General features: G+C 37.3%; 2 protein-coding genes across 2 annotated transcripts; one reads left to right on the top strand and one right to left on the bottom strand.

The window, feature by feature from the left end:
* Window positions 1–384: 384 nt before the first annotated feature.
* nufip2 (nuclear FMR1 interacting protein 2) lies at window positions 385–13,756 on the bottom strand. The gene is made up of 4 exons (XM_084126084.1): window positions 12,908–13,756; window positions 8,248–9,942; window positions 4,094–4,126; window positions 385–3,899 (listed from the first exon to the last, which is right to left on the bottom strand). Exons 1-4 carry the CDS (start codon window positions 13,050–13,052, stop codon window positions 3,847–3,849), a joined length of 1,926 nt encoding a protein of 641 aa, XP_083982210.1. The 5' UTR covers window positions 13,053–13,756; the 3' UTR covers window positions 385–3,846.
* Window positions 13,757–28,551: 14,795 nt separating this feature from the next.
* LOC311091524 (class A basic helix-loop-helix protein 9) lies at window positions 28,552–30,017 on the top strand. Its single transcript, XM_084127483.1, has one exon. It carries the CDS (start codon window positions 29,055–29,057, stop codon window positions 29,841–29,843), a length of 789 nt encoding a protein of 262 aa, XP_083983609.1. The 5' UTR covers window positions 28,552–29,054; the 3' UTR covers window positions 29,844–30,017.
* Window positions 30,018–60,948: the final 30,931 nt, after the last annotated feature.

The following is a 60,948-nucleotide window of genomic DNA, read 5'->3' as shown; positions in this document are numbered from 1 at the left end:
GCGGCGGCATAACGATTAGGCCTACCACAAAAATAAGTTTTTCCCTTTTCAAGGTTACGGTGAGGCATTTACAATGGAAATAAATGGAGCCATATGTATGTATGTATGTATATAAATGCAGGAATTGTTAGTAAGCAATTTTATTAAAATTATAAAACTATAAAAAAATTTTATATAGGTTTACGTATAGGATAAACATTTACCAATTGACCCCATTCACTTCCACTGTAAGTGCTCACTGTAATCTGTATGAATTTTTGAGGTAATCAACATTGGCCACAGATTCTGATGTTTAAGTGAACTGAATATTCCTTTCTTTAAGCAGGAAAAACATTTAAGTCAAATTACACTGTAAACTAATTCAAAAGAAGACTAAGAGAACAATAACTTTTTCAACAAGTTTATTAGCAGTGACAAAGATTCTTGAGACAAAATGTAACCCCCTCTTCATGACCACTAGGAAATTCAGAGAGAGCAACATAAAAATGACATATTAATTCAAACTTTTAACAGTCAAAACATGGCACAACTGAAGATCGTTGGGGGTAATGGGGGTGTGGGGACGGGGGCAAAATAAAAGCAAGAGTTTTTCATGTTCTGATGTGATTCCGTTTAATATATCGCTTAACACAGGCACCCTGAACTTGAAAAGTTCACATTATTAACTTTGCATATAATTGAGCGCATGAATGAAGACAAATACACATGCTTGCACACGAACACACATATGCATCCACACGCATAAGTTGAGTTGTCAGGACAGGACAAGAATCATTCATACATCAAGAAAACACATGAAATTTGAATATGCCAACAGCGATGCATTTTCTTGGTACAGATTTCGCAATCAAACACACCATTTAAAGATCACTGTACCTCTCTCCCATCCGTACGTTCTGTCATTGCTTTAAACACTAAGGGGCACCATTTAAGATTTATGTAAATAATTTATATTGCAATTATATCATTTGTGGAGTAGTAAGTGCTTATTTTAAATTGAGGAAATGAAGCTAATGTGCAACCCCCCAAAATATAAACTTCGTTCTGTTTGCATTCTGTGCATAGAACCTCTATATGTGCATTTGAACCCTGGAGTTGAGTTTTGAAAACAAAGACCAGGTTAAGTTCATTCTGCTGAGAGCGTTTACAAAGATGTAACTGAGTTAAGGGAACAGTTCACCCAAAAATGATGATAATCATGCCATTATTTACTCACCCTCAGGTTCCAAACCCATTTAAACTGGTTGTGTCTATATAATGAAAGTCAGTGGGGTCCAAAACAGCACTTTGCCCCATTGACTTTCACTCAATGAGACCTTAGTCTTGCAGGTTTGGAACAACATATATTTGAGCAAATGACGACAGAATCTTCATTTTTATGTGAACAATCCCTTTAATGGGAAAACAGGGATACTGGGACAATGTGTTCACAGAGGTATTTCATAATTAACTTAATCTAATAACAGATGGTTATAAATTATGCTTACATCAGAAACTCCATAAGCAAATCCCTTGGATACAAAAAAAAAAAAAAAAGCTCTATGTGAGCCGTTTAAAGACAAAATTTAGCTAACTACAATAAAACTCAATTGAAGCAATGAAGAGATGTGCATCTAAAAAGCCAAGAAACAAGCTAATTATCGAGCGCATGATTTCTCTACATTGCACAAAGCTTTTAAGTGGAATCCAAACGGAATTAGAGAAGATGAAGCAGAATTTAACAACCTTACATCTGTTTCGAGTTCTTTTTCCCCAATATCTTTTGAACTAAGACACTGAACAGGCTTCAGACACCTCAAGAACAGAAACAGATTAAGAACTATTGCAAAACATCCCACGTTTCGTGAAGAAGACGGACCACATTGGAAACCCTTACATGCTGCATTTAAAACCTGAAAACTCTTGCAAAGGAAAGACATACAGATACGTAGTGTGGTTAACTTCTTCCATGTGTACTTAAATCTTTTCACCTGGCAGTGTTTCATGGTCATGTACAGAAAACATGGATGCCAAATGATACCTGTAAAGATGCAAACATTGGCTTTCAGTCAAAAATGAAACCCCTCAAAAGGTTAGTTTAAAAAAACAAAACAAAAAAACAGCTGGTACAAACATGGGACGTTCATTTCGTTTTTGGCAATAACACTGTTGGTGCATTTTTTTTGTTAGATAGAAGAACACTGCCCTAATTCTACCTGAGTGTCTTTTTATTTTATTTCCTTTTTCACTTTTTTTTTTTTTTTTAATTTTGTTTCGTATACATTTCTTTTGAGATTGTGGACCGACAGTCCTTAGGTAGAGGTTAAAGTTAGTAGCCTATGATTAATAACTAGAATTTCAAATATGTACTGATATGTCAATGTTTAAGGAAATACAATTCAAGAACATAATACATAAAGTGCTACTGATTCTTACGTATAAATCAATTAATCTGTGAAATGATAAAGCAGAGGATAGACTTTAAGTTTAGAATGCATTTTCTGACATTAGAAACAGAAACATTTACACAACAGCAGAATTCCTGTCAACAGCGGTTCTATTGATGAGGCTTATGTGTGCTGTAACAAACTTAACCAATAAGCATGGAAAAACAGGAACAAATTAAAACAACGGAAATTAAAAGCATAAAAGTGTGATTGTGGTGCTCAGTAAAAAAAGCTAGGGGCTTCTAGTCTCTCAAGCAAAAATAAAAAGTCCAGATCGTTTGCCAGCGATTGCTCTCCATTTCAAAGAGCAGCTCTACATTACTAAACCAAAACGAAAAAATATCCGTAATGTACCTTATTAGCATTAAAGTTAAAGCAACTGTGTGGTGTGGCACATCTTATCGATTAGTTGTGGGTTCTAACTGCTACTTAAAAAATTAAAAACATAAAACACTCAAGAGAAAAGAGTATAGCATGATCTCTGCCCTCCGTTTACACACTCTCACACAACGAGCAAGAGACTCGAACGGCTGTCAGGTGACAGAAGCGTGAAGAGACGACAATAAGACTATTAAACGATAGCACTTTGAACTCTTCCAATAGAGGACACACAGAGCAGCATACTGCACATGCACACTACAGGGCGTACGGTTTCCCATTCCGAGTGTACCTCATAACCTGCCCTTGGAGTTTTTAAGTATTTCAATGAAAAGTATAAGAAGGAAGAAAAAAACAAACAAACAAAAGAAATGGAGATGCATCACGAACAGGACTGACCAAATCTTGTCCAGCAATTAAATTAAGACAATTAATTAATCCCAAAGGCTTGAACTAACTGCCCCCCACACATATATGGAGCTTGATTCCCCTGAATCTCAAAAAAAAAAAAAAAAAAAAAAAAAAAAAACACACAATGTAGTTCCTCTGGCTACAGTATGTTAATTCACTGGAGAGTGACACTCTTCGGTTTTGTGCCCAAATGAATTCGATGTGACCACTTTGAGTCTACATGATTATTTGAATTCAAGAGGGGACACATGGTGACATGCTTTTCTCTCTTTAGGTCCGTGAGTACTCGAATGAGAAGCTTCCGCCCAACCAAATGTCACGACAGGGTTATCATGAGTGTTTGATGTGTGAGTTGTATGTCCCCAAAGTCATTTAAATTGTCTTCAGCAACATATCCGCTAGACCGCATTAGAGTTGAGTTCCACAGATCCCGTTCTAATATTCTAAAACCAGCTAACCCGTCTGTTCCTCTGTGCTCAGCCTTGACTGTTAACGGGTAACAAGGTCCTTTCTAAACCATCTTAAGATTGGATTGGTTCTGATTCAGGATGTTCAGAGGCAGCAACCATGGTTCCTCAAGCACATCTTTTTGCAGCAGTGTTCATCTGAGATATAGTGTCCAGACACAGCTTCACTGAGCAGGTCCGTCCCATGACTCGCTGTAGAGGACTACTCGATTTGGATCTACGGAAAAGTGAGAAAGGTGAGAGTTTGGAACTTTAAAAACCACAAACAAAATGATATGGAAATATTTAAGGGATGTGAGCAGATGGGGCGCTGGGTTTCAATATTTAAATCATTTAAGGGTTTAATTACATGCTGATGCAAGAATTGTCTATAACCACGTCAACAAACACAAGAGGTAAATGGAAGCTTACCTTGTTTTTGCAAATTCAAAATATATTCCATTTCTGCAAAGAAGAGAAAGATGAAAGTTCAGTGTAAAAATAGATCTATCATTTTTATTTGACTTGAAAGAACTAAATAACTGAGCCGTTTCAACTCACACTAACAGGAAAGCTTCAAAATACTGCTATTTTGTTGCTATATATAAACAGACAGACATAATATTTGCATATATATATATATATATATATTCAGTCCCACGGTATCATTTTGTGTGCATGAGTAACAAGTAACATTCTAATTTGAGAAGGCTAAGTAACATACTCTTAAGATCTAGTCTAAACCAATTTATCTAACTGATAACACGTTTTTTTTTCCAATTTAAAGTCGCGATGAAACGACAGACCTTTTCTTTTGAATTGTGATGAACATCCAAGAGAAAAAAAAAAAAGTAGGGCGGGATCCATCGGTCTGTTGTTGATTGAATTTTGAGATATGGGAGGCGGATCTGAATGCAAGCTTGCAGTCGATTGTACAAAAGGTAAAGCAGACCAAATGATTAGAGAAGCCCGACAAAACGACACCAGAGAAGTTTGTCGTTTCACAGGTAGATTAATTTATGACATTTTAATTAAAATTTATGGGATCAAATTTAAAAAAAAAGAAAAGAAAACTATGCATGGATAAATAGTTCACAGTAAGAACTACGACATGCATTTACATAATAGATGGGATTAATTTTCATTTCATGTTGACTTTAACAATCAGACAATCAAAAACAGAAGAAAATAAATTTGACAAACAACTTTGCAATAGTATAATGGCATAAATAAACAATTATCAGTACTAGTGAAATATAATAAATGAATGTTTTATCATTGTAGTCTAATGATCAGAAATAAAACAATTAAAAATAATTTCTGCATATTGGTTATCAGACATTCATCTCTAGTACACATTCATAATTAGCGCTAGGTAAGTTACTCTAAAAAAGTAATTAATTACTAGCTTTTAATTACATCTTCAAAAAAAAGTATTACACTAATTTCTAAATCCTATATTAACCTTGACCAGTTGAACAATACAAGGATAGACATGAAACTACTCTTAATTCTCTCAAATAAATATAAAATTGCATAAATTATTCTTGAACTGACCAAAGTATTTAAAGGTGCCCTAGAATGTGTTGAAATAATATTTTAATTTTGTCTCTGATATCTACATAGAGGGTATGGCTTATTTAAGGGCATTTAAAATGTCCAGATATGGTTTTACAGGTCCATTTTCAACCCTAGAAATTGGCCCTAGAATGAAATGGTCTGTTTTGACCTTATTTGGAAGGGTCATGAATAGTAATGAGGAGTTCTGCTCTGATTGGCTGTTTCACTGCGGGCTCATTACAGTAGCTCAGAGTGACAGCAAACAGGTCCCTGATGTCCAGCGTGACAATGGAGAGATTAGGCGTTCAACCGTACATCAGAGTCCTGCACGGGTCCGATTTTGTAAATCCGCACCCGCCCGTACCCGCAGTGCTTCAAACCGCATCCGACCCGTTTTCCGACAGCAGCACTAATTAAAATCCGCACCCGACCCGCTTAAAATAGAACCGACACCCGACCCGCACCCGAAATAAAATAAGTTTAGCCAATCACATTATAGACACACACAATTACAAAAATGTTTATTGCCAGGTCATACAGAAGTTATTACACGACAATTAACACAAGGACAACTTCAGCCGAAGCTGTCAAAAGGCCGATACATGAAGAACATGGCTAACGTTACCACAAAACTGAGTAGCCTTATCACATTTCACCAATCGAACAGACGCGGCTACAACACTATATCTGCCACGCAATTTCGTCTAGCCTACATCTGACAATTTTGGGTTCAAACACGCCCTGCACACCACACATACTTAACAGTGTTACATTTGAAAAATACTGTTCGATAGAACTGCTTTGTTACCACAGTTATCCGCGTGCTTCCTCGGCGATGAAGTTCCACATTTGCGGCTATCCAACACGAAAATGCATGCAGCAAATAAGCCTTTCACAATATTTTCTTCAGATAACTCCAAATTTCTCCCCCACACATGCATCCATCTCGACGACTGCAAGCAGATCGCGCGCGCGCGCGGTTATGATGAATTTTTAAAAGTGAAAGTAGCGGGAGGGCGCAGGCTGGCATATGCAAATTTTTGGAGGCGTACATATTAATGATCCCGACTGTTGCGTCACAGTCGGTGTTATGTGGAGATTCGCCTATTTTTCAGGGGTGTTTTTCAAAAACGAGATTTAAATAGGAAGGAGAAAACAATGGTGTTTGAGTCTCACTGTATGTCATGTCCATGTACTGAACTCTTGTTATTTAACTATGCCAAGATAAATTCAATTTCAAATTCTAGGGCACCTTTAAAGGGAGAAAGTTACATTAAAAACATACATTTTATCACTAGATGTACAATTCTGATGTAGAATTGTTCTAGTCTATACAGTATTTAATGCAGTTATATAAGGAGAAACTGTAATTGAAGGGTTAGTTCACCCTTTTCAAAAATTAAAATTATCCCATAATTTACTCACCCTCAAGCCATTCTATGTGTATATGACTTTCTTCTTTCAGCCATATATTAAAATATATCCTGGCTCTTCCAAGCTTTATAATGGGAGTGAATAACTGAGATTTTGAAGCCCACAACAGCACACCCATCTAGGCCTGTCACGATAACTATTTTTTGTTGTGCGATATATTGTCCCAGAAATAATTGCGATAAACGATATTATTGTCATTTTAAGAACATTGTATGCCACTGAATATATTATCATAATATACAGTAACAGCATAACAATGCAAGTAGGCCTACACACTTTCAAATAACAACTTTTTAATTTCTCAGATCACGGAAATTAAGTGTCAAAAAATGTACAAAGTAACAAGTAGAAATAAACGGAGCAATTCCAATAGGGTCCTCACACCATCGGTGTTTGGGCCCTAAAAACACACTTGCAAATGAACAAAAGGCACTTATGGAGATGTCCATATGAACAAAGACACAGAAGCTTCAACAGGCCATATCTGCTGCTAAAACTGTTTTTCTTTAGTGTGCACCATTTTGCGCTCTAACGTTTATATTTGCAGCGGAACAGTGGATGAAATCGAGTGCATTTGGACTAGTTCTTCTAAACAGTCTGTAGTTTTCAGGAAAACACGGTAACGCCTCAAATGACGCCCTTTTCACCATGTCGATGACCGCTCTGTGTATGAAGGAACTGCCAGAGCACCGCTGTTGGTGACATTCATTATATAAAGATAATAGGCGATATATTGTGTAACTAAAAAACTATTGAGATCACGTACAATTATTGTGCGATTAGTCGATATATTGATTATTGCGACAGGCCTACTCCCATCCATCATAAAAGTAATTCATACGGCTTCCGGGGGTTAATAAAGTCCTTCAAAGCGAAGCGATGCATTTTTGTACGCAAGTCGAGTTTCAGCCGAAGAGTAAAAATAAAACACCGGTCATGAATTAGAAGTCTAAAACGAGATTTTTTTTAAAGAGAAATGTCAGAGGAGCTTGAGTTTGTTGCCCAGCCCTATTTGTTTGAACCACGCGAGGCATCTACTCTCACCTAAACCTTACTCTACTCCTACATCCTACGTCATACGCCAGAACTTGACTCTCTCGTGAATGTGCGGACGGACATTACCACAAGCTAGTAATTACATTTTATAAAGTTATAAATATGGATATTTTTCTTACAAAAACACATCACTTCGCTTCAGAAGGCCCTTATTAACCACCTGGAGCACTATGAATGGATGGATGGATGGATGGATGGATGCGCTTTTTTGGGCATTGATCTCAGTTACTATTAACTCCCATCATAAAGCCTGGAAAAGCCAGGATATTTTTTGATATGACTCCAGTTGTGTTTGGCTAAAAGAAGAAAGTCATATACACCTATGATGGCTTGAGGGTGAGTAAATTATTGGATGATATTTATTTTTGGGTGAACTAACCTTTAAAGAGTAATCTCTTACTTTACTTTTTGAAGGGAAAAGTAATTAAATTACATTAATTACTTAGTAATGCATTACACCCAACACTGTTCATAATAAAGAATATACTTGTAATACAAGTGAAAGTACTTAGCAAGAGGATAAAATAGTGACTTACCTTTAGTGTGATAATATACAGCAGCTTTTAGATCAAATGATCCCCAACTAGACCTCCGGTCAAAGCCCTTAGTATGGCCCTGCTCCTTGGTCAAAGCCACCTTGGGTGCAGCTGGGGAGGTGGGAGGCAGCTCAGCACAAATGTCCTTAGAGGAAGAACAAAACACTATTGCACCATGAACCCCAGTCTCATCTCTCTGAGCATCCAAGCTAAAGACAGGCATCTCGGGTACGGCCCTGCTTGCTGCCGTGGCACCGCCGCTCACACCTCGACTAAGATTCTGAGCGTTAGTCCGTTTATCTGGCTCGTGAGCCTTGGGGAAGGGTGGTTGATCCGGTCTCTGAGAGGTACTGGAGGTCTGAGTGGCCACTGTAGCAGGACAGCCTCCCTGAAAGCTCACCTCTACTGGCACGTCCTTTCCGTTCGAGCAGCATGCCACGCCCTCTGGTCCAGCGCTAGGCTCGTTGATAAAGGACAAGCCCCACTGATTCTGAAAAATGTCCCCCAGAGACTTCTGATTTGTCGCAACAGCAGGGGGATCAGCTTGGCGGCCACTAGGGAGTGAGAGTTGCATATTGGAGGGGGTGACGGGGTAAACGAACAGGCTGGGCTTCCTGGGCTCAGCCACAGAGGTGATGGAACTTCCGATGGCCGTAGTGCCGCTACCAGGGGGTGATGCTACATTCTCAGCGGCAACAGCTGGGGTCGCTAGCAGAGGACCAGAGCTGAAATGGGGGCCAGGCAGGGGACAGCCATTCCCTTCCCCCGGCAGAGGACCGTTGGTAAAGCTAGCAGAGGTGATGGTTTTCACCGCAGACATAGGGACCTGTGGTGGTCTCCCAGGCACCTGGGGAGCAGGAGTAAGAGCCTCCCCGCCAGCTTGGGCAGTCTTATTGAGGTTCTCCTTCACTTTACTTGCATAACTGATCTTAGGCACAATCTTAGCGCTACTATTGTCCACAGGAAAGACAGGCGGAGGCTTGAACAAGGTCCATGAGTCCTCTTTGGTGGAGGTAGCCACCTTAACCTTGCTGGAGCGATCCTCAAACCGTTTGCCAGCTGCTTTGCTGTCCAAGTTCTTGCGCTGAAGTTCAGCCACCGGCAGAGGAGGTGGGGTGGCAGAGGCAGGTGGATCCTTGGCTTTTGGGTGCAGCTCGGCTTTTGAGCCGGCTCTGCCACTCTCCACCTGAGAGCCAGAGGCAGACTCCGGTGCCACAGCTACGTGGTCTTGTTTGCCGCCCTGCTGCATGGCTTTTCCCTGGGCAGGAGCAGTCACATTGTCCCCGGATTTGCCATTCCTCTGGGCCCGGCGCTTCTTGGGAGTAGTGTATCCACTCTCGGAGCCACTGCCATCATTGTCAGCCCCGGGTTTGCAAGGGTAACCGTTGGTAAGTGATACAGAGTTGAGCGACACCACACCGTTCAGAGAAGCCAAAGCCTCTTTTTTGCCCTCAAGTGTGTTCAACTCTGAGGACTTGTCATTTTTGAAGTCCATTCTGTTTCTGCTAGTGTTTCTACTTTTTCTGTCCCCAGTTGAGTCAGTGGTGAAGGCCCGTCGAGTGGGCTTCTGTTTCAAGTTAATGTCTAGCACGTGTCTGTCGCCATTGCCGTTTGCAGGGTGCAGGGAGCTGTCAGGGTTAAAGGAAATGGGAGTCACCTCTCCCTCCTTCAAAGTTCCATTTATTTTGCCATTTTCTGTACAGAGAAGAGAAAAAAAGCAATAAACAAGTGGAATGCAAACAGCACATTTGCATCAATTGATCTACAGAACCAGCATTTTTTGGCAAATATCCAGATCAGATCTCAAGTTCCAGTAAGAGAACAGGTCAAGTCTAGTCAATGTTTGCATAAGACCAAGGAATATTTAGACTAGGTATGCTCAGTTGAACCAAGCCAGGGTCAGGCAGATGACAAGCTCACTTGCAGAGTATTCAGTGTACTTCCAATTAAAGCCAGTTTAAAATGACTCAACTGCTGGAATATCTGTGATTTGATAGCCATAAATCCCACATCTTCTGAACAGAGCAAGTTTCTAAAATTAAACTGCTGCCAATAAACTGAAAACAGAGATCAGTGGTTTTCAAATTGGGTCTGCATAAAATTAGTCAGAATATATATATATATATATTTTTTTTTTCAAAATGTACACTAACACACACACACTCTTAAATATGTGGTTTATGGGGACTCTCCATAGGCTTTCACCAAGGCTGCATTTCTCGGATCAAATATACATTTGAAATATTATTACAATTTAAAATAACTGTTTTATAAGCTGTAATTTATTCCTGTGATGGCAAAGTTGAATTTTCAGCATCTTTACTCCAGTCTTCTGTGTCACACGATCCTTCAGAAATCATTCTAATATGCTGATTTGCTGCTCAAGAAACATTTTTTTTTTCATCAATGTTGAAAACATTTAAGTTCAAATCTATTTTTCAAATAGAATCTTTTGTATGACTAAGCGCTATAAAAACATTTGGATTGAAACATAAGTGAAAGTTCTGTGGAAATGCATATACACAACATGACAATGTACAATATAAGTTTTCACTCGCTTACTATTTTCAAACAGAATAAACAGGTATGTATACATGGGGGTCCTTGGAATAAAATAAATAGATGTTCTTTGTCAGGCAAGTGTATAGCAAGGTCTGCTTGAGTTCATGATTTCTGTGGAAACTATTTATGGCAGCTCAAGGAATGCCCTCAGAGGAACTTAAGACAGTAACAATACCATTCTGGGCTGGCAACCTGGTATACAGATTCAAATTAATTCACACAGGAGAAAATATGTCTTCGTACAGTTTATGTAAACAAGTTGGACCAACAAGTTAGCAGGACAATGCAACACTCAAATCAATGTTGTAATACATTAATGCGGTAAAAAAAGGTTTGAAATCTAAAATGGGTCTGCACGACATCTGTCCTTTGAGGCTGAAAATATGAGGCGTGAAGAGAGTAGTCCATGCAAGTGTGCTTTCATCGGCCGGCTCAAATCTGCCATCGCCCTATTTTTAACCGGAGGTATGACGTGTCAAAATGGAGTACTCAGTCATATTTGGGTAGTTCCCCAGCATTGATGTACATGTCTTAAAATGCCGAAATTAATGAAAAACACTGAGCTGAATACACCTTAAATCCCTTTAACACATTTCATGCCTGACGTGAGCTCTCATTTGTGTGGCAAAGTCACAGTAACGTTAGTTGAGGTGGGTTGTTTAATCGCAACATGGCAGTCAGCAACGTTTATACTCCATGAAATAATTTACAAAACTGTTTAGCTATGTTGTTTTAAAGACCAATTTTACTCTGTTTAGATTGAACGACTTGACTATCTGTGCGTATTCGGTCAACAAACTGGCCAAGTCATCAGCTAGCTTAGCATGCTAAGTGGCCAGCCTGAATGATTAGCCGCAGGTAGCTGTGATTGTTTATACGTTATAACGATTTTGTGAAGTGACAGCTGCAACGACATATTTCAAAAGGGTCTATAAAACACACAAGGCGTTTTTATCCATCAAATATAAACAGTTTTGGCGATGTGTAGCGGTGTACTCCTGTGAGACCTTTTACATGTCACAAATAGCCAGCAGAACCTCCAAATGGCTTAATATCAAAAGTTAACCCAGCTAACGTACGCTTGCGGTGCGTTTGAACACATATGCTTACAGTTATAGGTCACTATGGACACAATAAAGCTGTATGTCACTTCGTTTGAAATAGAAAATATGAGGGTTCTAGAGTTGGCAGCCTTCGTCGCAAGGCGCCATGAGCTATTCGAGACGTTGCATACAGTCATACACAGGACAGGTTAAACAGGGTCAGAAAATGCCCTTTAATATAAAAATAACAGAAATTGTATTATTTTATCACTACATGCTGTAAATATACAAGCCTATGCGTTTAATGTATAGGATTTCCCGGCTGCATCTGTTTAACGTTACACTTTTAGAACGTTTGTATTCGTAGTGTTATAGAATGTTCCGACGCGTTCTATTCAGGCCACTCGGTGTCGAGTTCGAATCGGCTGTGAGCGCGAGCCCAGGCAGTCACTGCCAGGCCCACTCACATGACTGTCAAAGAGCAATAGGCCGCGTTTCGAGTTAAGCTGGCCAAACATACACCATTAATACTGACTCGGACTACAAAAGCTAACAGAGCTGACTACGTTTCCGGATTTGTATCACCAAAATATTCGGTTTTGCACGAAAAACGGGCAGCGGTGAAGTTTGTGAGATCTGGCCGTCCATCATGGCGGACAGGAAATAACAGAACAAGCTTAAGCTACGAGCAGGAACATTCCACAGGAGCCGGTTCATGTTGCTGTGGCAGCACCAGGATAGAGCTAACATGCTATTCTGGGTCTCTGATGGACACGTTCCCCTTAAAACGGCCCAAACTGAGAGGTATGTTTGCGAATGAATTATAAGTCAGGGAAATGTGTAATGCGTGCTGAAAGACCGGTGCACAAGGTCAATGTCCCTTCACGCTAGTTAGCTTTGCGGCTAACCCTGGATGTAACTATTTAAAACAGTTCCGTCAGTAAAACATGCTCCGCGTTTGACTTAACTCAAGCTGTATTACAGTAAACAAACATACTACGAAATGTATTTGAAGCTTGTCAGGGGAAAAACAATGAGCGTTGCTGGTCACCAACCTGTTTTCTTCGTCTGCGTTTTCTCGTTCTGGAACTGACTGTGGTTCTGATCATTGTTTACCGATATGTTCGATCGATCAGGGTCGTTCTCTGCTCCATGACTGATATATACTCCGATTGCCCCTTCGCAGGGACGTTCCTCCATTTAACGCTAGCGCAAGTGACAGAATGTGCTCAACCGGTGCTCGGTGGACGAGGGGAGTTGAGACATTTGCACTGCCCAATCACAGCCTGCGTTTGGGGGTGCCAGTGAGAGGCGGGCGGTGTTTCGTGCGTCGCGATACAAGGCGTGGATGCTTCCCAGTCAAGGCCACAGGAAGCTGTCACGCAAACTCGTGCAATCACCCTAGTCAGTGCTGTGTCAGTTAGTCCTGTCTGTTGTACACTGTAGGGCAGTTTGGAAATGTCTCGAATCTATTTGTTCAGTGCCCCTTTCTACCAGTGGGTGGCGACTTAATGAGCGAGTCATTGAATTGGTTATTGAATGCTCCCGTCAGGGGTAATAAATATAGTTTTTAACATTCGTAATTCTTCTGCCATCTTTCTCTCTTAGTTCTGAACTAATAGACCAACTCATAAGATGAATTCAACAGTTCATGTGAGATGTGTTCATTCAGTTTGCACGAACGAGATGTCTCATTTAATTTGGGTTGTTTACTTTTTCTCTTGTCAAAAAACAAACCACAAACGGAAGTCATTTATTAGCAATGGAGAGTAGTAGCCTACGGGAGCTGTGTTGCGTATGCTGAATTTTCTGAACAAATTTAAGCTTTGAATGCTTTAAAATCTTTTTCGACTAAACTGAATGAAGTCCAACCAAATGGTATTTATTTTAATCGAAGGTATGTGCGCAATCAAAGTGAGAATCATTAATATGGAAGGTAATTGCTGCTTCATGACCAATTTGAAAGTTCCAAGCGACTGCCACTAGGGGGCGAAATGCTTCGTATGGCATGCGAGTGTGATAGAAATAGTGGAAAGGCGGCTTAAAGGGATCGTTCACCCAAAAAGGGAAATTCTGTCATTAATTACTCACCCTCATGTCATTCCAAACCCGTAAGACTTTTTCGTTCATCTTCGGAACACAAATGAAGATCTTTTTAATGAAATAGGACAACTCTCTATTGACAGCCACACAACTAGGCTACCACTTTGACACTTCAAAAAGCTATAAAGAGATCTTAAATCTAATCCATATGAATTGAGCGGTTTAGTCACTTTATATGATGAACAGATTTAATTTAGGCTTTTATTTTTTTATTTTACTTTTTGACGTCTAAGTGGTAGTTGCGTAGCTGTGAATGGAGGGACAGAATAAATTGCTCAGATTTCATTAAAAAGATCCTCATTTGTGTTCCAGAGATGAATGAAAGTCTTACGGGTTTTGAACGACATGAGGGTAATCAGTGATGTAGTGGTGCCTGGAGAAGTGGGTATACTCTTAATATTTGCCCCCAATATATTTTTTTTAAGCGTCCCAGCAAAGGATGAACGCTCTGTGTTATAAACAGTGACATGTAAAGCCCTATTCGCACGGGATTAGTATTACCCCTGGACCTCTGTAATTAAGAAATTACCCCCTGACGTCTGTGTTTTTGGTGGCTCATTCACACGGGCAAATAAATGTTCGTAATTCCCTCGAGTTTACGGACTTTACAGCGTGCGCCCACCCATTCACACTCAGCTGAACGTGCTGAAACGAAGATCGCGCTGCAGTATATGAAGGACTAAAAATGACAGAACGAAAAATAAATAAATAAGTAAATAAAAGTAGAAATAAATAAATAAATGCAGAAATAATAGTGAAAATACATACATTTTGGTAATATAAATGGCTATTTCTGTATTTTTACATGTATTTATTTATTTATTTATGCATTTCTATATGTATTTATTTATGTATTTATACATTTATGTATATATTTATGTATTTATATATTTATTTATTTATAAATTTATATATGTATTTATTTATTTATACATTTATTTATTCCTACATTTATTTATTTCTGTATTGCCACATTTCTACATTTATTTATTTCTGTATTTCCACATGTCTACATTTCTTTTTCCCTGCGCATGTATGCTAATTGACCAATGGCTAACCACGCCCCCTCCACTCACTCGGACAAACAGTCAACATTCGGTAACAGGCGCTGTGGCAGCTGTCACAGTAGGAGACATTTCACAGGAGGCAATTGATGATTTTTTGGAGACAGAAAGATTATATATCATCTCGATGTCACCAAAAGGGCCTTAAATATGCATTGGAGGGTTATATTAATAATTTTATTGTTGAGAAGGTCGATAAGCTTCAGCTCCAGAACAAAGATTTAACGTTACAGTTCACAGTGTAAACGTTATAGTTTGGTGCTATTTCGCTTCAAACGCTCGCTTTATACGCGCGTCCTATTCGCTTTGGATTCAAAATGTTCAAGCGTCGAACTAGACGCGGATACGCGCGAATTTGACGCTCTATTCGCGTTTGGTGTGCAGAATAATGAACAGGCTGCGATGTCAAGATTGCATTGCTGGAATGTGTGTTTGTGTGTCTGTGTGTGTGTGTGTCAGAGAGCGGGCGCGATCGAACAGTGGAAACATAAAAACATACTCCATTTTGTTCATACAGGACATAATTAAAACTGCTAAGTGTTTAGCCTACTTATATTTGTGTAAAACACAACATTGTGCTTTTGTCAAACTGTAAACTCTTGTCAAACTGTAACCTACAACTGTCACCCAACCAAAATCACACACACACGCTGTTTAAAAGCCAAAATGACAAGAAAAAACATAAAAACGAATGAAAACTGAAAACCGCAATGCATTGCAATGGACGAGGAAGCAGAGAATGTCCGAGTGTATTGGGTTAGCTATGCGTACTGTGATTGGCTCATCGCGTTTGGGGGCGTGGTTTAGGCATTGGTCAATTAGCATACATGCGCAGGGAAAAATAAATGTAGAAATGTGGAAATACAGAAATAAATAAATGTAGAAATGTGGAAATACAGAAATAAATAAATGTAGGAATAAATAAATGTATAAATAAATACATATATAAATATATAAATAAATAAATATATAAATACATAAATATATAAATAAATGTATAAATACATAAATAAATACATATAGAAATGCATACATAAATAAATAAATACATGTAAAAATACAGAAATAGCCATTTATATTACCAAAATGTATTTATTTTCACTATTATTTCTGCATTTATTTATTTATTTCTACTTTTATTTATTTATTTATTTATTTTTCGTTCTGTCATTTTTAGTCCTTCATAGCAGTAGCCTATTGCAATTCAAAAAAAGAACTTATTTAAAACCAATTTATTAGAGAAATATATCATATATATTATAGAATATCATATTATTGTATAAATATATAATACATCTTCTTTTTCTTTTATTCTTTGTCCAAATTTACAACAAGCCTGCCTGAAGAAGGTATTATAAATACCGAAACGTCGCGATAGGGTTGTTTTTCCATATTAAAAATCCATATTATCTCTAGCCTTGGCTACCGTATATAGACCGCCTGGGCCTTACGCTGATTTCCTAAAAGAGTTTGCAGATTTTCTCTCAGATCTATTGGTCAATGTAGATAAAGCATTAATTGTTGGAGATTTTAACATACACGTAGATAATTCAAATGATGCGTTAGGGGCTTCGTTTATAGATTTATTAAATTCCTTTGGGGTCAAGCAAAACGTCATCGGACCAACTCATCGTCTTAATCACACACTCGATTTAATTATATCATGTGGAACCGATCCAACCGATATAGATATCATTCCACAAAGTGATGATGTCACTGACCATTACTTGGTAACTTGCATATTACGTACTGCTGTAATATGTCATGCTGCGCCGCGTTATCGACCAGGCAGAACAATCCTTCCATCCACCATAGATAATTTCTCAAATTGCTTATCTAATCTGTCTCAGCTGCTGCCTGAACCCAAACAAACAGATGAACTAGAAGAACTAACTAGCACTATGAGCACCATTCTCTCTAGAAAATTGGATGTTGTTGCACCCATTAAATTAAAAAAGGTCAGAGAGAAAATTAAAGCACCATTATACAATAATACTACGCATGTTCTAAAGAGAGAAACCCGTAATTTAGAGCGTAAATGGAAACAAACTAATTTAGAGGTCTTTAGAATCACGTGGAAAGACAGTATGTCACGTTATAAAAAGGCCCTAAAAGCGGCCAGGGCTGAGCACCTCCGCAAACTAATAGAAAATAACCAAAACAATCCTAGGTTTTTATTTAACACCGTGGCTAGACTAACAAATAAACAGACGTCACCCAAACAAAATATCCCGTTACAGTTTAGTAGTAATGATTTCATTAACTTTTTCACTGAGAAAATAGAAAACATCAGAACCACAATTGTAAACGTTCAATCCTCAATCGCACCTTATAATTCAGCCTCAATTATCACCCCGCAAGAACAATTACAGTGCTTTACAACTATAGAACAAAAAGAGTTAAATAAACTTATCACTTCTTCTAAAACAACAACATGTTTATTAGATCCTATACCAACTAAACTACTGAAAGAAGTGTTACCTGTAGTGGAAGAGCCTCTTCTCAATATTATTAACTCATCTTTATCTTTAGGTCATGTTCCAAGAACATTTAAAGGGCAGTTATAAAACCTCTCATTAAGAAACCACAATTAGATCATAATAATCTAGCAAATTATAGACCCATTTCAAATCTTCCATTTATGTCTAAAATACTAGAAAAAGTTGTGTCCACTCAACTGGGCTCTTTCTTGCAAGAAAATGATATCTATGAAAAGTTTCAGTCAGGATTCAGGCCGCATCATAGCACTGAAACTGCGCTCGTTAAAATCACAAATGATTTACTTTTAGCTTCTGACCAAGGCTGTATCTCAATACTAGTTTTACTTGATCTAAGTGCTGTGTTCGATACTATAGACCATACAATACTCTTAGATCGACTACAAAATTATACTGGTGTTCAAGGACAAGCATTAAGCTGGTTTAGATCATATTTATCAGACCGCTACCATTTTGTCTATTTAAATGGAGAAAAATCGATCATAATTCCAGTAAACTATGGAGTGCCGCAGGGATCTGTGTTAGGCCCTCTATTATTCTCAATATATATGATGCCACTTGGAAATATTATAAGGAAACATGGAATTAGTTTCCATTGTTATGCTGATGACACTCAAATATATATTTCATCACGGCCGGATGAAAACGCTAAATTATCCAAATTGACAGAGTGTGTTAAAGATATAAAAGATTGGATGACGCGTAATTTTCTTTTATTAAATCCAGACAAGACAGAGGTAATACTTATCGGTTCAAAAAACCGCCCATAGAACCTCTCACAATACAACTTTGACATCGTAGGATGTCCTGTTACTTTATCCTCTACAGTAAAAGACCTGGGTGTTATACTCGATTGTAACCTGTCTTTTGAAAAACATATTTCGTATGTTACAAAAACAGCCTTTTTCCACCTTAGAAACATTGCTAAGCTACGTAATATGCTATCAGTTTCTGATGCAGAAAAGTTCATGCATTCATGACCTCGAGACTAGATTACTGTAATGCTTTATTAGCTGGTTGTCCTGCATCCTCAATAAACAAGCTACAGTTAGTCCAAAATGCAGCCACTAGAGTTCTTACTAGATCAAGAAAATATGATCATATAACACCGATTTTATCATCACTGCATTGGTTACCTATAAAGTTCCGTATTAATTACAAGGTATTGCTACTGACTTATAAAGCCCTAAACGGCTTAGCTCCAGTCTATTTAACGGATCTTCTATCGCCCTATAATCCATCGCGCTCTTTAAGATCAATAAATTCGAGGCTTTTGGTCATACCTAGGATATCCAGATCAACCAAAGGAGGGAGAGCATTTTCACATTTGGCTCCGAAACTCTGGAATAGTCTTCCTGATACTGTGTTCGTTGCTCGGACTCGCTCTCCCAGTTTAAAACTAGATTAAAGGCGCATCTTTTCGGCCAGGCATTCATATAATATTGTTAATCTTACAGTTCAAACTACAATCCGGCCTCTAGTTCATAAATGCCAGAGGAGAACTGGCCCCCGACTGAGCCTGGGTTCTCCCAAGGTTTTTTTTTTCTCCATTAGGTCACCTGATGGAGTTTTAGGACACCATTAGGCCACTTGATGGAGTTTTTTCGGTTCCTTGCCACTGTTGCCTTTGGCTTGCTCAGTTGGGGATATTTTGGGAATATTTAATTTTATTCTATCAATCAATAAACTCCACTAGAAACAAACCTTGTTGTATTATTTTATTTTAATTGAATACTGTGAAGCTGCTTTGATACAGTCTGTATTGTGAAAAGCGCTATACAAATATACTTGATTTGATTTGATTTGATCTTATACTGAACCTCCAGCTTCTGACCTCAGAGTGCTTATCAAAAGCAATTGCATGTCTATTTAAACTTGAAGAGGTCAAAGGGATAGAATAAACCACAGATAGCCATGGATATCCTTCTAGAATGTTGCACTTTGGACTAGCTCTTGTTTAGCAGAGTGGGGGTAGATTGCAGATCTGATGTTCTTTTAAACTTTCTATTCAAAGAATTCAGAAAAAAGTAGCCTATCAGTTTCCACAAAAATATTAAGCAGCACAACTATGATAATAATAAGAAATAGCCTATATAAAAAATAGAAATTATTGTACTGTTATTGTGTATTTTTGAACAAGTAAATGCAGCCTAGGTGCAGAATAAGAGACAAAAAAAAAAAAAAAATCTGACCCCAAACTTTTGAACGGTAGCGCACCATCAAAGTAACCTCTTGAATTCAGATTTTCTGAATTGTGAATTCAGTCTCACAATTTACTTTATAATAAATTGTAATGTATGTTTTTCCATCATAGTGTACTACAAGCCTGCATTCCATGCATTCTCTGAAATTAACCAGAGGGGGGCAGACAAACACTGTTAAGACAATCGGTATCTTTAGTGTAGTCATATATATAAGTTTTAAGTTTTAAGAACATGGAATCATGAAACGACATTGTTTTAAAATTTTTGAATATGTTATCCCATTCATAATAATAAGGCAGGGTAAATTCCTTAACTATGTTTAGAATGTCCAAATCCTTTGATGGGGTCAGATTTATCAGGATAGAGTAACATGGACAACAGCCTCTGTGAACTCACCTGGGAACGTTTGAACTCCTGCACTGTGTTAGTACTTGTCGAAAGCACTAAAAAAAAATTTACTTTGTAAGTTCCTCTCTAAGGTGAAACCAAAATGTCCCTTTCCTAATCTCTGTAAACTGCATTTTCCCTTCTTTTACATGTTTAGGAGGGCTCTCTTGCCCTCCTGTACTGCTTGTGTAATCAGCATTGGTGGACCTTTGAGCAAAACAACTCCATGTTTGTCAGACACTGATGTGACTTGTTTTAATAGCAGTTAAATAGCAGTTGATGAGCAGTTTTAATAGTCTATTCAAAAAACTCTTTTATGGCTGAGCTCGTCGGAATGTCTCTTGGACTATCCCAGCTGAAAATAATAGGTTATGTGTTTTATAAGTTTCAAAGAAAACAAATAATGCACAACTTTTCATCTAGATGTGCAGTAAATCATTCTCAGTATAAAATGATACTTGAATGAGAAAGATGAAAAAATTGAATATGCTTAAAGATGAAATGTTTTAGGTAGGTACAATTGTTTTTATACCTTACTACAATGCATATATCTTCAGGGCAGTCTGAACTATGAGAAAAAGGTTACGGCTTTACATTCCTAGACCATAACAAGTATTACCTACAGGCCATGTCATCGCATTTTAAGTTCTGTCAAAACAGACTCCAGCCAGAGCATAAATCACATAACTCGGCTCTATTAATCTAGCAATAGCAAACCTTGAGTGAAAGACTGGCTCTTTTAATTGCAGAGAGCTGGCTCAAATAATGCTAGTCCTCTGTCTCTGTAATGCTGTTATACAGGTATCAGGGCGACTAGCCTTGAGCATGGCATCTCACCCATGAAAGGCCACGAGTGATTTCTTATCCCCTGTGTCTTGTCAACACGCTTTCATCTGAACTCCAGTTAGTAACATTAACAGCTCACATTTCACTCTTCTGGAATGTTCTGGTACCTTCTCAAAAACAAATGTGAATATTAAGCATTTGGTACAGGATGAATCAATGCAAACATGATTATATGATTATAATGTCTGTGGCTTGTTGTGAAGACTTTTGTAGTCTGACGTTAAGGTGCGCTCGCTTTGGTAAACCTGACAGGGAAACCATTAGGGTTGTTTACTTGATCTTAAATGTGGAAAAAATGAGATGCAGGCTGTAAAAAGTCAGTTTGACTCTTGCACCCGCTGACTGTCACCATGGAGACAAGCCCATCACAAATATAGCATTATTGACTGAGACAACTTTCATCTTAATCCAGGTAGTATTGTCTTCATGCGCATTTATTTTGATGAGCAAGATTTCATTTTACAGCAGAACGTTTAAACAAATAAGGCTTGTTAGAAAGCGATACATACTGTAGGGTATAACACACTCACAAACCTTTTGTGTCTTCTCTGCATTTCTCTTCTTCTCTAGCTTGCTTCATAATAGTTGTCTAATAAACCTGGCATTACATATTACAAATATTGTTGGGCCGAATTGTGTTTAAGTCATTTTGGATAAAAGTATTTTCTAAGAGTATAATTGTTAATGTAATGTATTGTGCATAATGCCTTTTAAAAAATATATTCATACAGCTCTGTCTTGGTAGAAGACTGAATGAAAGCTTGTTTATTTAGTTCAGATTGGTTCCTTTTTCTAACTCCGTCTGGGAGTGATTCATTTTTTCTGGGCCGCCTCTTACTTTTACATCTGTAGATGGAGCACAAGCAGCCAGTGCTGTGGATGGTGAGTCAGGGAACGAAAAGAGATCAGCCCATCCTCCCCTGACAAGACACAACACCCATCTTTAACACAACCTCATCAAACCTCAGGCAACCATGCCAACTTACAAGGGTGAGTGCAGATCAAGAGGCATGTGTCAACAATGTACTGTTGTACTCTTTTACAAGGGCTTCAATGAAGGGCCAAGGAGGTCCCAGACATTTCCACTGTTACATGCGCCTGCAGCGATTGTAGTATATAGTTTGGGAACCCCCTGAAATTAATGTACTGTAATGTAAAAGAACGATTGTGATGTTTCTTAAAGCTTCAGGAATGCATAGGAGCGGATGAAATGTTGTAAATGCATTTGTTTCAAGCCCTGGTCCTCCAGATAGACTTGCAGTTAGTTGTGGGCAGGGTTATTATAGTTTAGAATTTTATTTTATTTTTCAGTTAAAAAAACACTTTTTAAAACTGTTGTTTCATTATAACCCCTAGCAGATTTTGACTCTTATCATATTTTTAGTTATCTTAGTTGTAGTATTTGGTTTTACTTTTGCAACTACATGTCAAATAACTCTCATTAGAGTATTAGTAGACTGTCAGAGGCCCACACGGAAAAAAATGAATAGTTGAATAAAGTCTTTTTTTTTTTTTTCGCACAAAAAGTATTCTCGTCGCTTGATAAACTTAAGGTTGAGCCACTGTAGTCACTTGGACTATTTTAACGATGTCTTTACTAACTTTTCTGGGCCGGCAGATATCAATTACCTATAGCAGCCTATGAAGTAGTGAGACAGCTCTCAGATTTCATCAACAATATCTTAATTTGTGTTCCGAAGATGAGCGAAAGTCTTACAGGGTTGGAACAACATGAGGGTGAGTAATTACTGACAGAATTTTTGGGTGAACTAACCCTTTAATGCAGTATTTAATTTCAGATTGATATAGAGACTAGGCCTTTAAAGGAGAACTCCGGTCAATTTTAACATTGAGCTCATTTTTTTGTAAATTTGGAGTGCTGTCAGTACAGAGAACAATGACAAAAATCGGTGTTGCCTACACCATGTTATCCTCTTTTTAAAATCTGAACCCTGTTGACTTCAATGGGGCAAGTTTTAAACCTGCTTTTAGCCTCTTAACATCCTTGATGTGTCATTACTGTGCACAGCCAATGTGAGTGATTCCTTCAGAGTGAACACGGGTGAATCTGACTGCAGTAGATGTGAAAGATATGAATAAAAATGTTTTCGGTCAAAGTCCACAGTAGTCGATTGTCGAGTTCACGCGCGTGATCATAGGTAACTAATTTGAAATTCTATATTGACTGGGTTAAATAGAATTGCATTACTAAAAAGAGACTAAAATACAATTTTCATTGACTAAAACTAGACTAAAATGTCATCAGTTTTCGTCGACTAAAACTAGACTAAAATGTCATCAGTTTTCGTTGACTAAAACTAGACTAAAATATCATCAGTTTTCGTCGACTAAAACTTGACTAGACTAAAAAGAGTATGAACGTGACTAAAACTAATAAAAGCTAAAACGACAGCTTGACACAAAGACTAGACTAAAACTAAAATTAAAACAGGCCACCAAAAACAACACTATTTAAAACTTGCCCCATTGAAGTCAACAGGGTTCAGATTTTAAAAAGAGGATAACATGGTGTAGGCAACACCGATTTTTGTCATTGTTCTCTGTACTGACAGCACTCCAAATTTACAAAAAAATTAGCTCAGTTAAAATTGACTGGAGTTCTCCTTTAAAATCCAATGTTTAAAGTCAGATTAGCGCCATCTGTTGAGAGAATATAAAATAAAACATGTAATTTCATGGTGTTACCACTAGATGCCTGTATAGCTCTCTATGGAGAGGCTTGTGAATTCTCTAGTAGTTTTTGGACAAAATTACTTATTTTAAGATGTGGATTTGAATGTATTTTTTTTTTTTAAAGAAATTCTCAAATAATACTTTTTGTCAAGGTTTATAAAAAAGAAAAAAAAAATATTTTTTTTTGTGTACACGTTTTTGCATTATTATTACTACAGTCAAACCTGAATACAGAGAAAGCATTTTGTTACATGTAACATTAAAATTCAATAAAGAATTCACAAAAATAAACAGGAATGCTTTATCACAGCTTAATCCATCTAGATCTGATCTCATTTCAACCTCTTATTTCAGTCTTCTGACTCAATTATGCTGTATGGTAATAGCCCTACCAGTTCATTTTTGTTTATAATTGTGTATGTGTGTGTTTGTGTGTGAGTGGGTGGGTCTGTTTTGCACTATTGATGTTTTAGAGTTTCACCCCTTCATTGCTGATTACTTTTTTTCTGCATCGCGGCCGATTTGTAGAGAATTTTTGTGTTTTTGTCGATTTCCCATTCATTTCCTATGGTCGGTCATTTCTTTTTACAACCACTTAGCCTGCTCGAATCATGCCCTCAATTTTTTTTGTGTTCACATTCCAAATGCCATAAAAGTCACCAAGTTCGCACCATTCCGATGAAGCTGTGATTTTAAAAAAAAACTCAAAACAAAAAATTTTCTGGTCAAAAGTGACCGAAGAGCACCTGAGGGTTAAAGCTGCTTTACTGTTAAATTTGTATAATACCTTCATGGAGTCATGAAATGTATTTTAGCTTAGCTTCAGTTTTTCCCAGTTATAGTTTTTATTTGTATGTCAGTTAACAAAATGTTTTCATGTTTTTTTCTTTAACAGTGTATATTATCAACACTGGTTGTGAAAGGTATGAACAAATTTAAAAATAGAATAGCACAAATACTAGCACTTTCATTAAAGCATTAGTGGCCGGTAGCCTACAGTGACATACAGCTAAAACATTTTTCCAAAGAATGTTGTAACAAATTCATGTTTTCCACGTGGACCTCTAATTTCCCTGCATACTTCTCAAGCCTCACCACCCCTTTAAAACCATGTATCCAAATAACTGTGTCACTGACTTCTAATAACTGCCAGAAAGCAGCTTCTCATTATCTAACTTCAGACTTAAGATTTACAAATCTTTAGACAATTCACAGTTATGGCCGAGCTATCTCTAGTTCTCCCAGCAAGTGCACGGCTATCTAAAAGAACCTTGATTTATACATGGCGACTGATAATTACTAGTGTCTAACCATTCGTCAAAAAAAAAAAAAAAAAACCTATGGGGATGGGTTTTAAGAGTATGCTTGAAGTTCAGTACAAGACAATTAATCTGCCAACAATTCTTGTAAATCACCAGTGTTTATGTGTTGGACTACATCAGTTAGTCTGGGGCAGTAGGTGATTTAAGTGTGCAAAATGTTTCCATTACAAATGAATCACACACTGCTGGTTGTGGAGTGCAGAGAGTCAGAGTCATGGAGTGGAACAACTATCTAAATATAAATTCAAGGTCGTAGAGAAAATGAAACACACATTTATTTTGTGAACTGGTGCAAATACTGCTTCACTACAGTCTCCTTTTTTAATTTGAGTGTATTTATTTTATTTATTTATTTTTTGCTTGAGTTGAATCGAACACCCCACTCTTAAAAAAAGGGCAATTAATATGAATGTACTGATTTTTCACAGGTGTTTCACTCGTATTTTGAATTTCGCATTGCATTGTGTTGAGTTTTAGGATTAAAGGAAATTTAGGTTTAAAGGAAATCATTCCATACGGATCATGGCTAAAACGTATTTATCTATCTGTCCATCCATTCGTCTTTCTGGACAAAGTCTTTAAACCTTTAAATATCAGGGCTTTTTTTTCTGTCATGCCAGCATTCAGACTTTGCTTTTATAGTTATTACAGTTAATATATTGTACTTCCTTATGTTTAAGTTATATTCTGTGTCCTGTTTGCTAATTTATTTCAAAATCAATTTAAATTGCAATTTAAAAGGCTTTCTTAATTCAGTTCTGAATATTGCCCAACCTGCTTTGCTAATAATGGATTTGATGAGCTGGGAATCCATTCTTATTGTTTTGAGGGGCAGTTCAGGTTAAGTGTCCAGCTCAAGGGTGCTCTTTAACCTTTGACTCGACCATCAGCAGGTACCATTTATAAATGACTTTTTGGCTGACAGTTTAGATATCGGGAGAAAAAGTGGACATTGATGAAATGTAACTTTTTAAATTCAATAAGAATTTTAGATCTAGGTAAAAGGTCTGTGTTTGTTATTTTTAGTATTACCTGCAAAAAAATCAGGTTATTTTAAGTGTTTTAGTTCCCAAACCTTGCAAACAAACCCCTTAATTACCAAATACATCAGTCTCTCCTTTCTGTGTTCATGACCCCTAATTTTTTCTCTCATAACCACTGAGAAAAAGCGGCAAAAACAATTACACTGACATTCCCACGCTCCCTCTGTCTGGCTGTGGTAGTCCTGTTTTTGTCTTTAGGCCTACTAACCTTGGTGTTTTTACCCAGAAGTGTTATTATGTTTACCAGGTCAACAGAGCTGTCCAACACCCTAAATTCTCATTGATTTTATTCCTGTTCGAGTGTAAAATCCCAAAGCAGCCTATAATTAGCATGCAAAGGTTGTGGCATTTTACAACTAATTTCAAATTATAGAGCAAATGCAGTATGACACAATACAGAGCCCTGTGTTTAAACAAGCCTGCATTTTGGATTATAATTGCACAACAAGAAAAGGAAGAGGATGTTGTAATTCCTACTTAAGCAACTATATTTTCCACTAACAAAACCGATTTGCCTTTCACTGCATATCTGGAAAACACCCCACGCCCATGAGGGGCATCAAGTCAACACATCTATCGGCCAAAAACAGTAGTTTTACAGTTATACAGTAGTTAAATGACTAACCCCTCTCAGCAACTAAGTGTTTGTATAACTTCAGGTGCTTTTTGTCTATTTTTTTTTTTTTTTTTTACAGTTTAACAATGCAGATTAAGGTGCAATAAGATTGGTCTTGATGAATGTTTGAATAGACTTGGTTCAGGTAATTGTTCTGCTTATATTGTGCTACATAAAAAACTTGGTTGGAAAATGACTTTATCACAGTAGTTTTGGTATAATATGAGCTAATCTATTGTATTGTTTGTAAAATGACAGTCAAACTCATAAACCTAGATAGCTGAAGTCATAACTAGGCAGTAAAAGCTGGCCAGGAAGGAAGCAATGTCCGAAATGGTGCCTTATTTCTTGTTTAAAGGTTATTGCACCACCACCCACTGCTGATATGATCTTAGCTGTTAGATGGCATTCTTGAGCCACTGGTTTGACTGGAGGCTTGTTACCTGTAAAATAGGCACAGCCCATGAGAAGATGGAACGCTTTTGCCATTATGACCGGTCTGTCTAGTGGCTTCCTCAGTTGATTGTGGCTTTGTACTAGTTAATTATCATCGAACCTGTGGATTGATTTGTGCAATATTCCTCACTGAGTGGGACTGTAAATTAAAATGTCAATGCATCTAAATAGACAAAATTTGGTAGGGATCAAAAAGTTGGATGGTTTTAAAATGGATGGCTCAAAATACTGATTGATAGAAGGAGGTCAGTTAATTAAAATTTCACAATATTATCCACTTTCAGTGCAAACAGAACAAACCTGAGAGTTCAAGTAGGGGATAAGCTGTTTGTGAGTGAGAATAAAAAGGCAACAGCACCAAAGCCCTTAACTCACAGTCATCACAGGTAATAATTGTAAATTATCTGTGTTCCTTTTCCCCAGCTTTGAAGTGAGGTGGCTACTGTCTGTTCTTGCCCGTAGGAAGCGCACATTAGATTTATGACTTTGCAGACAACCAAATTACACTGTCCCTCGTTGCAGCCCAGGAAGGCCAGTAATCGCTTAATACACAACAGCTAATTGTGACCATACAGAGATATAGAGTTTATGTGACACATGATAAGTGTTTTTCCATCCCTCTGGCAGAGAAGAGGTGTAAAGGCAAATTGGTAAAAGAGGCTTATCTGATAAAGCTGTAATTTGTCATAAATGTTCCCATTTTTCACTCAACACCCAGGACACGGCTTAGACAATCTATCTGGATAAAGGTGAAGGAAAACTAGCAATGAAATTCTTTTACTCTGTTGTCATTTATGCATTATGAATGATCAATGTTTGAATGGTTCAGAATTGGGAATTCTCAGCACTTTCGTAGTTACAGTCTTATGTAGAGAGGTTCTTTACTTGTTGTAATTGTAGTTCTATTTAGAACAAACATTCTGTTGAAGAACCCTTTTATGCTGAAATGGTTCTTTGTGTTGGGGATTAGGGTTCTTTATTCCCACCCTTTTGTTTTTAAAATCTGTAAAACTGTCAAAAAATTCTTTCAAAATAGCTTTTGACTGGTTTTCTCGAGCTCAACCACACAAACTGTCAACACACTCTCAAGATTTTAACTTTTAAATGGTAACTAGTTGCAAACTGAAAAAACTCCATCTTGTTCTTTTTAGAACCCTTTTTCCTAAAGATGTAGTTCTCCCAAATATTTTGTCTTAATTTGCACACCCCAGTGTCATTCATTCATTTTTTATTAATGGATAATAAAAATTAAGGTTCCAAAAGGAGGTTTTCACAGGGATGCCATAGAAGAACCATTTTGGGATCTTTTGAAAAGAACCATTTGAAAAGAAACATAATTTGTCTTCGTGTGAAGAACCTTTTTTATACATATATATAAATAACCTTTTGTGCAATGGAAAGCTTATACGGATGTTGAAGTTTCCTCAGGGAACTATATGCCAATAAAGAACCTTTATTTTTTAGAGTGTATCCCTCTGAGAGATGTTATTGTATTTTTACAATAATGAATGAACTGTGATTCCATAATATTTACAAGGAAGAATCATGTCTGCAATATCAATACTTAACTGTCAAAGCGTCAAAAACAAATATAAAGCGCCTCATTTTCACACACCACAGTTACGTGCATCTGTCAACTCTGCAATTGTCATTCCTCATTTTCGGCATGGTACAGTTGGAAAGATCAGATCCTGTGTGTTGAGGAGGTGTGTCAAAGCCTGTTGACTGATGTGTACGCTTGCCTGGAGGGCACTTGTAAACACAGAATACACCTTTGCTCACGTGACACATCTACAGATTGCGTTTAAAAACACCTCTCACCCTCTCTGAGACTGACAGATCTGAACTGTAGGTGAGGAGAAGATTTCAACATGTGGATGTTTTGCAAAAAGAACTGTTTGTAGTTCACATCTCATCTCTCATACCAAAGCCAAGATTTGTGTTTTGAAGTAGACGGAAGTCAACAACAATGAGTTTGGGCAGCACCAGTACAGAATCTGAAGTTTCAGAGGATGAGATGGAAGATTGTCCTTTTGGTCAGGATGACGACTGTGAAGACGAAAGCCCCGGAAAGCTTTGTTCAGAGCGCTCAATGTCATCCGGCCCAAGTGACACGGAGGACGTCAAAGCAGTTAAGAGCCGTACTCGGCCCAAGCGGTCCAAAGCACGGAGAGTCGCTGCCAACGTCCGAGAACGGAAGCGCATCCTGGACTACAACCAGGCCTTCAATGCATTGCGCACTGTCCTTAAACATGATCTTAGTGGAAAGCGCCTGTCCAAGATCTCCACCCTCCGCCGTGCCATCCACCACATTTCAACTTTGTCTTTGTATCTGAGGACACATTCAGCCACAGAACCACACGCACCTCCGTGTACCCATATGGAGTGCTACCGGCAGCCAGAAGAGAACAGTTCCCTGTCTAGGAAGACCGGAACTTTCCAGGAACCGATGGATAACTACATTCCCCATCAGCCGGAGCTCACAGTCTCTACAGAGATGTGTCAGGACTCATCAAACTCGACACCATCTCAACACTACAACCACTGCGCAACCAACAGTCAGGGACACTTTGGTCACCACTGGGAGGACCCAAGCAGTGATTGCTACAGTGGAGGACCTGGATATCAACATGGGACAAGGGTCACCTGTCATCAGAACCACATGGAAACTTATGCAGATTCTGCTAACCCGTCTCTGGCTCTGCAGCTGAGTTACCTTCAATGTCATGGATACCAGCAGTTTCTCAGTATGCACTAACTTTTCTTATGCTAGTTATGTTGAAAAGCATTAGAAACGTTTTAATATAATAGTGTAGATTAAGAGTATATTTGGATACATTTCTCAGGTTAAAAAATATACTGTATATTACAGCAAATGCCTGGTAAAAATTGTCTTTTATAAGTATTAGTTTATTGTACGTTGTAAATAATATATATTAAAAAAAAAAGTGTCACAAAAAGAAATTGAATTATTTTGTTGTTGCTTAAAGGCTGGCTTCAAGATTTTGTTACCACCTTTTGTTTTTGTCATATGCTCAAACCCTCAAATAAAGCAGCTTATTAAACTGACGCTGGCTCTTTTCAAACCACTGTTCTTAAAAGTACAAGTATTAAATGTAAATGTAATGCAATTCATGTACTACCAATGAGATATAAAGTATTAAGTCCAATCCAATTCATTTTGATTAAACCATGAGAACATTCAATAAGACTCACATTATTTCTACAGTGATATCTAATCATGATCTGAGAGTAATTGTGACTTTATATGTCACAATTGAACTTTATTTATCTTCATAGTGATTTTATTTCTTACAATATAACTTTAAATATCTTAATGTGACTGTGTATTTTGTAATATGACTGATTTTACATCTTGCAATTGCAATTTTGTATCTTTAAATTGCAACTCTATTTCTCGTAATTGCGCCTCTATGTTATGTGACTGTTTCTTTAAAGTTATTTTTATTACCTGTTTTAATAATTTATTTATTTAGTACTTTAAGGTGATAGTGGATTCCATATGTCATGCATTGCTATAGTGTGTAGAAAAGTCAAAACAGGTAATGCAGTTTGAAATTCTTGTGGGTGGTAGAGCAAAACTGGTTAATCTGCAAAATTTCTTGTGAAGTGTTAAAACATCTGACACATGCATAATTGCTGTCAACGTTAATTATGGCTTAAGTCAAGCAGGATTTCTGCTAGTGAATTAGTTGGAATTATTGCAAACCTTTCCAAATTTACTGTTGAACAAAGTGGCTGCAGGCAATCAGTGGTTTGAATGAAAATGACAGCAAGTCTTATATCTAATGAAAATACAGATACAAAATGGTATAGGTAGCCTATATAATTGAGTGTAAAGCTGTATTACTGATGACTGAATGATTACTACAAGATGTCACAATCAGGTTTCTATTGTAAAATGTTCTGTAATTATTCTAATAGGATTTGTTGTGTGTCTTTGCAAAGAATACTTATTATAAGCAAATGGAAATTTGACTTTAAAGACAATTTATGCTGTTCAACAGCAAAACAGATCTCCTTATTCTCTCTATTCCTTATACAACCTTATTCTAGGGTCATAGGGGTGGAGCCTATCCCAGTTTCCTTACTCCATTGCAGGGCTATTAACTCCTTAAGTGTTATTAAAAGTCATTTTTTAACCATATGAGGTTTGCAAATGAGCAATAGTGTCTTAAAAAAAAGTAATGTATTTAATAGAGAACTTATTCCAGCAGAAAGGGGGAAGTGATAGTCTGTCTCAGGAGGTTCTCCCCCCTCAGGACTGATGGAGGGAGTTGATTCCAGTAAGATGGGGGAACAGGAACAGGAAGGAGCTCAGCGCTCCCTCAAGGCAGATATGACTCATCTGTGTCTCTTGATCTCGTCCTGTCCTTGGAACTTTGTCAGATTCTGTTCCTCTCCGCCCCATCACGATGTGAGACACGTCTCTCGTTATTGACAGAACTAGCAGCCAAACTAGTAACAACTGCTTATTTTGAAAAGCCTTGCCATTTGAGTCAGAAGAGCTCAAGTTCAGTCAGACTGAACTAATAACAGGTTCAAATTGCAAGGAAGGATTGTGGGAATGTATGAAATCTGTCCTTTTTTGACTTGCAGGCTGAAGGTTACTATGTTTTTTTTTAAGTCATTACACAAAATGGCCACTTGAGGGCAGCAATTACATACAAGACCAGTTGCAATGTCAAAACTGAATTTATCAGATGTTTTCTTATCTAAAAAGTTTTTTTTTAGCAGAATACAAACCCAGTTAACTTGTAGATTTTGGGTTAGTCTTGCTGAACTCTTAACCTATTGATGGATCAAAAAACGGTTAGAAGTTACTCAGCCTCATGTCATTTTCTGATCTGGAACAAAAAAGATGTTATTTGCTGTGTTAAAGGCTGTCATTAATATGAAACCTGATGTGAAAGCGTGTCTTGTTACATCTATTTGAATGTACACAAACACCAATGAGATTTGAGCGCTGCCTACGAGGTGAGCACAAACTATTCCTTTGACCTTTATCTTTCCCCTTCCCAAAAATCCATTACCATTACCTCAGTTATACCATTAACTTGTATTAAGCCTTCACACTTGAATCCCATAAAATCCATCAGCACAAAGTTAACATTTATTTTTTGCCCACATGTCTAAGGCTTATTATCATTCCATCAAATGCGAATGTGGAATATGTTCATGTCTCTGCCATGAATTCTTTTTAGGTCTCTGTTCTCTCAGCACCTTCTTTCAGACGTTTCAAATGACTAATACAGCATGTCAATGCGAGCATAAACAGTTTAAGGCTAACAAAAGCCAGCTACGGCACACAAGACCGATGATTCCAGCGCCGCATAAACAACCCTGTGAGCAGCGAGTCTCGTTTTTCAGAGTCCAGCTGACATTGGAGTGCACACATTCCCTGATGGATTGGGCAAAGACTAACCGCTAGCCAGCTAAATGACAGATTGCACAGTGACCGTGGAGATTGTACACTGTCTTGTACATAGGAGGTGGTTTCGTCCAGTCTGGTCTAATGAGCCTAAGAGTAGGAAAATGACCTATGTGACACTGCTAAGAAACTGCTTCAATGGAAATATAGGGAAGATAGGGATTTGCAGCTATGTTTATTTTGCAACAAGAGTTTATTTCTAAGGACATGAGCGACAGCGCCTGTGATCATGTTCAACGACACAACAAAGTTCAGAAAAATGTTACTTTATGCAAATGAGCAGCAATTTTCTGTGGTGAAGTCAGTGGAGCTCATGTGATCCATCTCCTGTGAGATGCAAGCTGAGTGTGTAAGCAAGATGGTTACTGTGAGCAATTTCACTGTTCTATATGATTCGCCTCTTCCCACGCACATTACGGCAAAAGTTTGGGGTCAGTATGATTTTAATACTTTTACAAGAATGCATTAACCCCTTAAACCCGAAGTGTACCACCCCCGCGAAATAATTCATAATCAAATTGCTGAGCAACCACTGAATTGAACAACACAGAATGTAGTTGCTAAGTTATTTATGTCTAAAGTGGACCATTACAATAAAGTGTAACCATGGGGACGTTTTTTGAAAGCTAACAATACATTAAAAGCATCAAGGAAAATCAATTGGGAGATGAGGTCACCTAAAAATCAAAAGGTATTTTCAATGCCGTTGACTGCAGTTCTGGCACAAGGTCTAACTTAATTTGAAATTTTCTCCAAAAATAATGCATGGTTGAATAGAGAGAGATAACCGAACAAGGCTGTGGCGTGTCCATGGAGAGATATTAGGTATTTTCAGCTGGGTTTTTTTTTTTTTTTTTTTCACAACCCCCCTCCAGCTCCCCTTCTACACATTTGTGGAGGCCATTCAGGAGATTTGTGTGAGAGCCTGACACAAAATCCCAGACTGTTCTGCTGCAATATTTTGTGTCCTTCCTTTACCTCCCACAAAGTCACTCTTGTCATTGAGCTCCTGTGACAGATCAGCAGTTATTCCCACACCGCACATAGTTATACTTGCACAAAGTTAATTCTTTGATTTATTGCCTTGAGGTTAAGACAAAAAAAAAAAAAAAACTTTTCAGTGCTAGATGGATGACAGAAGGAGAAGGAGGTGGCATGTCACCTCCTTCTCCTTCTGTCATCCATCTAGCACTGAAAAGTTCTCTCTGCATTTTTTTTTTCATCAACCTGTTCTGCCTAGCCACATCTTACCCTTTGCTGACCACCACACTAACCTTTATCATTTCCAGATGATCGCTTTGAAAATGATTTGCAAGGCTTGCTAACATCAGAAAATTTGTTTGTTTGGACTGCCTTCCTGTGTTTGACCCCTGCTTGTGCTGATTACGATTCTGGATTACGCTTCAAATAAAGCTGCAATTGGATCTCAACCTTTGTGTCTCGGAGCAGTTCGTGACAACTATTGCAGTGTTCATTTTGTTACTTGGCTGATTTGTTTTTGAAGTTGTATTAGACTTCATTTTTTGTGTTCATTTTCTGTATTAAGTATACAGCCATTTCTTTTAACCCTAATCCTCCAGTACAGTACACGTACTACAGAGCCCCTAAAGGGACATGGTAATGGATGAAAATATGAGGTGAAAAAAAAAAAAGCAATTGTTTTGCCTTCCCCTGAGAAACTTTGCCTGCACAAGTTTCTCGGGGGAACGCAAAACCTTTGCGAGAGAACGCAAAAGCATTGAAATAAAATTTTTTCCTCCCAACTCATTTTCTTTCTTTTTTTCATCACCATGTCCATTTAGGGGCTCCACAATCCATAATACATTAGGCCTTATTTTTATGGATTCTTTTTTTTGTGTGTGTGTTTATTAATTTTCTGAGTTGCTAAAGGCCTGTTCACACCAAGAACGATATAGAACTATAACGTTTTAATAATCCTTCTAATTCTTTTAGAAGTCCACACCACAACTACATTGAAAATGATGCAGAGGAACAATATTGTTGGAATCATTTTCAGAACATTTTTTTCTTACAACTGAATGATAAAAACACTGACAGCCAATCAGAATCCACCTGACTTTAATCCTGAGCTTGAGCATTTAAAGTGGCAGTTGACACAACTGCTGTGCGCTTATAATAAACAGAATGTTGTTATCCATTGGTGTGGACTCTAATATAGTTATCATTATCTTTCTTGGTGTGAACAGGCTTAATGGGGGTAATTACATGTTGCTTTCGCATGCGTTCTGCAACAGGCCTTAGTCCAACATAAAGAGCGAATTGTATTGATAGTCGCAAATCCCAGATTGAAACTCGTTACACTTGCCTCTGATCACTCACTGAGAGATAAGTGAGCCTGTCAGCACAACAAAAGCCCAGTTTGTGGCCTATCACAATAAAGACAGGGTCTGTTTATCATTAAATAGCAGTGTCATAAACACATGGCCAATCCACAGAGACGTGTCAGATCTGGACTGACAGACAGGATGAATTAGTTATGCTCTGTACTGGGAAACGGACAGCATGTTATTTCAACATGACATCTCATTCTTTGAAATTTGGACTGGGTTTGTGATTCCAATGCCAGTGTGATGTGGCAGGCATATAGGAGGAGGTAGAGGAAATGTGTTTAAGCATCAACGGAATCAGTTATAATTCATTTTGTCATTAATAATGCAAAAGCATGTCACATTTGTATTAAAAAAATTGTCTGGCAAATTGTTGTTCAATTTATATTCCCTGGCAGTGAAGCATTTTGAGAGACTGATAAAGGTATACAATTTAATATAAAATTAGCTTTTACATACAAAAAATTGCATAAAAGATTATTGCATGCACTTTTAATTTAAAGTCGGCATGAAACGGAAGTTGTGATAGACATTTCTTTCTCTATTGTGAAGAACATTAGAGTGAAGAAGCTTCTTAAACTAGAAAAAAATGTAGGGTGGGACTTGATTTTGTCCATCAGGAATTGTTTGGATTGTTGTCTATTGCTGTGATGTCATGTGAGTGACAGGTTGTCCCGCCCTCGCGCCAGTAAACACATCCATCAGAGAAGAGATGAGGGCTGGATCTGAAATTGCATACTTCCCTACTATATAGTAGGCAAAAAACAGTATGTGACAAGAGAAGTATGTCCGAATTCACAGTAGCCTACTCATAAAAGATAAGTACCCGGATGACCTTCTACTTCTGGCGAAATTCTGAAGTGTGCATAATGGACACTTTATTATCCCATGAGGCAATGGGAGAGGATTTGTGAATAGCAGTGAGGCGACACTGGTAGGTCACATGATAATGACAACATGGCTAATCTAGTACATCTGGATTACTTACACGCATTAATATTATATACAACATAATTTTTTAGCGATCGTGAAGTAATTACTTATTTAAAATAAGTAGTCCACCTACTCAAGAGAGTATGCGTTTTTGGACACAGCCGAGATGTTGTTGCAAGAGGGAGGGGAAGTTATTTTGATTAAAGATTATGAGGGCACATGAATTAGAAAAAATAATGATGTGCACGGGTAAATAATTTATAATAAATAAACTGGAATATTCCATAAAAAAATAGCCATTTTGATTTCATGGTTGCTTTAAGTCCCATCTTCCCATTTCAACAGTAAATACGTCAGCACAGGATTCAGGAAAGAAAATTGTGCTCATCAAGTCATTTTATGGGATCTTGCGTTGTGCTCCAGGTAGCATTAGTCGATTCAATCACAGAGACAGCCGGAGTCATCCGTCCCTCAGTCACGGTCTGTTCAGAGCAGCGCGGCGGGGGAAGATCCTGCTGTGGCTCCAAAGAAAGCTGACACCTGATCTTATATCAACCTGCCAGAGCTCCTGACTGATATCATTACGTTTTTTTTCTCCTTTACCTTTTATCTTTCAGGGGCATTTAAGAGGTTTTGCCATCCGTCCAAACTATAAATGCACCGTCCTTGAATCTAATGTTTCCTTTCTCTCTCTTCCTTTATCCCATGTCTCAAAATAGCTCGTTCTTGTTTAGTTCTGTGTTTTACAGCTACTCAGATAGCATGAGTATTCAGTGGCATCAAAATATTTGGATATTGAAGCCACACTTCATGTTTGAATGTCACTACATTAGATAAAATATAAAAAGTGTCTTTTTTTAAAAAAAAGCAGAAGTTTTGAAATCTCATACAAAGGTTTTAAGATTTTGAATATCTGACATATTCCTGAAAACCTTAATACATATAAATTAGAGTTGTTAGTAATATATATATATATATATATATATATATATATATATATATATATATATATATATATATATATATATATTATTTGTTACATTTAAATTGTATTATATACTACCATTCCAAAGTTTAGGGTCAGTACGATTTTTGAAAGAAGTATCTGATGCTCACCAGGACTGCATTTATTTAATCAAAAATACTGTAAAAACTGTAATATTGTGGAATATTATTGCAATTTAAAATAACTGTGTTCTATTTTAATATATTTTAAAATGTAATTGATTCATGTGAAGGCAAACCTGAATTTTCAGCATCATTACTCCAGTCTTCAGTGTCACATGATCCTTCAGAAATCATTCTAATATGCTGATTTAGTATTCAAGGAAACATTTCTTAATACTATCAATGTTGAAAACAGTGGTGCTGCTTAATATTTTTGTGGAAAGCTGATACATGTTTTTTTCAGGATTCTTTGATGCACAGAAAGTTCAAAAGAACAGCATTTATTTGTAATAGATATGTAATAGACAACCATGGTTTAATTGCAACAATGGCTCAGGAAAGTCAAGGCAATTCTGAGCCATAGTGTCATATGACATTCAGACATTTTTATTAGTTACTAATGAGTTTTTTTGGGCCACTTTATCAGCTGCCACTCAGGCTGCCTGGTGACATGCGCTGCTCGGAGGAAGCAGGTGTAAAGGTTTTGAGCCCAGTGCTCTCGGGCGCCGTGTGCTGCCTTCTGCTGCCTCCCTTCAAGCGCAGATTCTTATCTCTTTTTCCTCCCTGGGGACATCAAGCTTTGCCTATCTGCCTGGCAGGCAACACCAGGGGATGAACCCAGCTGCTTGGTGTTATTTGTAACTGTGATATGCCAACTGGGGTAGCATTTATTAACAGCCTGCAGCTGAAAAACTAAATAATATCACTAAACTTTCAATGTCATTGCTTCTTTAATGTCCAACACATGCTGTGCACGTTTACACGTTTAACTACGAGTTGAGGTCATTATGTAGTTGCTTATTTTAAAGAATTTGAGCTGAAAATTGAGAAATCAAATCAAGAAATCAGCTGTGGATAAACAGATTTAAGAATATGCAATTTGATCATCAAAAAATATCAATTTATTAAAAACAGAAAATTAACAGATTGAAAATACAACATACAATGTCTACGTTTTAATTAATTTATTATTTGTGATGATCCATTTGCATATTCTTTCATCTGTTGATCCACTTGTTGATTGCTTAATTGATTTTTCAGTGGATGTAGTGTTGGTTTTCTCACTTGATTTCTTGATGGATTTATCTACAGTATTTGATGGGTCTCAGTTCCGTGTTGTGCCTAGTGCTTGTTTACTTTGTAAATTTTGTTGTGTTGCACACCATTGGGCTATTAATTGACTCATCAGTTTCTCAAATGATAACTGAGTGTCACATTTGGGCTCCATACTCTCTATACTGTATACTATATCTATATAATGGATAAAAAAGTCAAAAGAAATAAAAATCTTCCCCCTCGAGATATCTAAGAAATAAATCCCTGAACAAGTCCAGCTGCCGCAGATGATGCAATGCATTTCAAGAAAAGAGAGTTTTTGACACTATCTCTTTATTAGATTCAAGTGACTCACCTTCCTGCTTGCTAAGATAGACTCTCAGTCTTTTCTCAATGCTTATTTACTAGAGAGCTGCCAGTGGCCAGACATGCAGTGATAACCTTCAAAGCTCTGCAATCCAATTTTCCTGCAGTCTCTCATTTGCATGTGCTGTGCCCGGCCTGATATGTTAGAGCATTTGCTACATATATCCACTTGACTTTTACTGCATCCTTATAGAGTAAAGCACACGCAGCGCTCAGGGAAAAGTAGCTCGTGCCTCATCTATCCATGAAATGCCGCTGTTCCCCAGAGTTACTGTCTACAGCATGGTATGTCTTTGTTAATTAAAACCAGAGAGTAAAATCAGCTTGTTAATACCCACAGGGCAAGTGGAAGGGTTGTGGTCATCTGCTTGACACAATCTGTAATTGTAAGCAAGGTTGAACTGAGATGCAGTCATGTAGAATCGTCTAATTGACAATAACCAGTGCAGACATGGTGTGGTTATTTTTGTGTTCTCAGGTCAATTAATGCACAACCGGATTCATGACTCCAGCCTGGTAAATTGTTCTGCTAGAACAAACAACTGACTCTCCAGAGATGAAATCCCAATATTACCTTCACTTTCAAGACAATAAGATCGGTGTTATATTATTTGGGCCTAAGGCTCAAAATACACCTAATTCCAATGTAGGGTCCCCATTTGTCAACCATTACCAGTATTGATTGCCTGTAGGGATGCACTGAAATTACAGTTCTGGTCCATACAGATAAGCTGATAATTATGTTCATGTGGTGATCTGTAATTTTATGGTATGATTTTAAAATTATATTCTACTACTAAAACACTAAACTCACTAAAATCAGTAGCTTTAAATTCTAAAGTGAATATAGGGAAAACATTATAATGTACAATATAAATAAAAATATTTTGAGATTTGGATATTGAGATTTCATTCTATTGTAAAAGTATATATATTTTAATGATTAACATTAAACACACATGGCAATGTAAGCTACTGTTCAAAAGCTTGGGCTCTGTAAGGAATAGAATATATTTGAAAATGTAATTTATTCTTGTGATGGCAAAGCTGATTTTTCAGCAGCCATTACTCCAGTCTTCAGTGTCACAGATGTGGTACAGATATATGGTGCATCCCTGGCTTTTCTAGATTAGCCTGTAAAATCCAAAGCAGGGAGACTCGGAAGTAATGCAATTTTGTATCAATGACAAATTAGTTTTTTTTCTTCTTAATTCTTGACCCACTGTTCCATTCTGATGCAGGAACCTATTTCCCAGAGTGTGGTTCTCATTAGGGAAAGCAATCAGGCCGTTCATTAGCCCATGGCCAAGATGGAGGGCTTCAATCTACAGGGGGAAATGGCAGCTGAACTGCGTTCTTGCGAAGTCTGTGACCCGTGCAGTTTGCTCAATCTGCAGAGCTCCATTTATAATTAATTGCGTGCACATTTCCTTTCCCTTTTGCCCCATCCCACCTCCCATATTCTCCAGCAAATGTGAAGTCAGCCTGAAGCAAAACTATCGATTAGAAAGCAGAACTCGTGGGGAGCGCTGCATGTTTCAATTAAACACTCATATTATATCTGCGAGTGAAAAGCTTCCCATGCATAGAAATAATTTCCTGCTATCTTCATCATTACATCTCCCATTCACATTTGATGGAATAACCTTGTTTCGCTGCACCCATTCTCTCATAGATTGTATTTTCAGCTGCCTCCTCCTGTGCTACATGTTAGGATAGATTAATGTTTAAAAGGAAAACTGGGTTTTGTTGGTACTTTGTCAGCTCTGGCTGCTGTTAGGATGGAGTTTCTCTCAGCTATTGATTTGTTATTAAAACATAGTGCCCTCAGGCCTGTCAGATAGCGAGGATGTGAAAATGAAAGCCGTCATCTCCTGCTGATTTCTCCACCGGTGCGATGGCAGGGGGTGTGGAGGAGAGCGAGTGTAACCCTCTCAAGCTTTAGTCTCTGTGACAATAGACTCGGCGAGGTAACTAAAAACAAAACCCAAGCAAAACTCCATTAGTTGTCTTAATTCTGATGTATTAAGTGATCGAAATCCACGGTAAAACCTATAGACATTGGTCAAAATATAATAAACCCAAAAATGCACTATGTCTTGTTATTGTCAATTTTAAAGATGCAACCTTTTCAGCTCACCTACTTTCTACTTGACATTGCAATGTCCCTAATTGGTCTCCAGTAGAGCCCTTTGTGGCTGTTTGGACCACTGTCTTTTCTCTGGGGATCTCATTGTGAATAGGCTGCCTTCCAGCTTGTGTGCAGTCCAGGTTCTTCTCCCCACAGGGAGGCCTGTGTCTTCTCATTACTAAAGAAGACGGCATTCCTGATCGATTTGGCTCATTTGCTCCCCGAGCTTAAAAACCTCAAGAGTCAGACTCAGTGTAAATTGGCCCTTAGTGCAGCTCTGAGTTGTATTTCTTTACTGTTGCACTGTGGATTAAAGGCGAGGTTAGGAGTATTGCATGTCATCCCAGAAGACTTGGTGACAAAATAGAAGCAGTCACGCCAGGAGTTTTGCGGAGGGAAACAAACGCAGTTGAGCAGAGTGGAAAGCTTCAAGTTTAGCTTGGCAAAGCTCATGTTTCAGCACCATGGACAGCTGCAGACAGACTCGTGCTCGTACAGGGTGAAATGGAGGAAGAGGCAACTTTGCAGGAAATTGCAAAGACTGCACAAAACTCAATAAGGTGTGAACTGAAGCATTCAATCAGGGATTGTAATAACAATAGGCTGAGAGCGCGAAAAAAGATGACTGGGGCATTTGTCTTCCTTCTTGTTTGTGTCTTCCTTCTTCCAGGGTTGCACAAAATTCAGAATGAAAGAACTGGCATCCTTTCAGTCAATCCATCCATCCATCCGTAATCAGGCTGATAAGCCTTCAATGGTTTAATTAAAGTTAAAGAATAGAGTTATTTGAATTTCTTTGATATAATTTTATTTCTACTTCCTTACATTTAAATTCCAATTATGTGTCCTGTTTGCTACCTCAATTCAAATTCAATTCAAAATTGATTAAAAAAATTCAAATTAAATTCTGAATAGTCCACCACCCTGGTATGAGCATGCTCGTCTCTTCCAAAGTACCCTATTTTTTCTGCAAGGCATTGAAGCCTGACCTCTCTCTGACCACACACATTCAGATTAGAGAGGTCCTGGATAGGACACCCCGATAAGGCCTGACTGCTTGCAGATAGTGTGTATAATGTTATGTTATCACTGGGGCATGGCTACTGTCCTTGCCCTTGACAACCTTCTGGAGGAACCCCTCTGACAGAGGATGGGGAGAGGACCAAATCTGGCAGCAAAGAGTAAGAAAGGCACAAGAACCGGTGTGCCAATCCTGCTCGTTTGGCTTCCTGGCTTGAGTGATGAAGTGGGCGATTGTTCCTGACAAAGACGGATGGCGAACTTAAAGCAAGTTTTCTTGGAGCAAATTGATGACTTGTGTACCAATCCATCTAAGAAAAGGTTAATAAGGCTGGTACTCAAGAGCGATTATAGTTTATGGCCTCTATCAAAACAGAACAGCACCAGTATAATAACATCCATCCCATAATGTTGGTATTACGTACATCAAGAAACAAAATATTGAAATACTTGCATTAGTTAATTATGTGGTTAGGACCTAGAAAAACATGCTTAATGTTTAAGCTTGGAGCTATTTGAAAGTCTCCTTGCCTTGCTCTTTTCTAGCTCCAGCTCAGTTCAACCGATCAGTGTAGCACTTGAAGCTAATCACATTGCTAATGAATTATGCACTGAGCTCAAGGCTTTTACATCGAGTTAGAGAGGGCAGGCTGGCAGAGAGGCAATTCATCTGGCATGAATCAACAGACAAGCAGCAGGAAAGGAAGAGTCGAAGAGCACTGAGTTTGACAGAGGGCCCTCAACTTCTTCCATTACATTAATGTCTTTTGCGACATGCACCGCACACATTCTTGCATTTCCATCTACTTATCCAACAGGACCAAGATAGAGGAATATTTCAGCTCTCAGATAGCACCCGCCACCATCATATGTCCTGCTTGACATATTGTTTCCGCAAACAGCTGTAATGAAATGTGGCCCGCAGCTGCTCTCTCAGCATTGCACGTTGATGCAGGCTCTGCGATTTGGCATTGGGAAAATAGTCAGGCTTATAAAGGTTGATGACCTCTTATGCTGTAAAAAAAAAGAAGTCATTTTAAAGTGACAGCCATGAAATTTCAGCTCAAATAGCAGAGGCAGCTTATGAAATGCCTGGATGGATGTAATCAGATGGAGGTCATGGTGTTCGTCCTTCTTATAGATCATATACAGTATATGTGGTGCAGAAGCTGTGTAGCTCTTCTACACAAAACAATCTAGTAAGCTTTGGAAAAGTCTGCTTTCTACGCTATAAGGGTCATTCTACAAAGCATGTGCCACTTGTTTCCCATGAATACATGTATAAAAATGACTTTTACAGTATGTTAGACATTTTTCTAAATGCAGCAACAATTTTTTTATTTTTTTTATTTTTTTTTATTTTTTTTTATTTTTTTTAATTTTTTATTTTTTTTATTTTTTTATTTTTTTTTATTTTATTTTTTATTTTTATTTTTATTTTTTTTATTTTTTTCTAAAAGCAACTTTTCGTTCCACAACCATCACAAATGTGTGCAATTTATAGTTATTTATTAAATATTATTTGGAAAATTGTCAACCATAATTATGTGCCAGCAGATATAGTCATTATTTATAATTGGTACATTTAGCTTGAGTTGGCAAATACCAATTTAATAACACTTAAACACTTTCTTTTTTATATCTTATATAATTTTTTAAATCTACAAACATTTACTTTAAAAATCACCTCATCAAACCGGAAAGGCACTGAATGACCGAAAAGCTCCTTTGACTTTTCAGGCATTCCCATCCAGATGCAATACTTGTGATAAAACACAGCGGCGCACAGAGAAGAGAAACAGCGGAACATATTCATCAACCCTTCCTTCTGCGTCCGTGACCTAACTTTCAAAAATTTCCCTAGTGTTAAAAATAGACATGACACACAAGCAGTCCGTATATCAACATCAGTGAAATGACAACGAAGACCTCTACTCGCAGACCACCACTGCAGGGATTTGAAAGTGCATCTTTATCACTGTCTCAGCTTGTTGTGCCTGGCGGCCGCGAGCAGGTTAGTTGTCACCCTGATGAGCTATCTGAGTAATGTGCTGATCGAAAGAAATGGGACCGCACTGTCAGCCACTGCAGCCAGTATCCTGCATCCAATGGCTTTTTCAATGTAACAGATGGGGACTGGGAAATGTGACTGCTCTTTGGATGGCAGTGAGGAGATATTGCCCACACAGGCTGGGCCAGTGTTATTTCCCTGCTGGCCTTCTCCGCTGATATGGGACCTTGCTTCTACCTAGACCCCTTGCATTATGAGATGTGAATTTTTAATTACTTTGGACCCATTTTGGACCTAGAAAGAGTGTAGAATGTTCAATATTTCTAAAGTTTTAAAACCCTTTTTTTGTATTTTATTTTATCCTATTTTTATGTTATATTTTAGATTCAGTTTATTCTTTCATCATGAAGGGTGTCTTTTTGGCCCGTCCCCAGTCGTATTATTATTATTATTATTATTTTAGTGTAGAATGTCTGTTCACGTTAAAATAATTTTTCTGTTAAAATTATATTTTGAATCCCAGATTTTCATTGGACTCATATTGAAACCCACTGGTTATGTGGACAACATAGAAGTTAAATGGATATTTCACAAAAATAATAATAAATAAATAAACTGTTATTATTTAACCCATAAATGCATGAATGTTTTTGCCAAGCATTATTACATATTCGGGTCTTTAGCGACCCGGATCTCAATCTAACATGGATGGATCGCTAACTTTCACAGTAATATAAAACTCTCCTGATATTGCAGTAACAATTATAGAAGAATAAAATAAAGCATATTTTGTTATCTTTTGGAGCTTGGAAGGGTTCAGTTTTAGCAGATGTTTTATTCCATCATCACTGTCTGGCACGGTGATGGTGTCATTATAATACTATAGTTCTTTGGCATAATCCATTTTCTGGACAGGCACAGATGTTGAAATGGTGCAGAATCAATGCTTTCTCTCTTCCTCAGAAGATACTGCAATGCAGACAATCTCTGCCCCCACTGCTAAATACTCTCATCTAATGTGAAAACTTTCCTAACTCTTAAGTTTGTTGTTCTGCTGATCAAGTCGAGCCCAGAGATCAATGGAGATGTAAAATACTGTATTTAAAAGCATTATTGGGCTCCTATAATACCGTTGCTGTGGCTGACAGATAATCCATGCATTAATTAATATCTGAGGCGCATAGGTTTCTGCTTGCTGCTCCAGGCTCCAGCAACCCCCCTCAGGACCATCCCTATCAAACACACAAACAGAGCCATCGATCAGGCAGTTAAATTTTAATTATTCTGTAAACAGACTCATTCATTTTGGGAGTATGCAGCTCTTGTGTGGTTGCAGGCGCTTCTGGCCTGTTTACTGCAATAAACAGCAGCTAAATGTGATGGTTTTGATATAGTAAGATCTCAGGTTCAATAGCTGTATCTTGCAGGAGAGTGGTTTTAGACGGATAGATCCTTTCTTGTGTTTTATTTATCAAACTGCTTTTCATTTGTGGAGTTCTCTAAATTTCGCAGAGTTTATGATGTGCAAGTGATAAAAAAACAAACAGAGAAAAACATAGATGCATATCAAAATCAAATGTTTTTATGCTCCCAGAAATACATCAGTCTTGGAATAAGAGTACAAGATTTTGGTTTCAGGCACAAGAGCAAATACTGATTCTAAATAGCAGCTAACATGAAACAGGGACTTGGGAACATAGGAACTGGCAAAATATGTAATTTAATAAGATGGTCTTGTTCATTTGTTTGTCGATTCAAATGTGTCAGGAACAGGGCTGTTTCATAAAGAAGACGTCTGTGTTGTAATACTATTAGTAGTCTTGTGCCATTCTCACCACAGTCAGTTCGGAAGATTCTGATGCACAGTGCGGAATTGGCTTAAACCACAATCTGTTTTATTATGATTACATGGCTCTCTGGAATACTGAATTCTGATTGGTGAGTCACAGCACTCGGAGGTCAAATATTTCGGGATATTCCCTGAAAATTTGTGAAATCTGCGTTATTTTAATGTTACTTGTATCACACTGTGGACTCACTCTCTCTTGTTTCATTCAAATGCATCAGTTATTGATTGTCATATAAATGACCACAGAAGACTTCAGTATTAGGCTAGTGCAATATTGTTGCAGTCTTCATTTGTTAATTAATTTCAACTCGAATAATATATATATATTTTTTTAATTATTTATTGAGTGGTTTTATTTTGCGATAATGACATTTAGTAGTAGCTATATTATATTTATACTATTATTTAGATAGCTTTCAGCTTCAAACTTGCCGTGTCGCAGTCGGCCACAGGGTATCTATGCATTTTTATTACATTTTGACCGGTATTGTGTTTAATGGATAAATGACTATGGATATAAAAATGGACAAATAACAGTCTTTCCAAACAAGATGTAAATTGCCCCTGTCAGAAAAAAAAGAATATAATACCTCACACAATTTTTAAAAGACCATCGTTCCTCTTCACAGACGAATTGTCTAATTGTCTGTGTGTTTCATCTGCTGAATTTAAAATAGGCAGCTTACAGGAAAAATTATAGCAACATGTGGATATGTGATCTGTGAATAACCTAAAAAAGTGTCATGTAATATCCATAACCATGGTGCATGCAAGTTATGAGGAAATCTCTAAAACAAACCTGAGGCTATAGCTGCTGATGAAATATCTGCAAAATCAAGAGACTAAGAGGGAGACAGAGTGAGAGGAAGAGCAATGCTTTCATTTAGACTGATTCATATATTTAGAGGTGGGTGTGTATGTTCATCGAATACATCAAGCAGCACAGATGGATTGGCTGAGACTTGATTACACCCATTTACTTTCCAGCAAGCTAACACCTCCTTTTTAAAAGGAACATTCACACCAATCAGAGGGAGTTTCTCATTTGTAAACTCTTACGATGTGAAATCTAAAGCTATTGTGCAAGGGGTCATCAAGATCTTGTCAGCCACAATTCAACTACTTTTGTGGCATGTTTTTTATCGTCTCTGTCCGTCTGTGTCAATTCCTGATTGCATCATCAGGGGTTTACGGCAGTCCCGAGGCTAAGCGTATAGAAATAATGTATTTAGCGTTGGTCATAACCGTGGCCAGTTCAGTCCACATAACGAGTTTTCTTTTTTTGTTCAATTTTGAAATGTAACACTTCACTCAAGAATTGATAAACAAAGTGGTTTAAATGTAATCGAGAGGTAAAATTTGACACACACACACACACACACACACACACACACACACACACACACACACACACATACATAAACAAACACACACTTTTGATTTCAATTCATTAGCAGCAATAACAAGAACTTTTTGATAAAACTAAATGAGTCACACATGATTATTTTATGAAAAGATTAAGAACCTGTGCCAGCATTTTGTCTTTTCAAAGGGTTTTGTTATTAATTAGGCCGCATTTCCATCAAATCCAGAGCTTTTAACAGCGCCTGTCAATGAATGGATGACATCATTGGCTAGCTGCTAACAGCTCAATGGACCTAGTGACAGACATTGGCTGAGCAACACAATTAATTTCTCTATGCACACCAGGCGCCATTCGTCTTTTTTTCTTCTTCATCAAAATCTTTATATTCAACTTCTTTTCCGCATCAACAGCCAGACATGGGATAAAATAAAAAGTGCATCAGGATTTAGAGCGGGGGAGAGAGAAAATTGTCCAAAAGCATTTCAGTAATATCCCATTAAACTCAATCACACCTTTCTGGGTGAAATTGCTCAATTTTGCCAAATAATGGTAGAGATATAAACAAGATATTATTTTTTCAGGTTTATCCAGGCTTTCTATCACAAACATCAAAGATATGTATTTGGACTCTAAAGTGAGCAATTCAATACATATTCTATCGCTGTTCAAAAATTGGCACAATGTACAGATTCTCATAGAATGCATGCAGCACAATGCCAAGTTGTCATTTTCATAATCGTCCCTTTGCTAAGCTCCACCCTCTTACTGTCGCTCGGATAGACAAGCATTACAGTACAGAAGGAATCGAGATTTTCACGAACAGCGTAAAGTGATAACATGATCCTCACATGGGCTGGAATTAAGAGTGACATTACAATGTGATTAAAACTGGAGAGGCAAATCGAGGCAAACGCTTCCTTCCCACATCAGCTGAAAAGAGAAAACCCTCATTTAAAAATGATTACAAGTGATAAGGTATAAGTGAAGAAATTGCTTCCTAATGTTTCTACCAATTTACAGTGAACTCTAGTACTGCCACCTCTTCTATGACCTGAATGAGTCATTTTGACCCAGACACACGTTTTGTGTTTTATGCACTAAAGTAAAAAGAAAAATTGTAGCCAATGATTGTATCTCAGGAACGGGTTGGAGTAGAAATATTAGAAGACTTTCTTTTTTACTTTTGTGCATAAGTCTCAAAATGTGTTTCTGGGTTAAACCGATACAAAAGGATGTAGCAGGTCACATTAATTAATTATAATTATGTCTTCAACATGAATTTATCTTAGCTCAAATGTAGTCCTTACTGAAGTTCTACAGTATAAGTGTATATCCTCTCTGAGTAGCCCCAGTAGTGATGTTTTACCGTAATTTTGGAATATTACATTTAAAGTAACCATGCACACAGATATTCTATAGACTTAAATTAGAAAATACCTAAAGCTTGTCTGTTAATTTCATGGATGGCAACAGTTGCGAGGGTAGGATTGATCAGAAAAGACGGGCCTTAAAGGGATAGTTCAGCCAAAATGGAAATTCTGTCATCATTTGCTCATTGTTCCAAACCTGTATGAGTTTCTTTCTTCTGCTGAACACAAAAGAAGATATTTTGAAAAATATGGATAACCAAACAGTTGATGGATCCCATTTACTTCCATAGTATGGAAAAAAAATACTATAGAAGTCAATGGGGTCCATTAACTGTTTGGTTACCAATATTTTTCTAAATATCATCTTTTGTGTTCAGCAGAAGAAAGAAACTCATACAGGTCCAGAACAACTTGAGGGTGAGTAAATGATGACAGAATTCATTTTTGGTAAAAATGTTCACACTATAACTATAAATAAACTTTTACCATCCATACCAGTGGACAATATCGTTCTGTTTATTATAAGCACACGCTGCAGTTTTGTCGTCTGATGCTTTAAATGCTCAATCTCTTTAAAGTAGGATTCTGATTGGCTGTCAATATTTTTTATCATTCGCCAGGTGAAGAAAAATCATTCTGAAAGTGATTCAAACTAAATCATTTCTCTGTGCCATTACCGTTAGTTGTGGTGTGGTTATTCTTTTACATTTAGAACATTTTTAGAGCAATATATTTTTCGTTGTAGCTATCGTCCTTGGTGTGAATGGGTTCAATTGTAGTTTTTCCTTCCAGACTCCAACAGCTGACATGTCATTTAGTTACAAGAGGATGTTACAAGAGGAAGAGTGTAACGTTTCAAAGAACCAATTGCTATCATCAGGCTGTTATTTGTTGAGGCAGTGATATATTTGTCATGCACAGAATCTGGCAGATAGGAAAGTGCTATCTGACACCACAAGCATTTTTATCTACTTTGAGACATGGTTTATATCCTGCAAAGGCTATTAGTTCAGTAGGAGTTTGTGGGGTTAGTGTTGTCGCCGATAAATCATTTCGGTGGAGGCGATGGAGAATGGCTGCACTTTAATCTGGCACTCCCCTGAGTTTTCATTAATGCCCTCCCCAGAGGTCCAAGGGACAACATGACCCGATTGTCCGAGACAGTGTGGAACTGGCAAATTGGCTGATTTTTTGCCAAAAAAGGTGATGACAAATAGCCTGGCCCCTCTCCTGATAGCCAGCAGAGAGCTTTAACTCACAATGACAAGTGGACAAACGCAGTGGAATGGCTGACACCCAAATCTTTTAGCTTGCATTTCATCCAGACCATCACTGCCTTTTCCACGGCGTGAAAAAATAATGAGCATAGAGAAGAATAAAGTTGACATGTTTTTTTGGATCTGTCATAGTTGGCTATACATAACAGAATGTATCCGCTGCTTGCAAACAATTTGGCCCTGTTTACTCCTTAAATTTGGATCCATCTTTCTTTTTGTGGTGACAAAAATGACAAGAAAGAAAATTGGTACTCCCTTTCTCTTCAATTATAATACTTTTAATAATAACTTTTAATTAATACATTTAACCTCAAATTATCAAGAAGAATTCTCAGTTATTTCATCCCATATGGAAAATAATTCAAACTATATTAACATAGAAAATGGGCAAAACATATTAGAACATGTAAGTAACTAAAAATGTATCTATGTTTTCAACTGAAAATATATTTTTATGGTCAAAATTTTGGACCATAAAAATATATTTCAGTTGAAAACATAGATACATTTTTAGTTACTTACATGTACATTTTTAAAAAAATGTTTTGCATTTATCCAATATCCAGAGATTGGAAATGTATTCCCTTTTTCTTGATCCTTGATGTATATAATATATTTAGTCATTTTAAGGTTTATCACATATTTTCAATCTGATTTTTTTTTCTTTAAGCTGCATTTACATAAAAATATATAAATGCAGATTATATATAAAGTATATAAAGTGTGTGTGTATATATATATATATATATATATATATATATATATATATATATATATATATATATATATATATATATATATATATATGTGTGTTTGTATGTGTGTGTGTGTGTGTGTATATATATATATGTGTGTGTGTGTGTGTGTGTGTGTGTGTGTGTTCATGTTTTTCTATCCCGATGGGGACTTCAACCTGAATGCACACATACTCATGGGGACTCGTGTCACAGTGGGGACCTAAATAGAGGTCCCCATGGGTAAACAAGCTTATAAATCATACAGAATGAGTTTTTTTGGAAATGTAAAAATGCAGAAAGTTTTCTGTGATGGGTAGGTTTAGGGGTAGGGTTAGTGTAAGGAGATAGAATATACAGTTTGTACAGTATAAAAACCATTAAGTCTATGGAGAGTCCCCACAAAGATAGTGAACCAGACATGTGTGTGTGTGTGTGTATGAAACTTTTGACAGGTGGTATCAAGCAGAACGGCAGATGTAGAGGTGGACTATTGAACAGCATGCATTGAAACTGTAGTTATAATATTACTCTACAGTTTCAGTATTTGCCAACATGTCTGTCAATGTTAATTTCTGATGATACCCCTGAAAGAAAAACATCTAGAAAGCATTTAATTTTTTATGAGGCAGGGAACGTCCTGGCAGATGTTCTTCATGCACCACAGTGAGAGCGGAGCCGTTTCAAGCTTCCTTGTTCGGAAACAAAAGGACAGCTGGGGGGAAATAACATTAGTGATATAACCCATCATAGAAAAAAACATCACCTCAGCTCTTCTCAGATGATATAAATCAGCAAAACTTCTTCTCACTCGCATCATTACAATAAAGCAGATTCACAGCAGGGGCCATGTTGTTGTTGTAAAAAGCCTAATAATCAGATCAGTGTCAGATAACACTTACTTTATCACACCATTACAGATACAGCAGGATGTCAAGATGATCAGGGTTCTTGTCCTCAGGCTTGCATGTTCTTGCTTCTAATTTTTTGCATGCAAACAAGGATGGCATCAGCGAGACATGGCAACGCATGAATACGTTCACACGTGCAGAAGTCCACTCGTTTCCACAAAGACATCACTATTCCTGAGAGAGCTTCAGTCAGACTCATAAATCTAAATGTCTTGTATTCGTCAGTGATGAGGGTAGTTATTCTTGCTCCTCCAGTGATGATGGCAGACACGGTGTCCTCGCTTTCCAGACATTTATGACGATATGTATGCACATGCCGCTTCCAGTTAAGAGCACATTACGTGAGTAATAGTTTGATAAATTGCTCTTGTCATGTCACGCTTGCGCTGCACCATGAGCCACTGGCACACTCTGTGGTAGTTTCTGGAGCCACATCAAGCTCCTACTGTTCTTGGACACCTGGGGATTATGGGAAATGAACTGATTCATAATGTGTGCACTGCTTGAGATAATGTCCTGCTACAAAAGAAGATAATGCGATTAAATTTTGCATGTTACATAACTATGTTTACAACTTAATACCCAATTAATCATACGAATTTATGCAAAAGAAACAGAAGAATTATGTGGAACTGTTTTATGAAATGCATTGCACTTTCTAGATGTTCTTTCTACAGTATTAAAATTAAAGGTTCTTTAATTGGCATTGATGATCCCATGAAGAACCTTTATCATCTATGGAACCTTTCCATTGCATAAAAGCTTCAGACTACAGGCAAATCAGATTTTTTTTTTTTCAGGCAGACTGTCTGCACTATTAATTGCAAATGAACAAATAAGATGCATAAGTCAAGTCAAGTCAAGTCAAGTCAAGTCATCTTCATTTATATAGCGCTTTTAACAATGTAGATTGTTCCAAAGCAGCTTTACATTGATATTAGGAAATTAAAGTAAAGTGTTTTGGCTTTATAGCAGCTCTAGAACGATCTGCAACGATCATTAGTTATTAACTTAGGGGCCGCTAACACAACACCGTTTTAACAGAAAACTCTTAAGTTCTTTCTGCGCAAACTTCAAAAACGCAAACCAGTGAGAACGCCGATGGTGTGCACATGCGTATTACGAGTTCAGTCTAGGTATGTGCGTTTGAATATACGTGCGCAGGAGTGTAGTCCTTCCCTACAAATCAACCCTCAACATACTACTTGTCTGGCCTTAAAATTAATAATACAGAATTTTGCCATGTCTCACCGCGTATTAAACACAAAACGGCCTGCTTTTGTTTGAAATTATGTCACATTGGTTCATCCTTTGATTTCACTTGAAGTATATCGGGGGCCTTTATCGTGCCCGCCTCCCACGCTGGAGATGCAAGGACCAGTTACATTTACACAACTGAGTTAAGGCTGCTCTGTGTCTGCCTAAAATTCTGTTAAGACATAATGCTGCATAAAACTGACATAGCTGCCTGCTCTGACCCACTTCAGCCCCTAGTATCAAAGTTTACAGTTATAATTGCCGTGTAAATGGATTTATGCCACCTCTGAGCAGCACCCCCTAACTTTTAGGAGTGTACCCTTTCTCAGAATCAGAAAGAGCTTTATTGCCAAGTGTGCTTGCTTGCACAAGGCATTTTTCTTGGTACTGATCTTCCCATTAACATATAGCCTACAAATACAACAAAAAAATGTAAGAATAAAAAATATAGAAGTATAAAGACACAGTTAGGTTTAGTCATAATAAACATTACTAAACCTAATACGTCCTTGACTAAACCTGACTAAAACCTAATACTCTTAGCGGACGTAGGGAAATACGTCTGCTAAGAGCATCGCTATTTTCTCGCATTATTTGTGTTATAATGTAGTAATAATAGTTATAATGCTGTTCTCCATCTTTTGATCATTATTTGATGAATTGTTGCTGCCATGTTCACTAAAATGTACACAAACAGTCCATGCTTTCTGCTGGCGCTAACATCAAGGCAAATAGTGCTTGTGAATAGAATGCAAGCTAGCCTAATTTACATATAAGTGTGTTTGCACTGGAGTCATTGTTTATAGACCACATAGCACATGGTTGTACTGTATTGCATGCGATTATTCAATAAAAAGCAAATTTTTACGTCAAATATACTGCATGCAAAAGAGTTTATCATTTATTCTTTTTTGTTGTTGTTGCAAATTCACCCCCAGTGTTTTCAAACATTTGCTTTGACCGTTTCTGCGGTAGTGATATGTTAGTGTGTTAGATAGCTTGTCTATACCATTCGCCATAATCTTGTGTGGAAACATCCATTCATATTTTAGGGAAAATGATCAAAGGAAGGCAGGAAATAACAGAAGGCAGGAGATTTGTTTGATGATTACATCTGCGCTGCCTTCCTGTACTGCACGTTATCTCTCATGGCACATCTCCTCACAGCAAATAACTAAAGCTGGGGAGGAAACACAACAGAATGTTTGTGCTGTGAATGTTCACTTATGGATGGCAATGGCATATACAACTATTAAACAGTTACTCACATAAAATATCACAATTATGTTGAAAGCATTTCATAGTTAATGTCAACGTTCAAAAAACATCTAAGACTAAATTTAAGACTTATGTATTTGAATTGCATAAAAAATTCCCATCCATTTGGATTAGACAGATAAAAAAAAAAAAAAAACACATCAGTTTAATGTGATGTGAATATTAGTCAGTCATACATAAATGAAACACACTCAAAAAAAAAATTGTGTCTAAAAATAAGATTTATGTATTTAAATTGCATAACAAATTCCCATGCATTTGGATTACATAGTTTTAACATAAACCAATCAATACTCCTGAATGTGATTCATATGTTTAAGTCATACATAAATGAAACAGATAAGATTTATGTAATTGTATTAATAAACTGAATGTGATTTATATTTGTCAGTTGTATGTAAATGAAACAGGTAAGATTTATGTAATAGTACACAGAAAAACGCCCATGTTAAATTAACACTGCTCAGTGTTCATATGTGTGCACACTACAGAGTTAAAGCGGTGTTGAAGTTAATGAGATAATTAAGTGATGATTGAGCATTAATGATGAACACCTGCTGTTAACAAGCAGAATCACTGAAGGAAAGAGAAACACAAGGGGTGCTTCTCAATATCCCTCCTCGTCTCCTCTCTCCTCCGTCCTCCATCCTATGACCCGGAAACCGATCGAGCACAGCCATCTTGAAGGACATCTCAGTTCTCTAATTGCACCGCGAGGAGTCGAGGATCGAGGAGTGAGGAGGCTTCCTGAGGAGTCATGAGCGAGGATACACAGGTGCATCCTATGCGGAAGAGTTTTATCGACTAAAACGTGACGCACGTATAAATTCTCCTCCCCCTTCACATCGGTCACAATAATTTTGATTTATACTTTACTTTTGCAGTTTATATAAACCACACACCTCACATATTTCAACAGGGTATCTTTCTTTATTATTATTTATTATGAATTTCTTAAATAAACAAATTTCAACAACATGAGGGCAGATCCTCTGAGCGCTGCTGATGACGCGATGAAGTGACGCTCGAGTGATCAAGTATTCCAATGTATAAAAAAAGCTTTCATTCGATCCCTCCGTCCTCGCGTCTTTTCCTTGCAGCCTTCCCTCGCATCCTACAGGGGGCGGAGCTGAGACGCGAGGAAAGGAAGCGAGGAGAGGAAACGAGGATGCACAAATAAGAATTGAGAAGCACCCAAGAACTACAACTGACTTCAGATACAGCCTTAGATGAAATCAACTGAAGAGAAAAGAAGACATTAAATCTGTTAAGATCTCAGCAGAGGAGGATTAAACAACTCCACAAACAGCATTACCAGCTTCACTTATTACTAACCAGACTGACTTTATTTCATTTCCGTTTGAATGAAATCAATAGTTGTATTTTAAAGTCACCATGATGGTGGTTAGCGTTTGCTTTAGTTGGGCTCTTGACCATTGACTCTTTAATATAACATTTTCTCTGGCTGCTATAATTATGTGTTTATAAAACACATTTGTTGCAGTGAAAAAGCCAAGAGAAAAAGAGATCAGGTGATGTTGGCTGTTTATTGATGATGATGACGACAAAGTCATCATCATGTAATTGCCTGATTCACTGATCTTGTTCAGTGTCTAATGCTTTTTAATATTGTTTTATTCATAACAGAAGCCATTTAATTTTACAGCATGAAATCTAACAGTGTTGTTTATCAAACAATATATATTTTTTTTTAATAGTTAGTGCACAAAAACCTTTCATCTATGGCATTACTTAGACTCACACAGACATCAAGAAACAGCATATGAATCTCAACAATGGTGACAAAAGATACAAAAAATCCTGATGCATAATTTATTAATGCCGCAATGCATGCTGGGAGATATGGGTGAGTTTTGATTGGTGGTACCCAGCATGCACTGCAGCATGAAGCATTTCATTGATTGTCACCATTGTTGAGAGTCATACACTGATTCTTGATGTCTAAGTAATAATGTAGAAGAGAAAGTTTAATGCACTAAATGTTTTTAAAATTCTTTATATTATTTGATTAACTGTTGGATCTAATGCTGTCAGGTCTCACAGCTACTATAATAAATAAAACAAAATCACATAAGCCCAATAATCAAAGCATTAGACACTGAAAAAGATAAGTAATTCAGGCCACAATATGATGATTACACCTTCATCAATAAACAGCCAATATCACTTGATCTCTTTTTCTCTTGGCTTTTTCGCTGCAACAAATGCGTCTTATAAACACTTATTATAGCAGCCAGAGAAAATGTTATATTAAAAAGTCAATGGTCAAGAGCCCAACTAAAGCAAACGCTAACCACCATCATGGTGACTTTAATATACAACTATTGATTTCATTCAAACGGAAATGAAATAAAGTCAGTCTGGTTAGTAATAAGTGAAGCTGGTAATGCTGTTTGTGGAGTTGTTTAATCCTCCTCTGCTGAGATCTTCACAGATTTAATGTCTTCTTTTCTCTTCAGTTGATTTCATCTAAGGCTGTGTCTGAAGTCAGTTGTAGTTCTTGTGTTTCTCTTTCCTTCAGTGATTCTGCTTGTTAACAACAGGTGTTCATAATTAATGCTAAATCATCACTTAATTATCTCATTAACTTCAACACCCTTTACCTCTGTAGTGTGCACACATATGAACACTGAGCAGTGTTAATTTAACATGGGCGTTTTTCTGTGTACTATTACATAAATCTTACCTGTTTCATTTACATACGACTGACAAATATAAATCACATTCAGTTTATTAATACAATTACATAAATCTTATCTGTTTCATTTAGATATGACTTAAAAATATGAATCACATTCAGATTATTGATTGGTTTATGTTAAAACTATGTAATCCAAATGCATGGGAATTTGTTATGCAATTTAAATACATAAATCTTATTTTTAGACACAATTTTTTTTTGTGAGTGCAGCTACGATTTCTGCATAAAAAAAAAAAAAAAAAAAGAATCTTGGCATATTTATTATTAAATATTTGGATCTATTTTATTTACTTTACTGTAAATAATCATATTTTTCAAATAGCTTAGAATCAGTTGAATCTTTTCATTGTGAAAATTTAAATTTATTCAGTTAAAAGGTGAATTGATGATGATAAATATCCTTGTTATTGTGTATTTAAAACACATTCAGTTTATTGGTACTATTACAGAAATCTTTGTTACCTGTTTCATTTATGACAAATCACTTTAAGTTTATTAATTTGTTTATGTTAAAATGTGTAATCCAAATAGAATTTAAATGCAATTCAAATACATACATTTTAAATGTAGGCCTTTTATCCGTGAAGAATACAAATGCTCAATTAAAAAAGAGTTTAATCAATGATATCAATATATAATCATTATAAATAATGATGCTTCTTGTTGCTTATTGTTTTGTCAGCCACCACAGGTGATCATACACCAAAAAATATATAATCAGGTGTGATAAATGAATAGTTCATCTTCCATTCCAGATTATAGAAACATTATTGTTTTGTGCATTACGTGCATATTCATTTTGTATGCCAATACCCACATGCAGCAAGTCTGAATGGAAATTTGAGGATATAAATCACATTTTATTTAGTTTTTGTTACAGGCGCTGTGATGTTCACGGGAATACAGAAGCAGCCTTGAAACGCACATTCTTTAGTACAAATGAGCCGCTGTTGTTGTTTAGTTTCTTGGCTGATAAATACTTTATTCTAGAAGTTTTTTTGATGATATTCTTGACAATATTGTCAGTTGTCACACAACCGGACTCAAAGCGATCAGAGCAACACTTAGACACCTCTCACAGCAATGTAGTGTGCACGAGTGTGAGTTTTGCCTACTCAGACATCAAGGGACTTTTCTCTCCCGGCTGCTCAAGGACACAGAAAAGTGCTTTTTTTTCCAGACGTGCTGTCACTTCAGTCAGGCTTCAGCTCTCATCTTTCCGGTTGAAAGCAGCTGTTGCTAAAGATGTGAGGGTTGTGGGGACTGCTCCTCTGTCGTCATATTCACCACGATCCTCCCACAACCACAGCGTCATCTTTACTGTCACAATCCTCTTGTGCAGATCCACCTGGGGAATTTTAATATTTTTTGAAAGATATGAAAATCCACTGGGGAAAAAAAAACACTTTTTTTATTTACATCTATATGATTTATATTGACACAACTGTTCAAAAGTTTGGGGTCAAAAATATTATTTAATGTTTCGGAAAGAAGTCTTCTATGCTCACCAATGCTGCATTTATTTGATCAAGAAAAAAAGTTATAAAAACTGTTAAAATATTGTTATAATTTAGGAATAAATATTTTAATACATTTTAACATGTAATTAATTCCTGTGACGGCAAAGATGAATTTTCAGCAACCATTTAGTCTTCAGGACCCTATTTTAACAATCTAAGCGCTTAAAGCGCACGGCGCAAGTGCACTTAGGGCGTGTCTGAATCCACTTTTGCCAGTTTAACAACAGGAAAAATGTTCGACGTGCTCAGCACGTGGTCTAAAAAGGTTGTCCCTATTCTCTTAATGAGTAATGGGTGTGTTTTGGGCATAACGTGCAATAAACCAATCAGAGTCTCATCTCCCATTCCCTTTAAATGCCAGTTGCGCTCGCGCCATGGCGGATTTGCTATTTACATGGCGGAATTTGCAAGCGGAAAAACTGAACGCTTCTCTAGTGAGGAAACGGATTTGCTCGTGTGCAAGATTAAAACGTGCGAGCAGACCATCTATGGGACAAAGTGTATGTGCGTTGTGGACCCGCCTATTGGTGCACATTACTAACGCGCTCTTTAAATAAAAAAAATATTGCGCCATTGACTTTAGACCAGGTTTAAGTTGGGCAATGGTGCAGTCTATTTCAGTTGCCTCAAAATAGCAAAGCGGCAAAAATGCGCCTGAACACACCTCGTTTTCAGACCAACACGTTCATGGGCGCACAACTAGGCGCAAATACATTTGCTATTTAAACAACGTGGCGCAAGACGTGAAAATGATAACTGCGTCAGGCTGAAACTAGCGAAAAACACTTGCGTTGCACCTGGCGCCGCATTGCGCCGGGTGTATGATAGGGCCCTCAGTGTCACATGATCTTTTATCATAATATGCTGATTTAATGCACAAGAAACATCTATTCTTTTTATCAATGTTGAAATATATATATATATAGGATCTGGCTATACAGCAGTGCATATTTTTATTAAATATTTGTGTCATTTACAGCACTACAAACAGGTTTGCCCCTAATATGTTTTTTTTTTTATATATTGGTGACAAGAATGACAAGACATCAGTGACAGTTAAGAGGAAATTTAGCTTTAGCAATACAAAGTTGTTTTGTTCCAAAGATGTTTAAAATGTTGTATCCATCACTGTCATTTCCACCTCATAAAGCTATTAAACTCAATACATAATTCGAGATGTAATGGAAATTACATTTTGTAAATATTGGAGGTTTATTACAAAAATGACAGAATTCATTAATGTTCATTCTTGCAGACATTGCTGCAAGAGAGTTTAATATGCAGCACAAATTTCCAATGTGTCAGGCAATTTTTGTTTTCCTGAATAATGGCTTTGTGTGCCTTTGATTTTGTTCCCAACATCATAAATTCAGTGTGAAATATTTCTTACAGCATGAGAAAACCTTGCTCTTTTCAATGCAACACCTGAAATCCTGGCGATTCTCACATTGAATTAATTTGCTCTCACTAAATTGTCATAATCAATGGACATTTGTTATAGTCCATTTGTTTTCTACCTACCTTAACGTGGAGATAAACCTCTTCTGTCCTAGTCCTTCACTTATAATTGGAGTCTGCCTCTGTCTGCACGCGCTCCTTTCTCTTGCCTCATTAAACTGAGAATGGCGATCCTTAAAATCCCCAAATTACTGAGAAAAGCTTTTTATTTTCACAGTAATATTTTGCCTGGCCTGGCAGTTAAAAATAAATAAATAAAGAGTCAGATTCTTAAAAATTATGTCAATCTTTTGTGACATAAAAATGAGAAACAGGAAAACAGCAGCAAATGATTTCTTTAAAACCAAAGCTACCCAGGAACTGTGAAAGATTACATTCCTCGATCCAATTTACAGTCTGAGGAATGTTTGCTAGGGTGTTAAGCCCAGAGAAGCAGTTATTACTTTCTGTAATGTAGTCTACAATATCACCATTGAATTTTCTATTTTCTTTCTTCTGTCTGCTGTGTTATCATTTTCAATATTGTATTGCTGGACACATCACATCCTATAGCTATGGAGGCATATGGAGCTTATACCACAAAATGACTTCATAATGAGTGTCACGCAGAGCTGAAGCGCAACCAAAACAATGTTCTTCCGATGAATGCATGCAGTTTTGTTTTTTAACCGCTAGAGGGTCAAAGGTTACATAGTGTACATTTAAGGAAACACATTTCTTACGTGTGTCTTATGACCAATTTGTTTGAGTATTTTGAATTTAATGCAATCATAAATACGATCTAACACGGATGGATCTTTACCTGTCGCGATGACATAAAACTCTCCTGATATTAGAGTAACAATTACAGAAGAATAACATAAAGCATATTTTGTTACCTTTTAGAGCTTGGAAGGGTTCTGTTTGAGCAGATGTTTTATACCATCATCACTGTCCTCATCAGAGCTCATTTCCCAGTACATTCAGCATCTGGCTCATATTCACGATCTAAAATATATTCCCAAACTATAATTTTCAACCTCTTCAAAATTAATATTTTGATCGCTGACAGCATCTTCACCAGATCCACCATCAAGTGACAGTCACACTAATATTTGATTGCATTCAGTTCTTGCTCTGTTGTAAATTGCTGAGCCATTTCAAGTTTTGCTGATGATACTTCCTATTCTTTTGTTTTCTGCCAGCGGTAACTATGAGTGAAACATCACTTCATTGTGTATCAGACATCGCCACCTTGTGAAATAAAGTCATCAAAAATGAAATTATTGTTGTGCAGAAAAAATATACTTACACTTACATCTTGGGTCGTTAGTGACCTTATACCATTTTTACAAAAAATGAATGGGAAAACAGGCATTCTTGTTGTATTGTTTGTAATGAATTGATTGAGGAATACTAAGAAAGTTAATGTCTAACTTAAAAAAATGAATGAGGAGGAGGGTAGTGAATGACGTCCCTGGTCACTAAAGACCCGAGGTATGAGTTTAAGAGTTAATCACTAATAGTAAAGTGCCCTTTCGGTCATATTGCGGTGTCCCCCGGAACGTGATTTCTACCGAGGGGGACTGCAACCACCAACGCGATGTCACCCATACCCATCAGAGGTCTGTGCATGTCTATTAGAAATATATTTTGGC

Source organism: Abramis brama (genome assembly GCF_963993115.1).
Source record: "Abramis brama genome assembly, chromosome: 10".
NCBI classification, from domain to species: Eukaryota; Metazoa; Chordata; class Actinopteri; order Cypriniformes; family Leuciscidae; genus Abramis; species Abramis brama.
Note: the sequence above shows the minus strand (reverse complement) of the source record. Positions and strands in the feature narration are given on the sequence as shown.

Coding starts and splice junctions, on each gene's coding strand:
- nufip2 (XM_084126084.1), bottom strand. CDS start 13,052: ATGGAGGAACGTCCCTGCGAAGGGGCAATCGGAGTATATATCAGTCAT. Junction 9,943..12,907: donor AACGCAGACGAAGAAAACAG/GTTGGTGACCAG, acceptor TTCTCTGTACAG/AAAATGGCAAAATAAATGGA. Junction 4,127..8,247: donor TGTATATTATCACACTAAAG/GTAAGTCACTAT, acceptor TCTTCTTTGCAG/AAATGGAATATATTTTGAAT.
- LOC311091524 (XM_084127483.1), top strand. CDS start 29,055: ATGAGTTTGGGCAGCACCAGTACAGAATCTGAAGTTTCAGAGGATGAG.